General features: G+C 34.6%; 2 protein-coding genes across 3 annotated transcripts in view; both read right to left on the bottom strand.

Annotated features, from left to right (window-relative positions):
• Positions 1-5,437, bottom strand: part of LOC145248104 (uncharacterized) — a 30,714-nt gene extending 25,277 nt beyond the window's left edge. The window contains exon 1 of the mRNA XM_080109895.1: positions 5,153-5,437. Coding sequence (XP_079966021.1) covers positions 5,153-5,356 — 204 coding nt within the window. The 5' untranslated portion in view covers positions 5,357-5,437. The remainder of the gene's footprint in view (positions 1-5,152) is intronic.
• Positions 5,438-26,631: 21,194 nt separating this feature from the next.
• Positions 26,632-61,054, bottom strand: LOC145248103 (citramalyl-CoA lyase, mitochondrial-like). 2 transcript variants are annotated; one of them, XM_080109894.1, is made up of 8 exons: positions 60,989-61,054; positions 58,703-58,757; positions 51,094-51,379; positions 48,963-49,151; positions 41,182-41,383; positions 35,438-35,551; positions 34,002-34,180; positions 26,632-26,795 (listed from the first exon to the last, which is right to left on the bottom strand). In XM_080109894.1, exons 3-8 carry the CDS (start codon positions 51,349-51,351, stop codon positions 26,685-26,687), a joined length of 1,053 nt encoding a protein of 350 aa, XP_079966020.1. In that variant the 5' UTR covers positions 51,352-51,379; positions 58,703-58,757; positions 60,989-61,054; the 3' UTR covers positions 26,632-26,684. The 2 variants fall into 2 exon arrangements, with proteins under 2 accessions (XP_079966020.1, XP_079966019.1); XM_080109893.1 differs by lacking the exon at positions 58,703-58,757 and having other exon boundaries at positions 60,989-61,052.
• Between the last annotated feature and the right edge of the window lie 11,035 nt (positions 61,055-72,089).

Raw genomic sequence — 72,089 nt, 5'->3', positions numbered from 1 at the left:
TCTGTCATGGTTACAACAAACTATATATTGGTGAAACCATATCATCCTCAAGAGATTAATCTATCAGAACAACAAGCTAATGCTAAAAATACATTTATTACACACATGCGACCCATAAATCATAATTTAAACAGATAAAAATCTACAATAATCAAGCACACATGATTACCACACTTAGATATGTCAAGTCAAGCAAAACTTGGTTCTTTCTAATATTGCCAATCATTGATAATAGAATTCTAAATGAGCAAAAAAATAAACACTATCAATACTGGATGATCCAATTTCAGTACGATGCTCTTTTCCTGTTTCTCTTCTTTCCCTTTCTTTTTCTTAGCCTGTTCAATTCTTTTCTCTCTCTCTCTTTGCACAACCTAACTTCACACTACTAAAAAAAAAAAAAAAAGCTCATTACTCTCACACTCTGCTTTCTCACTCTCCCTATTCCTCTTTTTTTTCATTTTTTTTTTTTACACATATAGGCATCACCACTTATCAAGGCCCAGAGGCCAATCGAGGATAAGGCTTAATGGGTGTACAGTAGTCAATGGGATTATAGCATAGTAATCATAAGTAGTGAAAATTCTGCAAATTGGATTACTTACGGCGGACGGTTCATCAAGAACTTGTTTACGTTGGACTTGAAGACAATCAAATTGTAGTCAGCTGGAAAGCAGACAAATGGAAGGAGTTGCACAGGCGTGTAGTACTAAGAAAGAAACTTTGTTCATGGAACCTATGTTTAGATTTAGGCACAGATAAAGAGTGGGGGAAATTATTGATAGTGGTTTGGCTAGACAAGTGTTTCTTGTGAAAGTTTAGCGAAGAGGGACCATAGATTAATGTAAACACAACTTTTTCTTTTTATAAATGTGTCATTAATCCATTAAGCTTCAAGGTATCTAAATTTTTTATTACTGAGTTTAAACTTTGTGTAATGACTAAAAATTGGTTAGAATATACAAATTGAAAGGAAGAAGTTATTTATTTTATTTAGAAAATGAAATATTGACTCTCCTATGAATAGGACACTGGATACATGTGATTTCTTCTTCTTCTTCTTCTTCTATTATATAAATCTCACCTGTCTGTTAGTATGTATGTATGTTTGTACATCTCACTAAAACTTTTGACACATGCGACCAACACTGACAAAATTGGTATCGTTTGAAAGCTCAGTCTCTCAGTGAACAAAAATAGCCAAAAATTGGACAAAAACATTAATTCTTTCATCGTCAACTGGGCCGTTTTTTACAAGGGGGGGGGTCAGTTTTTTTATCAATATTTTTGCAACATCATCATACGTCTTGCAATACCAGATACCATAAAATTTAATTTGAAAATCCTATTTAAAATACAGCACAGTGCATACTCTGCACAAGCACCGTTATCATTATTATTATTATAACAACAACAAGAAAAAAAGGTACTTCACGAGGAGCGTGGACCCTGCGTAAACGGGTTTTAATTTAATGGTTGCTCCCTAAAAAGCGCATACGCAAAAGGTTTTCATAGGTTTATTTAATCACAAAAACTTTTTTGAAGGTACTAGTTGAGGCCAAAAAAGGCCAAAAGCATTATTTGAATATGTATGAAAAAATAAATGTAACAAAAAATAAAAATATTAGTGTGGAAAATATAATATAAAATGAAAATAAATAAAAACAAGCACAAAATAAAAGTATTAAAGAAATTAAAAAAATAAAATACATGCTCGATTACAAAAAAGTATATGAGATATACGCAAAGAAAGTGAAGGTAACCTCAGGAAGCAGCCATTAAATTAAAACCCATTTACACAGGTTCCACGTTCTCCATGAAGTGCCAAAAAACACTGCAGATGACATGGACTGGCGCCACACCAACTAGTTGTGAAGGGTCAGGGAGGATGGAAAGGCTGAGGTGGGAGAGTACTAACCAGATCTCCACTGGAAGTGTGCAGTTCCAATCTAGTACCTTGGGGAGGCATTTTACCACCCAAACCCCAGGAAACACCAATGGACGATGGCAACGAGAAATCAATGGGAAACGGCTGTTGGAATAACGTGCAATCATCTGCATGAATGGTCAAGAGGTGGAGAACATTAAAAATTTGGGGAGATTTGTTGTCACGTGTTCTCCAGCGAATACCACAGGTTACTGGCAACAAGAAATCAATGGGAAACGGCTGTTGCAATAACGTGCAATCATCTGCATGAATGGTCAAGAGGTGGAGAACATTAAAAATCTGGGGAGATTTGTTGTCATGTGGTCTCCAGCGAATACCACAGGTTACTGCCAGTGAGCGATCACTAATGATGGCCAGTGAGACAACTAGCGAGTGAAATAATAACAATAATAATAATGTTCCCTCCCAAATTTACCACCATCCTTATTTAATACATGTTTACTATATTTTTTTTTTTTAGTTTTTAAACAATATTCACATTATAGTATGATTGTCTTTGAGTAGTTATGTGAAGTTTATTTCCGTATTCATGTATTCTGCACTGATATGAAAATGAAGACTATAGCAGAGTATAGGATTCCTAACCATGTAACTGATAAAAATACGCTACACATTTTGATGAAAAACATGGGAAAAAAATGAACATAGAACAGAAAAGCAAAACTTTAGATGTAATTTCTGTATTAAAAGTAATAGTTATTTAAATATTTCAAAATCCAGCTCCCCAATAATAGGAACAAAAATAAAAATTATCTCAGTCATGAAAGATTTCTCCTCCACCGGCCGAGGACAGAAAAGGTGAATTGTAGCATCAGTACCGATACTACATTGTGATCTTGTCCCGAAGGCCAAGAATTGTTTGTGTTTAATATGTTTCTTTAATTGTTTGTTCCCTAAATTCATAATTCAGTTTTATCAGTATTAGATTGTATATTGCTTTAAAAATTACGTAATTTTACATAGATAATCTTTATATTTTATTTTGAATAAAGTTCAGTTTAAGTATTAATCGAATTTGGTTCCTTTCTTTTCTTTTTAACATAAACTGGAAATATTCTCTCTATCATTAAATCATTTCTCTCTGATAGGCTCATAAGAGTAGTGGTTGATGGACAAAAATAAGAGGCCTGCAGTATTAATGCTGGAGTCCCTCAAGGGTCCATCCTGGGCCCAACTCTCTTCCTGATCTACATCAATGATCTCCCTAAACACATACTTAAATCATTCGTTGACATCTATGCTGATGACACAACCATCTACAGCAACACATCAAAGGCTGTAAATGACAAAGCTCTCTCTGATTCTCTCTCCTCTGATCTCGAACGAGTGGTTCAGTGGGGGAAGACGTGGCTGGTTACCTTTAATGCATCTAAAACCAAACTCCTATCTTTACATCATCAACATTCTGATCCCCACTCCTTCACTCCTGATCTGAAATGGAACACGTACATCAAGTCTGTTGCCAAGGTCGCTGGAAAGATGGTGGGATCCTTCTACAGCTCCAGAAGATATCTCACTACTGATGCAATTCTCTATCTATATAAAAGCCAAGTACGTCCAAGGATGGAATACTGCTGCCATATCTGGGCAGGAACTGCTAAAAACAGCCTATCCTGCCTTGACAGAGTACAAAATAGACTCCGTGGCTTAGTGGGGGATGCCCTTTTCTCTTCCCTGCAACCTCTCTCCCACAGAAGAGACATTGCAAGCCTATCTTTGTTTTATTGTTATTTCCATGGCAGGTGCTCGTCTGAATTCCAATCTCTGGTCCCCTCTCGCCAATCTTTTACAAAAAACACCCATCTAGCTGAATCCACTGTCAAAAACTTTCGCCACTCTTTATCTATGCCTAAATCAAAACGTAGATTCCATGAACAAAGCTTCTTTCTTAGAACTGCACGCCTGTGGAACTCTGTTCCATCTGCCTGCTTCCCTCCTGACTACAACTTGGATGTCTTCAAGTCCAACGTAAACAAATTCCTGATGAACCGCCCCCTTAAGTAGACACTCTAAATATCCACACTAACGTACTGTACTTACAGTAACCATTATCCCTAAGTGGCTTCCGGGCCTTGATAAGTGGTGACCACCTTGTAAAAAAAAAAAAAAAAAATGCTCTTTTTAAAAATGCCGTCATATAGTATCAACAGTAACAGTTCGACAAATCTTACCTACATTGCCTGCAGCCATTTTTCAGTTAACAGGCCCCTTCTATATCTGTTTGTCATCTCTCTTTGCTATTGCCGTTACCTTGCCTTGCGTTTATTTTATCCGTTGTACGTTCGATTGGCACCTCCACCGTTCCGCCCCCCCCCCCGTAACGCTAGTTTGTATCTTTTCAGTATTGACTTTAAATATAATAATGTATCGCATATATATATATATATATATATATATATATATATATATATATATATATATATATATATATATAAGTAAGATGATTGATAATTGATTTCATAATTTTAATTTTTAATTATGAATTATCAATCATCTTACTCAATATTAAAATAGCTCTAGGATATATATGCATATCGAGATTATTATATATCTGCATTACAACGAGCACTGTTTTCTTTTATTTTAATTGTATTAATGAATTTACTAATACATTAAAATATACTCTGCTCTATAGACTCTTGTTCTAATCCCCTAAGTATATATATATATATATATATATATATATATATATATATATATATATATATATATATATATATGAATGAACAAATGATTAATAAAAGACATCTTGAAAAAGAGTTAAAAACATATTTAATTTTAAAAAAGGAAGCACAAGTGAATAGTCCTTAATCCGCGGAGTTATATATATATATATATATATATATATATATATATATATTGCCTGCAACCATATATATTTTATAAATTACTAACTAGCTCTACCTACGTATTGAGCACTTTTAAAGTAAATACTTAAAGTTTACACATAAATCTATACTTTCGTATATTAAATTTATGTGAGTAAATGAAGTAATTATATATATATAATATATATATATATATATATATATATATATATATATATATATATATATATATATATATATATTTAATTGGCCAGTATTTCGCGAAAAAAAAAAAAAAACGTTTCCGTTCGGCATCTTCCGGCGGCTTACGTAAACTGGTGGGAATATGCCGGCGATACCGTGGTCCCTATTCTGCAAAAGTATCATTTCTTCTTACCTCCGCCGATGATGCGTTTTCTTCATCCGATTTGGTTTTCTTCTGTTGTGGCAATTGCCATTGTGTTGACGGCTGGCCAGAAGAATGGCCTTTCTCTTTCTTATTATTTTTGTTGCTATTCTCCTCGTTCTTTGGTTTGTCGTTAATGCCATGTTTTTTCTTATACTGCGTACTTCGCTTCTGTTTGTGTTGATCGGGCCGCATAACGAGAAATAAAAACAAAATCTCTGACGTGCTGGCGTTTAGAGGAAAAACCGGCAAATAACGAAACGGTGCTGATGGTAGATAGAGTTATCTGCCCTTAGATTCGTTTATCACTTATTTGTTGTCCTTCTTTTCTAAAGGAGCGACTCGACTCCTCCAAAAAATACTGTTTTGTTTATATTTGGCCGTGATAAATATTTAGTATTTATAAAAGGAAGATAATTGAATAATTTGACATGTTTTATAGCCAACAAATCGAAAAAAAATATATAACAAATAAATGTTACTAAAGGCAAGAAAAGTTAATCTTCTATCTACCTGGATAAGTTTTTTGTGCTTTAACTAAAATAAGTTAAAGCGTTTTCTAATTCGAAACATCTTCGGGCCAAGATCAAAGTGTAGTATCTGTTGCAGATACTGCAACCAAAGACCTTCGGGAGAGCTGGTCCTCCTTTCCCCTCTCCCCTCCCCCATCTCCACATTAAAAAACGGTCTTGTGCCTAATTTGTTGAGTGGGGAAGTAAATAAATACCATAAGTAATGTCGAGTTGTTACATTAGAATTACCACAAGATGGCGGAAATGGGGAGGCTATCTTCTGAGTATCGATTATCGCTCAAAACTCGAAAATGAAACAAAATACTGATAGAAATCCACTCAATAATTGTCACCATGACATTTAATGGTTTGATTTATATTAGTATTTTGTTTCATTTTTGAGTTTTAAGCCTTTATCAAGTCTCCAAAGAGAACCATCTCATGTCAGCCATCTTCTTTTTGTTCTAACTTAGCAAATTGACATTACTTGTGTTTCAAACTAAAATGAAAACGCTTTAAAATAAGTTCAAACACAAAAAAACTCATCAAGGTAGGTAGAAAAACAACTTCTCTTGCCTTTGGTAACATTTATTTATTATAGCGGGTTGGCCAGCCTTTTCATTTCATGCGCCAGTATTTTTTACAATCAATTTTGATGCGCCACACAAATAACCACTTCCTTTCTTCCTGTCTTCCATAGGCATCGTAATATGGACATATTTTTAATAATAATAACATATATATATATATATATATATAGTAATAACATATTTATTTGCAAAATACACACTTTGTGATTTTGTTATAGAACAAACTGCAGTTAAATGGGCTGGTGAACAGCAAAAAAAAACAAAAACAAACATAATGGTACTGGCTCGGCTTTCTTCTTTATGTTGTCATACCATCTCTGTGGCACCCAAGTGAGCCTATCAGCAAGGCTGCAATTTGAAGTGACCAGTACCGCCTCCACAGACAGGTTGTACTCTGTTACGAGCTTTTTTACAATCTCCAACCTCTGTCTGATCAGCATCTTGCTGCTTGCCTTAGTGCACACCCTGGTCTTGCACGTCAGTGTGTCTGATATCCAATTGTACATGCATAGTGATTCTGTGTGTATGCATAATTTCCTGACTTTCCACTGAAGTGCCAGGTTGATACCTTTTATCACCGCATCAAGCTTTGCCAGGTTAATATGAGCAGCGTCATTCGCCGGTCGCACCCAGCAGGCATCCTCAATCGCAGCCCCATTCTTCTCCAACAGCACACAAATTGCCAGAGAGCTCGCATCCACCCACCCACACGTTCAGTTTGTCTCCCTGCACGCACCAGTCTCCTTTGGCGTGGTCATCCTACTTTACTCTTGCGATGGTCTTTTTCACCATGCAAACCAATAGATTGTCAACTGTTTAATCATCCCAGCCTTTGGTGACTGCGCATGCCCTCTATTTTATGATGCCTGTTGCCACACGAGTCCATCCACACACTGGTAGGTGCCCCACAAGTTTTCCACGTAGGGAGAATACTGATCGCCTCATGAAGACATTGGGCACATCAGGAACTGCAGTCCCGCACCTCCATTTCAAAGTCTCTCACTCCTGTCGAACGTTAAGGCCCAAGACACAGACGCCATTCTCCAAACAATTTGGGTCCTTGCATGTCAAACCATACTCTGCCAGTTTGGACCTTACACGTGATGATGACATAATGTCTTCGTTCACATATCTGTTATCAAGGTACTCCGATGTTCCATCTTTTATTGTTTCTTCCTGTGACAACACAGTATTAATGATGGTCTTCATTATTTGGGGTGCCACATTCAACCCGAAGCCTAGTCTGGGAAGGCAGTACCTCCTGCCAGCAAACACCACCATCTCAAATGCCCACATTATTTCACTGATTCGGACCTGCAGGTATGCTTTTCTTAGATTCAGCAGGGGCACGTTGGAACCCTGATGGCACCACTCTCGTAACTTGCTGGCACAAACGTCAGCATCTGTCATGAACGCATCAACATGTGCATTCAGTTCACAGTAGTTCATCACTGGCCTCACCTTTGCTTTGTTGTGCTGAGCGACTGCCATCAGCGGAATCAGGCCTCTGAGAGGTCCAAGTTTCTCATAGGGGTAGGGAATTAACCAGCCATCCTTGATCCAATCACGAAGTTCCTCTTCATATGCAGGCCTCATTTAGTCGGGCACATGGTACTCTGTTATCTCATTTCACAGGTTGGCTGGTTCCTGGTTTTCCGACCTCTTCCACACTGCTGTTCAAGCCTTCTGTTACTGGTCAAATTCAACAATACTGGCCAAATTCGACAATAAAGTCTAGCTGATCAATCTTCAAAGCAGTGCACACTGGAACCTTCTCCTGAAACTGTATCGCCCCCGTCTGTGTTATGTTAGCACCACCTAGGACTCTGATGGCATCATAGCCTAGAAGCAGGTCAAAGCTCACCGGTTTCTCAAGTACTACCAGCGCTTCGACGTTAGCCGAATTTCCAGTTTTAGTGCGAATGTTCACAACGTCTACCCCACAACATGTCCGTGTTGCTCCACTAAGGGTGTTTACTCTAATAGTCTTCTTCTTCAAAGTGCGGCAGAGGTCTGCACTCACTATGTTGTAAGAGCACCCAGAGTCGAGGAGTGCTGAGCACAATGTCTCATTGACATAAACCTGAATGATCGGAAGTGCCTCATCTAATTTCTGTTTGGGGAAGAGGTTGACGCTGGCACCTTGTCCCCGACCCCGTTTCCTGAACAATCCCAGGCCATATGACCAGTCTTATTAGTAGCACCGAATAGCTGGCAGTCGCCACTGGCAGTTCCTCGCAATGTGGCTCTGGCCATTGCACCTATAATACATGACTTCACAATGCAGGCCAGGCCCCTGGGACAGTCTATCATCACTTGATGCAATCTATGCAGCAGTGACTACTGGTTCTCTCATCTCCTGGCCCGGTCTACCAGGTCATTAAGGGATAATGAAGCTATGCTTGAGCTAGTCCACAGGAGTTGCTTTGCTTCGGTTGGGAGCCCTACCAAAAATTTGCATGTCCGCTCAGGCAGCCCACCAAACAACACTGTCAACTTCGTCAGCTCGGCCAAATAAATGTTGACAGTTTCACCGGGATGCAAGGTTCTTGCCTCAAGTTGCTCCCAAGCAGTAGCGGAGTCGATAGTGAATGCCTTGTATAATGCTGCCTTGATCCTTCCATGATCCTGTTTTTCCTCAGGACTAAGCTGTTGATATACCACGAAAGCCCAGCTGGACAGACATAGAGGAACCACATGTTTAATGCTCTTCACACTAGACAACAGGCAATGCAGTTCCACCTTCTCCACTTAGTCAAGTACCGGGGTCGAGCCATTGAATTCTGGTATTAATTTAAAGTCGAACTTGTCCCCCATTACGCAGAAATAGCTTGCAGTTAAATGGGCTGCTAAACAGCAAAACAAAATAAAACAAATACAAAAAGCAAAAGTTCAGCTAGAATTCGTCACTGACAACTTTCTCTCTCAACTTCCAGCACGTGTTTTTTCCAACTGTCTCTGCCAACAGGCATTTTATTAGAAAACTGACCCCATTCCATTTGCATAGGTGTGCAGTGGAAGATGAGATCTCGTGATTCCACAAGACTACACCTTATAAATCTATGGCTGCCATCTTTAATTTCTCTCTCTCTCAGATCCCATCCGAAAGTAAGTTGTATAACCACACAATACACACATATGCGGGCGCTTTCTTCTTTGATTATTACATTCAACTCTACACAAACATATAAACAAACATTTATCAATTTATATAAAAAAATTAACAGATGTAGCATTTGTAAAGGACAGAATTTCACATAACACGTTTAAATTCTCATTGATCGTTTTAATTATTTTAGAAAGTATTAATAATAACATAGTGCAATTAGTAATTTAAAAAAATTATGCATATATTAAATGTGACGTTTTGCTCTATTTTGTTTTCACCAAACCAGTAATATTAGGAGTTAAATTTGAAACAACAAACAAGTCTTGAAGTTAGAATTAGACAGTTTCGATCACAGTTTATTTTTAATCATTTTAATGGAAGAAAAAAACTGCTTGCATCTGGGCAAATTTTATCATTTCCGGAAACTGTTTGTATATTAATGATCGCCAAAAAACAATCATTTCCGACACACTTGAGGAAAGTTCATTAAATTTTACTTTCAATATTGAATTTACTTTCAGTTCAATAAGTTTCATTTGCATATTTCTAGGCATTTTTAGTATGTTATATTCCTTAAGTGAAAATGGATTTATAAATACAAAGCATACAGTCTTCTCCAGAAAAAATTACTAAAACGACGATTAAAGGCCTCTGGCAGTAATTTGATTTTTTCAATGTCTTTCGAAAAGTTGACGATGTTTTCAACACATTCGCTTTGTTCTTTTAAATGTTACAATTGACTCAAATCCCTTTTTTCTAACTGAGAGATAAACACTTTTAGCTTCATCTCGAATGCATTGATATCACTTACTAAGCAATGAAACAGTTGATCTTTGCCCTGCAGCTTAAGATTGAGGTAATTGAGATGGTTGATAACATCAACTAAAAATGCTAAATCTAACAACTAGTTCTCATTACACAAAAACTCGGCAACTCATCATTTTCTTCTAGAAAACCATGGATAATATGTTTCAGTTTCCAAAACAGTTTTAAAACTTATCCTTTGATGAGCCAATGCACCCTACAGTGAAGATCACTATATTCCTGATCTAGCAATTTGCAGTATTCTCTGAATTGTCTTCTGTTTAAACCTCATGATCTGATTTCGTTTACACACTTCACAACTAGTTCCATAATATGTTGCAAATTTAAAACTTTTCAACACAGAGACTCTTGGTGAATAATGCAATGACATTTTAGGAGAGGATGACCTAAAAACCTTTTGAGCAAGGTTACAGCTCCAGTAACTTTACCGATAATTGATGATGGACCATCAGTACAGACATTTGAAAGTTTACTTTACGATTTAATTGCTGATTTTCTAGACATGATTTTACTTTTTCAAATATGTCCAACCTTTTGTTTTTCCATGGAATGACTCAAAGACATTGAAATTATCATCAATTCCTTATAGAAAAATGCTTAATTGTACTACATCACATATGTCAGCAGATTCGTCAAAGGATATTGGGGGGGGGGAGAACAGTTTTTCACTTGTTCACTTATATCACGTTAAAGCTCCTTGATGCGTTTTGTAATCATCTGCCTTTTCTTTCTATACTTTTATCACCAACAAGTTTTGCAAATCTTTGGAGACAGGGCTTAACAATTCTTTTCAGTGTCAGAGAAGCTAGCATGATAGCAATTTTATAGGATACTTTGAGCATCACTAAACTATCGTGGATTTTCTTCACAAACAAATTTCTTCTCTTGATTATATCCTCTTTTTTACCACATATTCTTTCCATAACTCAGAACCAGGGATTAAATTCTGTATTTTTTTTTCTATTTCAGCTTATCTTATAATGTTTCTTATCATCCTCCTTATAATGTCTGCTACAATCATAAATTGTATTATCTGATAGAGTGCTTTCAGAAACTATGCACATTGGTTTTCTTGAATGGCTCACAATGAATAGGATTTCGTTGTCTCATAGTTGATTAAATTGGCGCTTACTGCCACTTCCTGCTTTCCTTTTGCTCATGTTCTTTCACACTGTGAAGTTGAAATAAACTGAAAAAAATATATATATATAAGATGTCCAAAAATTCACTGAATGGTTTGGAATTTAAATAAATTCTTTATCTTTGATGATATCTTTCCGTAATTTTAATACAAGCTGACTAAGACATTCGTCAGTTTTTTTTTTGTTTTTTTTAATGCAAAATTCACACAATCTTTATTTATGAAAAATGATATCTTTTAAATGTTGTCCATTCTCAGTTTCGCAAATTTGTGCTCTTTCCAAAACATTATTCATGACAGATTGCAGAATCTCTGGATTGCGATTTAACTCCTTTATTTCGTTCCTGATGTTTTCCTTAAATTCTTGCAGGGTTTGGCCTTTGTTAACATAGACTCTTTCTTTAAGATATTCCCACAAGAAAAAGTCAGAGCTAGTCAAGTCTGAAGAATGTGGTGGCCATTTGACATTGCCATAGCGAGAGATAATGTTGTTGTCAATTGACCCCTGATTTTGGTAAAAGAATTTCACAATTTGCATACATTGTTCAATGCTATATTATCCATAATTAATTTTCAAAATATTATCTATAAAATAAATGAAATAGAGAAAAAATAATCATTAATGGTACAATGACAAAGATTTTCAACTCTTCAGTGACGTTTTGGACAGCCTGTACAAGAAATGTGATCTCACTTTATACATGGCATGCTGACAAACTTGACTGCAATATCTGGCAAACGTAATAACCATTGTTACGTAAATGTTGTTAAAATGTCACAATGCAAGAAAAACCATGTTATATAATGAATAAATCGTACGGTGGTGAGAAAGGAAAAGACAAAGACAAGATGGACATTTAACTAATTGATATTCAATCATTTATTTCAAGAATAAATTGGGAGAAAAGTAAATGATTTGTCAATTCAATGACAGAAAGTCCTGGCATAGCAGCAGCAGTAGTAGTAGTAGTAGTAGTAGTAGTAGTAATTCTTGTTGATGAAAAAAGTAGCGTCATTAGTGGGCGTGCTTTGTTTTGATAGTAAAAATGAAGGAAAAGGTTTTGTCAGTTCAATGACAGAGATTTCAATTAAACAGAGTTACCCCAGCTGACGTCTTGGCATGGCAGAAGCAACGATAGTAGTAATACTTGTTGAAGAAATAGTAGTGCCAATAGCAGCCATGCTTTGCTACTTTGTTTTGATAAAGTTGAAGGAAAAAGGTCTGTCAGTTCAATGACAGATTTCATTGAAGGACGTTATCCCAGCTGACATCATGGCATGACACAAGCAATAGTAATAGTAATACTTGTTGAAGAAATAGTAGTGTCAATAGTGACCGTGCTTTCTGTTTCATTTTGAGAAGTGTCTTGTCGAGAACCCTTGGCCTAATGGCCAGGGTCAAATTGGTAGTTCCTTCATGAGTTGTGATTCTGACTGACAAAGGTTCGTTTGGTAATGTTGCCACTCCTCGGAATCTCTCTGCTGGGTGAGCTTGCGCTCTGCTTTTTATTAAGAAATTTAGCAGGTGTCCAGCTCCCACAGTGACTATGTTCTGATTGGTTGAAGTCAGGTCACAGTAACCAATCAAACTCTAGGTTTTCAACCAATCAGAATTGGTTATTTTTTGCAGAAATAGTTCTTTCTGTTCCTGATAATTTTTGTTGCTGCTCCTACTGCCAATTTTATTGTAGCTCCTGCTGGCAATTTTGTTTCTACTCCTGCTGCCGATTTTTTAATGCTCCTGCTGCCAGTTTTGTTGCTGCTCCTGCTGGCAGTTTTTTTGATGCTGCTACTGTTATTTTGATAACTTCAAAAGAGATCCATCAATTTTGTGTTATGTCAGGTTATGATAAAATAAATAGGAATTAGATCTTAGTGTTACATTGTGGGTAGTTCTATATGACATGGAGGCGCCAGAAGGAATATGTTGTATTGTTGGGAGTTGTGTATGACATGGACGGATGTATATATTACATATGCGTCTAACTTATGAAATATGTAGTGGCATAAAAATTATGACAACAGATATATTTTTAAAAAAGACCTCGAATCTTCTTTCCATGCATCTCTTTCATGTGTCCTGAAATTAAAGGAGCTTCTCTCTAAAAGTGAAAACGCTCATACGGAAATCATATTTTTAAATATAATCATTTATTCTTTGCTGGGTTCTTTTTCAGAGTTCGCACAGAGTTGGTACATTTTTCTAGGTCACCTCCTTCTGAGTTCTATTGAGCATCCAGTAATAAAAACCTCATCCGTCTCTAACGTGTTGTGTATCGAAACTCATCTCCCACATAACTACATCTCAAAATATATTTCTATATCGTCATAACTACACGTAGTTTGCTCAGTTTTGTCAGAAATATTTTTGCTACTATCATGGTTAGCTTAAATTCCATCTATCAAATTGACATCAAATTAACATTCCTGAGAACTATTAAATATAAAAATTTCAACTTAAGATAACTTTTTACATCTTTAAAATATTTCTATCTAACAATATACTTTCACCAATAATAATAATCGATAATTAAAATAGTTTCCACTGTTTTCCAGTAGACTAACAACGTAAAATCAGCAATAACTACAACAACCATATTTTTAACTACTGTAAAAGTCAGATTGATCTAATTCAAAATTTTAGATCAATCTGGCTTTACAATAGTTAAAAATTAAAGTTTTTTTTGTTTTTTATCACATTTTCACTCCAAACAAGGCACATTGCCACTTTGGTGTAGGGGGCTACTATCAGGGACATAAGCTACTAGAGTACTATGTAGGGAGTTGGGCAGTAAGATATCGGTTCACATTACACTTGAACTTCTGCATGTCAGTACAGTTGGGGACGTAGGGAGCTGGAATAGAATTCCAAAGTCTAGCGGTTCTGGGGAAGAAACTACTGGAGTAAAAAGCTCTCCTACATCTAGGGATCTCCACTGTGTAGGGGTGGGATTTAGCTGTTTGTCGGGTTTGTTGAGGTTATTTATGTCGTGAGGGTACAAGTGCTTGCAGTTCGTCAGAGCATTCATCATTAAAATACTTGTAGAATAGGCAGAGGGATGCAACATTTCGTCGATGGGACAGAGACTGAAGCTTAGATGACAGTTCAGGACCTATCAAGTTGGAAACTTTCTTTTGGACCTTGTCTAGGAGCAAGAGACTAGTAGCAGATGCACCAGCCCAAATATGACAACAATACTCCATACATGGGTGAATGGTGGCCTTATAGAGGTACAGGATACTTTCAGGCGTTAGTAGCTTTCTAGCATGGTATAGAGAGCCTACCTTCTTCACAGCGATCCTGGCAATGCTTTGAATGAAATTGTTCCAATTCATGTTTCTTGTGAACGTTAAGCCGAGGAGTTTAAAAGAAGTACTTGCAGATCATGAATCTTTGGCCATTGCTATTGGTGGTAGATAAAGTTTCTTGTATTTACTGTCCACGAGGGAAGAGTTAGACACAAAATTGGTTTTTAATGTGGGGAAAAAAATCACCTTCTCCCAAAAGGGATTGGGACAAAAATAAACATTCTCTGAATCTAAAAGCATCCCTCCTTCATTGACTAAAGGTGGAAAAGATTATGTGTAATATCAGAACAGATACTATATCTTGATCCTAGTTAAAAGATAGTTTCCTGTCCTCAAGTAGCAATTATAAACTTGAGTTAATATCTTTAATCTCTTTTTAGACTTTGTTTAAAAATGACAACTTTTTTTTTTTCTCGTGAGTTTTCATTTCATTGGTTCAGATGTACAATGAAACTTGCTAAAATGTGTTTTTATTTACTTTTTTATTTTAATTTTGTTATAACTTAGGATGGATCATCCTACCGGATGTCAGACATTCACCCACTATCTCATACCTTCCAACTAAGAGATCTTTTCAAGATTGTAACTGCGCCTTTAAGTGCAATTGTATCTCTCTTGCACTTGGTTCACCGGGTATATTTACAAGATAGCTTTTGAAATTCCTTTTCATGAGTCTGGTTGCTCCTATAATTACTAGAATGATGGAGATCTTCCAAAAATTCCAGTTTCTTTTCATGTCATACAAAAAGCCTTTGGTTATTTTCATGGCAAATGCTCGACTGAACTCAAATCTATGCGCCTCCCCCCCCTTTGCCAAACTTTCACAAAAAACACTCGACTAGCTACAACCACTATATACAATTTCTTGCACTCTCTATCTTTGCCTAAATCTTAACACAGACTTCATGAACAAAGCTTATTTCCCAGAACTGTCCGCCTGTGGAACACTGTTCCACTGGCCTTCTTCCTGGTTGAATATAACATGGTAGCCTTCAAATCCAATGTAAACAAGTTCTTGTTGAGCCGTCTCCATAAATAATCAAATTCTACCCAATTTATACCATTAACGATTACTACACTACCACCTTACATTCATTAACCCTTATCCTCAAGTGGCCTTCAGACCTTGATAAGTGGTGACTCCCAAGTAAAAGAAAAAAATGTAGTTATCTTTTCCCTCTCAGCTCTGTTTAACCCATCATCAATGGAGACACTAACTTCTACTAAGGTTGCTTCTTTCTCCTCCTTGTCCCATATCACTATGTCGGATTTAATAACTTCATTCTCTAGGAACATATCTGTAGGAAGTGCATAACCATACTGGGTAGTGTATGACTTATTTCCAACTGTTATTTCTGGTATACTAGTAGGTCTACCCAGTGTTGCCCAGGGAAAAAGTGTATCACACTTTTATTAAAACTTCTACCGCTTTATCTTTCACTCTATCTTTCTTTCTTTCTCCATTCCCCTGCTCTCTCTAATCTTTTCTTTTTCCTGTACCTAGCCCATTCCTCTCTAGTTAGATATGCATGCACACAAACAACTCTCCTTTATATAACATATTTCTCGAGGAACGAGTTGGTATTTTAGTTTCAAATTAGTAAATAAAATGGTTACAACCCACCCCCACCCTACCCTGACAAAAACTGTCCAAGTTGACCTCTGGAGAATGATTACTTTTTCTCTTTTTTTTTTTTTTTTTTTTTTTTTTTTTCTTCAAACTTTAGCTGTTATTCATCCAGGACAACGCTGATAAAAAATATGCCAACTTTGTGGTTCTTTGTTTTTGACTTTTAGCTGGACATACAAGCACACATTTGCTCTTTATGTAATAGCTGTTTCCAGGACTTGCTGTTATGAATGTGAAAGGGTTTGTCACAGTTATAAATGCAGTAAAGTTTTTTTTTTATTGTAGTTTTGGTAGTGTTTCTGTATGAAGAGTGTGTAGAAAAGAATGTATTTCAGTTGATTCCACCAAAACATTTAAACAGTCCCCGGAGAGGGGTGGGGGGTCAGCAGCTTTGTCAGATTTGTGTAAGTTATTAGCAGCACTAAAAGGTCTCGTTCACTCTTCACATGTTTAATTAAAAGAAAATATCAAACAATGGCAATATTTCAGCGCATATAAAATTATTTAGATAGATTTTAAAAGTTGGGCCTAAATAGCATTTGAGTTGACAACTTAAACTTTGATTCCAGTGAACCAGAGCAAATTTTTATTTCTTGTTGATGTGCCATGTTATTAGCAATAAACTAATATACTCCGCCACAATTTATTTAAAAAAATATACTCAATCTGGTTCAACAGTTTGCTAATATAGTAATTCTTAAATAATATAAATCTCACCTGTCTGTTCAAATATATGTATGTATGTATGTATGTATGTATGTATGTATGTATGTTTGTATGTCTGCCTAAAACTTTTAACATTCATGTCGGAACGTGATGAAACCAGTATTGTTTTAAACCTTAAACTTTCAGACAACAAATATCGAAAAATTGGCTAAAACATTAATTCCCTCACCCTCAATGGGGCAGTTTACTACAAGAAGGGGTCGCTTTTTTTGCAGCTATTTTTGCGCTCTTTTCGATTGACTAGCCTTAATTTTGACGATCGTCACTTCTGGTTTTGCAATGGACACAACAGCAAAGACATCACATTTTTTTTCACATTCTTTTCCTCCTTCGTGGTACGGGTTCAAGCCTGCCTGTCTACAACCATTTTTGGGGGGGATCAACATACACCTACAAACACCCGGGCAACGCCGAGCACCCAGGCTAGTTCTTAAATAAACACTCAAAAAGAAAATACAGATAAGAGAAAAGGGGAATAACTCTTTATTCTTTTAGTAAAAGTTAACTTTCTTTATTTGCTTTTTTAGCTTAGATACTGAAACTAACAAAACAAGCATGGTAGAAATATTTATGTTTTATCTTTTTATTTGTTTATGTTTCATACATATTTTAAAATACATCTTTATTGATATATAAAAGAAAAAGATTTAAAAGAAATCTTTATTGATATATAAAAGAAAAGATACGGCTATATATGAATAATAGGAATATCAGAATTTTATTTAAAGCCCCTGTTCAAGAAAAAAGCACTCCATAAGATAAATATGAAAAGCTTATAACTAAAACAATATTTCAAAGTTTCCTCTCTTTTCTCGAACACTATACAGTGGCTAACCGTTTGTTGTATCAATAATAAGAATAAAATTATACTGGATGAATTATTTGGATTATTCAGACTACTGGTTTTACCTTGAATGTCATTTGCACAACACTTCATCCTATGTAACCTCTGACTGTCTTTGGGTGTATTTTGACGAACTCGGGAATCTTTCTGTTGAACTCCGGAATCTGCACAGTACTTCACACAGAATCTTTTATTTAATAAACAGGGATAGCATGATTTGTTCCATCAAACATGAATAGGTAGAAGTCTTAAGTAATTTGCAATGATATTTCTGAGGATTAAACCTATATGTATATGTATACAGCATTGTTGAAATAAATGCTGAAAATTTATACACAATATATTATATCAGCTTATAATAGCATATATATATAGTAATTTATAAAATATATATGGCGATTAAGCTACACTGAATATTCTGCGTTTCATCCACTATAGGATTCGTCAGGCTTATGCGCGAATTCTGTGGTTGTTTCTTGTTTTTATATGTGTTGAGGATTTTTAGTTAGCCAATCAGCTTTCTAGTATCCACATAAACATATATAAAAACAAGAAACAACCACAGAATTCGCGCATAAGCCTGACGAATCCTACAGTGGATGAAACGCAGAATATTCAGTGTAGCTTAATCGCCATATATATTTTATAAATTACTAACTAGCTCTACCTACGTATTGAGCACTTTTGAAGTTAATACTTAAAGTTTACGCATAAATCTATACCTTCGTATATTAAATTTATGTGTGTAAATGAAGTAGTTATATATATATATATATATATATATATATATATACATGCATTCACTCTTTGTTTGCCAACTGCTATCCTCATCTTCATGGTTGTTATTTCACCACATTTCGGCCATCTCATCCTCTGGCCTTCTTCAGCTGATAAACCTCAGCGGGATAGGAATGCTGAGTCTTGTAACATATCCCCAGTAATTACTACTTTCCATGGTTGTTGTCTCACCACGTTTTGGCACAATGGACAGAGGCATTGAGTCTATGGTTCCAGGTGAGCATTGTCTGAAGATAGCAGTTTCAATTCTACCCAAGCAGGCCAGATAATTAGTTGGCCAAAATGTGGTGAGACAACAACTATGGAAGGCAGTAATTGCTGGAGATAAATTACAAAACTAAGCATTTCCTATGCTGTCGAGACTAATCAGCTGAAGAAGGCCAGAGGATGAGTTGGCTGAAACGTGATGAAACAACAACAACTATGAAGATAACAGTTCGCAAAAGAAGAATGGTGTACAAATTATGAATCCTCATTGCAAAGGACTCCAAAAATAAAAAAAAAATAAAAGTACAAAATAATATATATATATATATATATATATATATATATATATATATATATATATATATAAAATGAAAGTTACAATTAAATTTACCAAAATGATCCAAGATGGTAAAAATTAAAGTAAATTATAAATATTAAAGAATTAATATTTATAAAGTTATCTCAGCCAGATGTAAAAGCCCGATAAAACCAAATAGGAAATAGAACTTATAATACGAGCAAACAGTTAATAAAACATGTTAAAAAACACTTTGAAATGAGTTAAAAACATATTTAATCTGAAAAGGAAACACTAGATAAATGGATAGTCTTTAATCCGCAGAGTTTCGAAGAAATACTTTCCTTCTCATCAGAGGGTAGGAATTAGCAAAATGTGGGATCGGATTTCACGTATTTTGCTAATTCCTACCCTCTGATGAGAAGGAAAGTATTTCTTCGAAACTCTGCGGATTAAAGACTATCCATTTATCTAGTGTTTCCTTTTCAGATTAAATATGTTTTTAACTCATTTCAAAGTGTTTTTTAACATGTTTTATTAACTGTTTGCTCATATATATATATATATATATATATATACATATATATATATATATATATATATATATATATACATTAGTGTTGGGACTATTAATTGGAATCAGAATCGGGAATAGGAAAATTTGGATTTGAGGGTATCAGAATCGGTATCAGAATCATAAAAATTTGTACCGATTTTCCGATACCAAAACGATTGTTTTAATTGTTTTATTTTATTTGATTTTGTTTAAAGCTAAATATTTCGTTGCTGGTTATACTGATGAAATAATAAACATTTATTGATTTTAACCCACCAGTTAAGCTAAAATCAATAGATCGTCCCCCTACTTATATATTTTTATGTTTAGGAAAGTATTTGCACATTGAACATGTGTGTTTTTATGATAATCAGAGAAAAATATGACTATATAGTTAAATATTAAGAGATTCATAAAAAATCGGAATTGGTAATTGTATTGGAATCGGGAATTTAGTATGGAATCAGGAAAAATATTGGAATTGTCCCATTACTAGTTGTTACGCACAGAATCAACTTTCAATAGAATTAATGCAATAGGTTCAGAGTTACTTTCAAAAAAATATATAAACATAAATCGTACCACATAACATATACATAACATCAAAATCGATTTCTCAAAATCGAAACTGAAACAAATAAGGAAGATCTTGCACACACAAAAGCCTCAATATCCTTCAATATAGCAAGAATTGATAAAAATATGTAACTTAGCACTTTACTGCAGTTTCATGCCAAAGTATGTATATTATATTTGTTTGTTTTTCTGTCTATCTGTTCCACTTATTCTCAGAATATACTGAGCCGATCTGACTGAAATGTTGTACAGACTTTTGTTATGATATCCATTAAAGATTAATAGGGATTAGTATTTAACACAAAAATGAACACAAATTTAACCATATTCAACAATTAATTTGGCATAAACTACTCATTCTAAGTAAAATGGATATAACTTTTGTCCATTTTTAACGAGCTATAAAGTTTAGTATTAATAAAATTCTGAAGATTTAAGGTTTTAATAATATTCTTTGATCATTGGATAATATATGAAACTGCAATAAATGTTAAGATAAGCCACATTTTTTAATCTATTATGTTCTATTATATATTTCACTCTCGTTTGTCCGTTCGCACTGTTCTCATAAACCACACCTTGGATTTTAAAAAAACTTTTGCACTAACATTGGTCATGGTGAAAGTAAATTTTTGCCAGAACGAATTTTCCAGGATAACTCTTGTGGATGCCCTAGGGAATATTATAGGAGTAAAATTGCCCCGAAATCGTTTGTTCGTTTGTTTACACTTTTCTCAATACCCAAACCTTCGATTTTTTTTTTAAGTTTGCACAAACATTAGTCATTGTGAAAGTAAATTTTTCCCCCATAGAAGGGGACCTCACACGCTCAGCTTGTTTAAGATTGTAAATGTTTTTTTAATAAGTGTTTTTTATTTTTGTTTTTTTTAATAGTGTTTTTTATTTTTGTCTTTTTTTAAATAGTAAATGTTTACCAAAAAAAATGACAACGAAAGGTTAATATATCAACAAATTATTTAATTCCCCCAAATCTTGACCCATCAATCTGAAAAAAAACAAAAAACAAAACAAAAAAAACAAAACAAAAAAAACAAAACACTTGTTTACTTTTTTCAAAGATTTTTAGTGATAAAAAAGCTACATGCCAGTCTGACTAAATTAAAATTGGTTGCTTCTTGTTGTTTTAGAATCCCAGATTGCTCAAATGATGTGCTTAAATATCACACAAATTGACAATCAGCAAAAGCTGTCATACTTTTGTTGTACATGTTCAAATGTAATTAGTAACACCTGATTTATCTTTTCTTTTATATAGCTGTCATAACAGCACTGTGGATAAGAGTGTTGAATGGGAGTCAATAGTAACGTAATCCAGGATTCAAATCTTCCTACCAACAGAACATATAGCCACACTGATGATTGTTAGCAAATACAAAACATATCTCGGGATAATAAATATTTATTCATAAAAAAATATAATTTCAGAAACATGTGTACATAAAATATTGAACATTTCTTTCTGGAACTCGAATTGAATATTAGGAATTATAATTAATGTTTTAAATTTATAAAAAAATTATCTTATCAATATATTAAAGCTCTATTTGATATAACCTATTGAATATTGAGCTTAGGTTAAATTGTAGTACTGAAAAATCTTATAGGTAAGAAATAATATCTATGTTTTATTAAAAGTATATTATGAATTAATCTCGATCCAGAGAATTCAAGAATTGTTTTGGCTGATCAAGTTGAACATGTCCTAATATATATATATATATATATATATATTTCTCTTCAAGGGGCTGCCATCCATAAATTAGCAACATCAACAGAATGAAGGAACAAGAATTTAAAAAAAATTACAAAGTCTTCTTTGATGAGAGAGGATTCCATCAAAAGTCCCAGAAAAAAAAAAAAAAAAAATTCAAAAATGATTTTCGGTTTAATAAAAGAAAACGTGATTTAATTTTCTAAAATGTTTGAATTTAACCTTATAATGATGTGATTAACTTATATATATATATATATATAGAGAGAGAGAGAGAGAGAGAGAGAGAGAGAGATTTGTTTTACATAATCAATATTATTTCTTAATCTGTTTAAGAAAGTAAGAAATATTGAGCACTTTTCATAAAACGCAAAACAATCATTATATATAAATCAAACGATTGTCAAATACATTTAAAATTTTTAAACTGTGATTTTATACACTGATGAAGCTTCCTTATGAATATTAGTGATATTTTGAATATCATGAAAATATATGTCCATGAAAATGAGCAAAAACAATTGTTTGCAAATGATGGGTTCTTGAAAAAAAAAAATCAAATGTTTCTCTAAATAAATAAAATTTACACATATTTGGCATAATGGTAAGAGGGTTCACTAATAAGCCAGGAGATCATGGTTTAATCCTTGGTCAAGTCATACTATCATCATCAGCAGCAGCCCTGCTGTTTTAGTATCATCGGTGATCATGGCTCTCCAAATTGTAGAGCCATGGTAATCTCGGGAAGACAAGTAAAAATGGTAGTTTATCGTTACTTTCATCTTGATTCAAGGGTGTATCGCCCTCAGCTACTTAAACATGCCCCCAGATACCAATTTAGAAATTTCTACGACTTGGCGCGGTATATACAGTGCCTAACCTTCCAAAATGGTTACCCATCTGGTACTGGCCAGGCTCATTGTTGCTTAACTTTGGTGATTTGGCAAGAACTGATGTGTCAACATGATTGTGCAGAGTCATATCAACAACTTAAGAAATGGTACTTAATACAACTTTGCTAAACACTCAACATTATAAGGTGAGGATTAAGAGCAAGTGGAGTAATCCTGAGAATGGAGTGGTGCCATCCCCACACATTGGTGTAGCAGCTAATGAAAAGGGAGCCTTCAGATCGTCCTCGACTATAGTCAGCCACTTAGCTATATATATTAGCAAGCATTGTTAAACATAAAAGAAAATGGAAAAAAGAAGAGAATTTCAAAAAGCAGTCAAGAAAACTCGCGTGAAGTCAGTCAGATGTCAAAAGAACAAACCAGAGCCGTTGTAGAAAAAAATGCTAAAAATTATTCCATTCCATTCGAGGCGGCCAATTTTCTCCAGCTATTTTATGCATTTGTTTTTCTCCACTGAAGATGATTTGATAAAAGTTATTATTTTTTTTTTACATGGCTAGATATGAAAATAGAGTTTAGAGAAAAAAGTTAATCTCTCTTACAAAAAAAAGAAGACACCCAAAAAAAGGTGATTACAAAACCGTCGGTGACTCGTTGTATGATATGTTTAAACAAATAAAACTATGCTTGTTTTGTTTTATAAAAATTGCTCAATATTTTTACTTTATTAAACAAAGCAAATAATAAAATAATATTGATAATTCATAACACACTAATAAATGTGTTATTTATTCTAGTCACCCATTATGTACTGTTCATTATATTTTGTATCTTATGCAATTTTCTCACATGAATAAATGAACTTAACAAAAATAAAATCACTCATTTGCTGTAATGTAGCATGAAACAGTGTGAAACAGGAAGAGTGCCTCGATTTCAAAGATTTTTTTTTTAAATATAAAGATTTAAAAAAATTGTTGTATTTCTAGGAAGTAATATTATTAGGTTGGTGTAAAAATAATGTTGATTTTTGACGTTCAACTATATATATAAAAAATGACATTATTTTTGCACCAACTTATTACATATCATTTAATTTTTGTTTCAGATAATATCCCACTATGGTCTGGTATGGATAACATTGTGCATTTGTTGTTAGATGTTTTAATTATTTTTTAATTATAATTTAATGTTTATTCCAGACAAACTGTTAATTAACTAAATATCATTGTCATTTACCAATTATCTGTGCTTCCCAACACACTTATCATATATTGTTAAAACAATAATAAAAATACAAGCATGTATTATCAACAATAATACACAACATAAAAAGAGATATCCTTGGACATGAACAATGATTCTACATTCTCCAACATATATACAGTCGAAACGTGATAATGTTGAAATATAAAATATTCTAATTTTTCATATTATTTGGATTATTCAAACTACTGTTCTCATCTTAAGTATTATTTTTGCAACATTTCCGTCAATGTAACCCCTGACCTTCTTCAAGTGTATCTTGTCAAAATCAGGAATCTTTCTGTCAAACTTGGGAATCTGCATAGAAGTGTGAACCTTATAATTAAATTTTACCAAAGTGTTTATCCACTGCGCCCTACGGAATGAGAGCATGCTACTCTGATGGATTAAATAAAGGGTATAGTTCAAAATTCTGTGCAGATTCCAGTGTTTGACAGAAAGATTCTACAAGTTGGTCAAGATACACCTGAAGAAGGCCAGAGGTTACATCAACAGAAACGTTGTGGAAAAAAGACTCAAGATGAGAACAGTAGTCTGAAGAATTGAAATCTCAGAAATTCAGAAACTTTCTAATTTTTTACTTGCATTATTATATCATGATTTCTGTTATGCCTTAGGTTTGATAAAAAAAATAAAAAAGTTGAGGCAATTATAATGATGCAACATTCCTTCCAACTGCACTTTACACTCTGTCATTAGGATCTCATAATAAATGAAAAGAAAATTGTTAGTGGGTTCCTAAGTTTAGACAAACATTACCAGCTTCAAGATAGAAAAGTCCTGGCAATCCTAGGGTCATTACAAACACCATGCAGCAGTCTTCAAGACATTCTATATGTTCCAATGACGTCACTTAAGTGATGCAATTTTTAAAACCACTTGAAACACAAAGGCATCTTCTTGTCCTCAGTCATCCATCAATTTTCTAACTATTAATATATCAATTCTATAACAGGGTACAAACAAGCAAGTTTCTTTTATATCGATAGATGACTAGCAAGATCAATCGGTGTTGCCAGGGAAGTAATGACTATTTTATGCACTCATGTTCCAGCATCAAACCTTATATTAAAATTTTTTATCTTTTTTTTTCTTGCAGCATCCATCAACTGATGATGAAACATTCACGTGCACCATGATGCTCACTCACTCGTTGCGGCAGAAGCTTCAATCCCGAGAATCTAGTATTCTTTTCGAGAAGAGGTTTTATTGTCATGTGAAGCCTTCTAGTTTGCCACTTGACCTCTGAAAACCACAGGGGCACTAATACAGCAGGTTCATCGTTTTTCTCTCGTCATCATCTTTGTTGTCTTTCTTTTTTTTTTTTTTTTTTTACTTACCTTTGAAATCAGCCCAACCTTTCTTCTTTGTAGTTGTTCTCAATTGTCTAGGTTCATTTGTACTGTCATTAAGAGTTCTTGTATATTTGCATCCCCACGTGGGCAGAATTAGACACAGGGTTAGCTTTAAAGTGGGGAACACCCAGCTCCCTCCTAAAAAGAGGCACGTTGGATTGGGATAAAAATTGATTAAAAAATGCCTCAGTCTAGAAGAATTTCTATTTTGATGACAGAGGACAGAAAAGATGAAGTGTAGTATTAGAACAGATGCTACACTTTGCTCCAAGTCAAAAGGTTAAGGAATGTTTTAATAAAAAGTCTACTCGTTAGAGACACGTTCACTTCAAGTCTTCATTCTGATTAATTTGCAGTAAAGATTTACCACTAACCACACCAACTTCAAATAATTTAAAATACAAAATGACTAAAATCATGTAATACATGTTTTGTTATAGTCAGCTAGCATACTTCCTAACTTTTGGTGTTGCACTGCTTGAATCCAAGACAAATCAGTTCCTTCCCTTTTTTTCTCTCATGCCTATATCTCCATGTGCATGTATTCTTTTTTATTACAAGTTTCCAATCATTCTTTTTTTATTTAATAATCATTGAAAAGTTTTTTCTGTCTTATTTTAATAAAGAACTATTAAAATTAGGTTTTTTTTTTTTAAAGAATTATTGAAAACACTTTTAAAACTATTTTGGGAATATTATCTGTTTGATATGTGTTCTTTATGATGTTGGAAATTTTGTTATTTTGATTTCAATAATTTCATTTGTTATTTTGATTTCAATAAATTTATTTTTATACTTACATAAACATATATTTATTATATAAATTAAAATAAAGACCATTTATTTTCAAAAATTTGAAAACAACTTTCATTTTTATAAAAATTTCAAATAAAATAAAAACTTATTTTTTAATTTTGTATTAAAAGTGCAAATAAAGACTAATTGTGTTATTTTTATCTGTATAATTTTGTTAATTTTTTTATTGCGTATTTTTCGATAATGTCCTTTTCTTATATTTTATTTCAATAAATCGCTTCACAATAGAAATACGGAAGAGCAATAAACGTGAAGAAACTGATTTGCCTTGTCATCACTTTCAGTAACAGCCACGCTGGAAGTTAGGAAGTACATTAGCTGACGTGTTTCTTTTTTCCTTTTTTTTTCTCAATAGAATCATTGACCACTTCATTCCCTACTACTGATCCGTTATTTCTTTTGGGGCCATAAGTTTGGACATTTTGATGATGTTCTTTGCTTGTAAAAGTAATGGCATATCTATCATTTGACCGTAGAAAGTAAATGCCCCCTGCAAGAAAACAGAAAATAAAAAGAAATGTTAGTTTAGAAAAATTAACAATGCATACGCATCAACATATCCAATTTATTATGATGAGAATAAAAGCCGAGTTCAATTAACATTTCTTTCCCATGACTGACTTTTTGACTTTGACGACATTCACCCAACATCCCAGATGAATATAGACCATGCACGACAGTCCAACCAAGATAGTTATGAACAGTCAGTTCTGGGACCAGTGTCGAAAACTGTAGACCTAAGGTAGGTTCGACGTTGGCTTTGATGGTGCATAACCACGTCTTCAGTTGGCCTCCCAGGCATCTTCACAGATCTTTTTCTTTCATGCATGTTAATCATCTAAAATCCATGCTAACATATATCTTACTTCTGGGATTATGTTATGCTTGCTTATTAATTATTTTAATGAGCCGTAATTTGTAATTAACTAAAAAAGTCATCCACCTTTCACTCGGCTATTTATGCATTTCTGTTAATGATTCAACCATTTTCTTAGATTTCTTAATATCTCTGTGAGCATTTAAGGAGTGACTTTCTTTTTTTAGCATTTAACTCAACTATCATCAGCCATTTAGTTTAACTGGTCCATTTAGCATAATGATAAGAGTGTTCGTTAATAGGCAGCGAGATCAGGGTTCAATCTTCGGCAGAGTCATGCTAAAGGCTAAAGAATTGACACTAGATGCCCCCTTAATAAACACCCAGCATTATAAAGGAAGGATCAAGGGCAAGTGGAGTAATCCTGGGAATGAAGTGGCACCCTCTCTTACATCTCAGTATGCAATGTCTCTGTTCAGTTTTAAGAGAGAATGGGCACTCCTGTAAGGGTAGCTGCGTGTGTAACTATGATGCAAGGGTTGCACAATCCTCACACTTATCCTTAATCGGCACTGCTTGGGTCCAGTAGCAAGGGCAGACCCAACTGGAAATAATGCCGAGATAAGTGGAGAGCAAATTGTCACCTGTTTTTAGTATTGAGCAGGCTCAACGTTGTTTAACTTCAGTGATCTGACGAGAAGCAGTGTGTCAACATCTCAGAATAGCAACTAATAAACAGGGAACCTTCAGATCACTGTTGACTATAGTTGGCCACTTAGCTTAGCTTCTTCTGTTGTGGACAGATTTTGTGGAACTTGTACAGTTTAATCAAGACATTAAAAAATGAAAATATCGAAAAAAAAAAAAAGTTTAAATTGTACGTATCCGTTATGGAATGAAGTTCTCTGAAAAAAAATTTCACTTAATTTCATCAAGTAGTTTTTGTTTTACAGCGAAAAAATAATTTGCTATGATACCGAGCAAAAGGTTCGATTTTTAGGAAGAAAAGCTGGGGAGCGAGTGTCGGCGCTTTAACTGGAGTTATCTCCCTGTGGCTGACTTCAACGCGCTCTCATAAAAACGTGTTTTCCCGTTATAAAAAAAAAAAAAACTACTCGATCAAATTAAGTGAAATTTTTTTTCAGAGATCTTCAGTCCAAAACAGATATGTACAATATAACTTTTTTTTCGATATTTTCATTTTTTAATGTCTTGATTAAATTGTACAATACGGATTTATTTTTATTTCAGTGTCAGTGAAGACTTATAAAATTGTTTGCCCTTATTCAATTGTGCTCTTTCAAATGATTGATAATATTGTGACCCAATAAACAATATGAATTTCACAAAATGAAATTGCTCTTGCAGCATGGTGGTTGGGATACAAAACACAGGGTAAGTATATTTGTTAAACATGACTAGTATAAAAAAATAATTAAATAAAAATAACTAAGTAAATTAAAGTGATTGATCATAGTCAAAGGCGACCAAAAGGCTTCCTTTTCATTGATTAGTACGTCGAGATGTAGGGGAGGGCACCACTTCTTTCCTAAGGTTACTCTACTTAACCTTGATCCTCACATGATAATGCTGAAGGTTTAATAAAGGAGCATCAAATACCATTTTTTTTTTAGTCTTTGGAATGACTCAACTGAGGATTGAACCCCAGTCTCCAGGTTCATTAGTGAACAGTTAAATCAAAATGACTAAACTGATTATTATGTTAACCTTTTTTATACACAAAATGATCTTTTAGGACTTTTAAGACAAAAAGAAGAAATTAATGAAAAATAAGCAATATTAAGATGCAAGTGTGTGAAAATGAAGTGAGAATCAGAAATTTCCACAAAAGGTCAAAATTCAGAAAGTAGAAAATTCCGTTAAAAGTTTAAAGTTTTAAAATTAGGATGATATGTCACATTATGACATTGTAGGGAGGAAGTCGCTAATGATACGTGATGAATCAGTGGATAAAATCTTCCTCTTTCTTTCTAAGCTGCAGCAAAGAGTGGCCAGTTTTGTGACAGCGTCCTCATTTCCCTATGGGAGATGGGGCAAGGATGATGCATACTGTAGATAATAAAAAAGTCCAAAAGTTTTCTATTTTGTGCTGGCATTTTTTTTTTTAATAACTTTGATGGTCACCATTGTTAACAACAACAACAAAAACAATACAAACAAGATGTGTTGAATTGAGGTCATCTATTAACATGTTCTTTCATGTTTCTGAATTTTTGAGATGAGGATTAATAATTTCAATTATCCAGACTATTGTTTTCATCTTGAGTATTATTCATACAAAGTTTCGGTCAATGTAACCTCCAACCTTCTTCAGGTTGTCTTGTTGAACTTGGGAATCTTTCTGTCAAACATAATAATCTGGACAGAATTTCGAACATAACCTTTTATTTAATCCATGGGAGCAGTATGTTCTTATTCTGTCAGCTCTGATTAGGTAGAAGTCTTATTTAGATCAGACCAAATTTTGTGAAAATGACACCCAAGATGAAAACAGTAGTCCAAGCAGTCAAACTATTATGAATCATTAATCCTCCTCAAATGTTCAGAAACATTCTATTAGAACAGTGGTTCCCAACCTTTTTTGGTTTTGGTACACACCGTTCAAGAAATTTCCTTCAGACCTCGCATCCCATAAAAATTAGGTTCTAAACTTTAGGACATTCTGAATATGCAGCTAACTACATGGTTGAGTTAAGTCTATTCAGTCATGTAAGTAATGGCAACTTATACGGCATAATCATGTTGACACACTGGTTCCCGCTGGATCACCAAAGTTAAGCAACGTTGAACCTTGTCAGTACTAAATGGGTGACCATTTGGGACTTTCAGGGACTGTATGTGCTCTCTGCTTATCTCTGCATTGTTTCCAGTCGTCCTGGTCTTCTCCTTGCCACTGGACTCAAACAGTGCCGATTCAGGAGAGGCATGGTTGGAGATTGCGCAACCTTTGCCTCACAATTACACACGCAGCAGCCCCTACAGGGGGTATCCTTTATCTTTCAAGACTGAACGGAAGCATGGGATAATGGCAACTTAATCACAATCATTCGTGCAACTACACTATACTAGCGAAATTTGAAATTTTAATATTGAATTTAAAGGCAAACTAATACCCTCTACTTAATTGCCATATTACAGTAATGAATATATCCAAAAATTATGAAAAACGATGAAGTAGAAAAAAAATTATTAAAAAAACATTTTTTCACGAAAATTAACAAAAACAAAATATTTGGTAAAAAAAGACGCCAAAGAGTTTCAAGGGGAGGTAAATAGCATGTAACTATTTAAAAATGGGGCGTTTTGCCTTGTTTTTACCATAACTGAGTTACTTCCCTTTTATTATATCATGTCTTCCCAAAGAAATGTGACAACGGTTTTTACGATAAACACCGAAAACTTGTGTCTTTTTTTTAAATAATGCGATAAAATTAAATACTTTTGATATGCCAGTTAAGTAGATATCATTGATTTTAGTTGAAATTGACACAAAAAGTCAGTAGATACCACTGTTTTCTTTTTTTAATCGATAATTTCATTTTCTGAATTCCACTATTACAGTGCAGTTGTAACTAATACTTAACCTTATAATGAAAGCAAGTAGTTAGTACATTGCAAAAGAAAACAAACAAACAAAAAGCACAAAAGAATAACATATAGCCAATACCCTATTTTTTATCTAAACTTTTCTCGCACTCCTGGAATATTGTCTTATACAAGATGCCTTCAATAAGTTTCCAGACTTTTTTGTACAGGCAGTTAAAATTGTTATAGACTTTTGAAAAATCAGTATATTAATACAGCTTATGAGATGACTGACCAATTTTTATTATTTCAGGTTCAAATGAACAGCTACAGCAGGAATTGCAATACACCCTCCTAAATCTTGATTGTCACAGCTGGTGAATTTCAAATACACAATCTGAATGTGAGGACACTTTAGAAGAACGGTATGCAATAAAATCCTGTTTTAAACTTGGAAAAAAATGCTACAGAAACATAGAATGCATCAGACTGCTTTTGGACCATCTTGTATGAATGAAGCATCAGTTTTGAGTGGCATAAGAGATTCAAGGAAGGCAGGGAGTCTATGAGGGGTAATGAGAAGTGTGGGAGGAGTATGGAAGTCAGAACATTGGAGTTGATTGACCAAATAAAGAATTTCATGGATAAGGAGCGTTGTGTCTCTATAGAGACAATAAGTGTACAGTTTGATGTTAGTGTGGGAACTGTACACACAATTATTCATGAGGAACTGAAGATGCGGAAGATTTGCGCAAAGTTTGTTCCAAGGGTACTCAGAGAGAATTAGAAAGAAAGACACTGTCATACCAAAATGGGCATCAAAACAGTTCCTCACTCTCCCTAGTCCAGACCTTGATCCTTGTGACTTTTGATTATTCCCAAAGCTCAAGGAAAATCTTAGAGGCTGTCATTATGAGACAATTGAGAAGATGAAAGAGGCTGTGACAAGAGGACTTCCATGGGGCCTTCCAGAAGTTGTTGAAATGGAACAACAAGTGCATTGCAGTTGGAGGAGATTACTTCGAAGGGGACTAGAGTTTCATGTGTGTACTATAAATAAAACTGCCCATATGAAAAAAGGCTGGAAACTTATTGAAGGCACCTCGTACCACCAGTAAGTGCAAGCTCCCCAGGTGGGTAACTCCTGTGTTTGAAGATTAAAGTTTTAGAATTAGGATTATGTGGCAGGATACAACATCATGAGAGGAAGTTTGAAATGAGATGTGATGAGGAAGAGAGGAAGATCTGCATCTTTTGGCAAGTGAGGAGTAAGCTTTTATGTTCATCTGTTATTACAACTAGCAGAGAAGAGAGGAAGATGGCTGCTGCTACCATCAGAAGCAGACGAAAGCAGACAAGTGTTTCAGCTATTGGATCATCCTTGCTATAGAGGTGCTGCTGACCATTGAGGATCTATAGACTTATGTATCAAAGACAAGCAGCTGTTTCTGTCATCGATGAGTACTACGGACAAACAGTAGGGAGTGGAAAAACCTCCTGTGCTATGCTACATACACTTGTGCAAAAATCTGTAGTGATTGCAGATAAATGAATGAGAATGTATATGTACTGACCATATCTTTGTATCTGCGGGTAAAAACAACAAAGAAAATGATGCAAGTCTAAAATTCAGCCTAAATAAAAAAATAAAAAACTGCAGAAAAATCTTTATGATGTACGTACCCATCCAGGTACAAAGATGTCATATTCCAAAAATTACTTACACTGATCAAGTAGGTGTTTTTAATTAAGATAATACAAATTTTATGAGTAAGCAAAAAGGCACTGTCTCACATCATCATCTTAAAAAAAACAATTGTAGATTATTCCACAAAAATTCAAACTTGCAAGTTTAGCTTGGTAATGCTAACGATTTCACATTAATCAATTAAAAATGATTTTCTTAATAAGAAAAAAACTATTTGATCACGTTACATGATTTTTGGAATATGACATCTTTGTTTCATGGTGGGTATGTACATCAAAGATTTTTCTGAATTTGTTTTTTTTTTTTTTACTATTTAGGTTGAACTGGACTTACACCAAGAAAACCATATAAGATTGATTTTTATAAAAAGGATAAGAACATACAAGTCATAGAGTGCTCAATCGAAATAAAAAAAAAAATTAAACGTCAACTGATGGAATTGGCACGTTTCTTAGAAAAAGAGAAAAAAAATAGAATCTCTTTTCTCTCCGACTACAAGACAGTGCAGAAATTTATATTGCCCATTCTCAGGTCCACTTTAGGTCAGTGCAGAGCAAAGAAAATAGACTCTTTGGAGTCAATCAAGAGAAATTCGTTTATTTCTGTAATACTGATTTGAAGCGATTCTTTCATCCAACACAGAAAGTCGGCAATCAACAATAGATCACAACTGCTAATTTGCAATAAATCTAAAAGTGTGTAGAAGTTGGATGAAGTCCAGGAAGCCTAACATCTTTGTTGTAATATTTTTGATATAATGTAAAGGTAGGTATTTATTTGCTTCACCTTGTAAGCAAAATATAACACAAGGTCGGTTTTTATGTGGGGTGAAGGGGTAGGGGGAAAGAGGGTAGGGGGAGGAAATGGTTTATCTAGGGTTGCCCCTACATAGACCAACAACCAATTGCCACAAGGGCAATGGTCACAAAATTCAGCATCCATGGGAACAGATACTACACTTTGAAATATTCAATTTTTTATTCACAGGAAAAAAAATACAGTTGGGAAAATGAACAAAAAACTTAGGCACAAGGCCAACTCAAAAAGAAGGGGGGGGGGGTTGATTGATCCATCTCATCTCTATTGTAAATTTTAAAAGATTTTTCTCTCGGCCAGCATCTTTTATTATGGTTACCCTTTTAACTTTGTATTTATGTGTGTGTGGTGGGAGAGGGGGGTGATGTTCCTACTTAAACCCAATTTTAAAACATTTTTCTTTTTTATATCAAAAAATACAAAAAAGATAACAATATTAATAAAATTTCATTTGTGTCGAGGGACATGGGGAAAAAACCTCAGCCAAAAGGCCGAGAATAAAAGAAAATTAGAATGTTCTATTTATAGACACTGATGGTAGGAACTGACCAATCAAATGAAGCCATGTTCTACCATCGCTTCATAAAAATACTGGATCTGTTAGAATTCCTGCACATAATTTTTTGTGCCCACATAAGAATGATCTTTGCTCTTTGTTTGCAAACTTTTAAAGTTCAGGACTTATACAGATTAGCTACCCACTGAAAACTTTTCTAAAATTAAACATGGCTTCCAATTCAAAAATGTTATTTTAAGTGGAGGTTCAGTGATGTATGATAGCAAGCACAGATTATGGGTATTTTACTTACTTTTCCGGCAGCAACATGTTCATCAAATTGTTTTATGAGATCCATTGCCCAGTCTACTTTCTCCAGAGAAGGGCTGAAGGCGACTTGCACAACAGGTACTTGACCAGGATGAATCACTTGCTTACCAGTAAAACCCATTTCAGCACCTTCTTTACAGTTCTCTTGCAGCGTGTCCAAATCTAAGAAAAGACAAAAGAAAATTCCAGATTTTATGCAGCCAAAAGTTTTTTTATTTCCCTATACTGTTCTCACAAATACAGGATTCAAGAATTTCCTGATTACCGAGAATAAAATTGAAATGGCAATATAAACTGTTGCAGACATTAAATTCTATCAGAATTTCAATCAATACAATAAGGACATTTTTATTTGACATGTGTGCAAAATACCGTTTGAAAGAGGACAAAAATTCAAACCATTTAATCTTAATTGGTTACCAACACAAGATTTCAATCTATTAGAAATAGTTGCCCTGAGAGCTGAGCGCCTGCTAGCATTAGCTGCATAAGTGAAAATCCAAGCACAGCCACCAATGACAGCCTCAACTTGCTCCACCCTGTGCTCCAAGACTCATACATGATTTCCTTAGACTTAAGAGAAAGGGAAGGTTGTACAAATAATTCATCCTCCAATCTCCATAAATCATTGTTTATGTTTTCACTAATGATGTAGGCAGAGATATATAGCAAATAAGCTGATAAAATCCTTCTCCTTTTATTTTTCTGAACTCAGAAGTAGAGTAGTCGTTCTTTTGGACAGCTATCTTTTCATATTGGATTTTTATTTCTTATGTTACGTACAATGCATTTTTCTTTCTTTTTTTTGTGTTAATATTAATGTTTTTAAGTTACTATCACTAAACAAATGATTTAGGAGTTGGGATAAACAAAGCAAACATTGAAGGTTAAAAATATGAATAAGACAAGATTTGAATCTGTACCACTGAAACGGACCATCTAACATGAGTGCCATCTTTGACTAACAAGCTAAACGGTTAGAGAAAGATAAATTTGTGCAAATAACTCATCCTCCAATCTCTGTAATAAATCATTGTTTACATTCTTCCTAGCGATGTAGGCAAATATAACTAGCTATTAAGCTGATGAAATCTTTCTCCTTTTTTTTTTGGCACTGTGAACGAGATAAATCATCGTTAACGTTTTTACTAATGATGTGACCATGATCTTCCTGGAGTTGCATCAAGAAAATGAAAATAGTGAAATTGTAATATAGTTAACGACAGTATTACAAAACTTTTTTTGTATGGATAATATCATTAAATTATTAATTTAATCCACAGGTCTTGGAATAAACAAAAAAAAAAAACAAAGTGAAAAATGAGACTTGTATACATAAAAACAAAACAGTTCAAAACGAAAAACAATCACATAAGCTGGTGACTAAAAAAGATACAAAAAAGAAAAGGAGGTGACTACCTTTGTAATTTATGTCGACCATATCAATCGCTTGCAGTCTGTATGCCTTGGCCGTTGTCACAACTTTCTGTCTTGCATAGAATACCTCCATACCTTTCTTTGTCCGAATGGCACCTGGGAGCAGAAAAAAATGAACTTACAAGTTTTGGACAGAAGGAAAGTGAAAAGAGATGGATACGAAAAGATCCAATTGTGGAAATTATAACAAATACAGCATGATAAGACGTTAGATGGATAATATAGGAGAAACAATGAAAAGTCAAAGTCAGTAGTGAAATTTCATATTAAGATTTGAATTATGCTGTAAGTCAATGAACGATGGATGATTAAAATTACTATTGGAAATTAGGATGCTTGTTTAGTTTGTTTTTTTTTTACAAAGGAGTTAAGGCCACTCGAGGATAAAGGTAAATGCATATAGCTTATGTTTTTATCAATGGGAGAATGTCGTAGTCATTGTTAGTCATGGAAATTTGGTAAATTGGATTACTTAAGGGGATAGCTCATCAAGAACTTGTTTATGTTGAACTTGAAGACAACAATATTGTAGCTAGTTGGAAAGCAGGAAAACGGGTTCCACAGGCATGCAGTTCTAAGAAAGAAGCTTTGTTTATGGAATCGTGGCAATCTATCAATTTCGTTAACCTAAATTTTCAAGTGGGTTCTTAGCTTTGATAATTATTGACTCATTAGTAAAAAAAAACATACCCCTCCCCAACAAAAATTTTGTGAAGTCGGTTGATGTGGCTACCAGGTATCTTGAAAAGCTAGAGTTAAATGCTAGTACTCATATCGAATTTTAAACAAACATACTATATTCTTCTTAGATTCGTTTAGTAAGAATTATATTTCAATAATAAATTAAAAGCACTTAATGACAGGGAGTTATTTATCAATTACTCTATAAATATTAGTGTTGGAACGATTAATTGGAATCGGAAAAATCAGAAGTTTTTTGGGTATCAAAATCAGAAAAATCTGTGCCCATTTTCCGATGCCAAAATGATTCTTTTAAGTGTCTTTTTTACTTGATACTGTTTTAAAAAAATCTTCCACTGTTATAAAATAACAAATGTGTATTGATTTTAAACTACTAGTAAAACTAAAATCTATAATCTCCGACTGGTGTATTTTTCGTCTTTGAAAATATTTGCACATTTAATTTGTTTTTACAGTAATCAGGAAAAAATAATGACTGTACAGTTAAATATTTAGAGATTTATAAAGAATCGGAATCAGTAATTTAGTACGGAATCGGGAAAAATATCGAAATCATCTCATCACTAGTAAATAATAAAGCTTAGTTTGTTTAGAAATTTTGGAAATGCAATTATATTAGTATTTGCCTCATGACATAAGTAAATGGGCAGCAGAAAATGAAAACAAGTATTAGAAATTTAATAAACAAATATTTGAAAAAATTATCAACTAAAGAATGCAACTCAATATTTGAGTTTAGATTATGACATCAGACAGTGGACAATTGAAACGAATTAGATTTTCAAGTCAGATATAAACAAGTGAAGCATGTATGGTCCCTAATGAGTGTACAGTGAACGAGGCATAAAAAAAATGACTAAGTTCAGCATTTGTCCTCTACTCTTATTTAACCCCAAAAGTCCCCAGGAGACGTCAAATCCTGGTAAAAATGAACAAACAGTGCAGTTTTAGGCCTTAACATATGTAAATTTGAGTTCGGCACCATGAAAAAAAAAAAAATAACTAAGTCTATCATCCCCCCCCCACCATTTAGCCCCAAAAGTCCCCAAGGCCCTAACATATTTAAATTTGAGTTCAGCACCATGCAAAACTGCTAAATAGACATACACAGAAAATTTGGGACAAATACGGTAAAATAATCCCAAAAATGGAGTGTTTTTATTAGCCCTAAAAGAGCCCCTGGGGCACATCCAAGAGTCATAGACAAGAGTATAGACAAACAAAATTATATAGAAATCAGTTAATTACAACTTTTCAGAAAGCTTTATAAAAATTCAAGGCATTTTTTTAATAAGCACAAAAGTGTCAATTTTAGCCATTTTAAACTAAAAGTCACCCCGGGGGGGGGGGGGGCAACTAGAGTTTTCCTGGAAAATTCGTTCTGTTACTTTGTTACTCATATGTTTAATCTTTGTCAAAATTTTAAAAAATTCCAAGATGTAGTTTTTGAGAAAGTGTGGATAGACAAATGGACAAGGGTGAATTTACAGATCCATCCTCCTTTTGTCAGGAGACCAATAAAATTTGCAAAAATGTTAAATCGGAATTAATGCGATTAATACAGCAAGTGGAATACAGAAAGGACAACATCAGTTGCAGACAAGCAGCAGATGATGAATACACAGGCAGCTTTTCATGTTTCTACCATACATAAGAAACACATTCTTCGACACCTGTACTATTACCTGGCCAACACTTCAGGTATGCTGGTTGACAATGATTATGATTATTCAAGCCAAAAAGTTTTGGCAAATTATTTAGAATAAATATTTATTTACATTAATTCAGGAATGTAACTTAAAAATGTGATCATAACAATTAAGTTGACAACTTAGAATAATGACTAGGGCTGTGACAACAGCATATTCTTTTCATTGTTTTGACTCTTGAGTATATATCCATTAATATCTTATATGTTTTTATATAGACGAATGTGGTTCTCGGTTAATTAAGTGTGCCTAACTATGTCGGATATATACCTGAGAGTCAAAAGAATGAAAAGAATATTCTATTGTCACAGCCCTAATAATGACATGTAAAAACATCAGGTGATTATCTTAGTAACGTATACTAATGACGTCATTTAGAAGGGGAGGTGGTCTTTTTGAGATATGTGGAAATTAGTTGAGTCAGTCAGAGTCAAGAGAGGGACAGAGACGGCTGATGACCTCAAATAGAGAGGGTCAAAAATGGCGATAGTCAGAATCAGCGTTGCAATTTTCCAAAATAGATTTAAAAAACTCTGGAAAAAAAAGTTGCCAGAAATAAAACCTGAGGCTCTATCATTTCTTGGGGAGAATTTGCATTGCAGCTTCTCGTCAAACAAGACCAAAGATGGACGAGATATGTTCCTGATTGGCCAGATGTTGAAGCTCCAAATAAGTGTTATTTGCCCTTTCTGTTGCAAAGGTATTCATGTATATTCTTGTTCTATCATAAACTGTAATTACATGTACATACTCACACACACAACGAACTCTAGATAGATGATCATAGCCGACACTCTGTATACATACATCTGTTAGATCAAAAACACTGTTATATACTACGAGACGATATACAAATTCAGACATATATATATATATATAGTCTTTGAAGCTTTTAACCTTTAAAACTATACAAAAAAATATTTTTTATCATTTGTTAGAAAACCATCTAGTTAGTAAGTCATTTAATCACCTGCAAGCACTGCATCAACTCGCTCTCGAATTTACTATAATACCAATAATTTATTTTTCAAGGGATCATCAGTTGTTTACCATGAAACACTGTTTCGGGGATTTATATATATATATATATATATATATATATATATATATATATATATACACATACATATATATACACGCACAGAACACCCCCCCCATTATATTGCACCCCAAGACGAGGACAATAGTCAGCAATATGCAAATAAGAACAATGCTTCAGCACAGAAATCTTGTTAAAAACATGGCCACTTAATAATTTAATAGGACATGTTTTTTTTCACAATAAAATCATATGCAATTTATTAAGATGATAATGACTATTTCATGAAGCTCTTTTTTAAAAAAATTTCTTTTAACTCTTTTTCACGCAGCGTAACGTCCTAAAAAGGTTTGACAGAAATTACTATGTCTTATAGCCTGATTGGTCCCTGTGTGAACCAACAACATCATTACAGTTGCTCTCTGCTAGAGGAAATAAATATCAATGGATTCTTCTTCGCTACTGTAGTGAAATTCGAAAATTCAATTTCAAGTGAAACCAATGGTATTCTCTGAATTGTCATGTCGCAGTAATGATTATATCCAAAAATTACAAAAAAACAATTAGGTAGAAAATTAATTATTAATGAAAAAGTTTTCAGATTAATTTTTTTTTTTTTCTTTTACATGGTAGTCACCACTTATCAAGGCCCAGAAGCCACTCGGGAATAAGGGTTATTGCGTGTACAGCAATCAATGGGATAGTATCGTAGTAATCGTTAGTATTGGAGATTTGATAAAGTATCTTACTTAAGGGGGCAGTTCATCAGGAATTTGTTTATGCTGGACTTGAAGACATCCAACTTGTAGTCAGGTGGGAAACAGGCAAATGGAAGAGAGTGCCACAGGCATGCACTTCTAAGAAAGAAACTTTGTTCATGGAATCTACGTTTTGGTTTTGGCTCATTATTAATGAAAACAGTTTTCAGATTAATTATTAATGAAAATATAAGGAAAATTAAGTTTTGCTAAATTGGCCAAAGATTTTCAATTTTCAAGAAAGATTTACCTCCCTTTTGTTACAATTAGAACTCTCCGGTTTCTTTCTTTTTGCAAAACTCAGTTTTCATTAATTGTTTTCAAAAACTATTTTCATTAATAATTAATGTTCATTATTGTGACAAGACAATTCAGTAAATACCATTGGTTTTACTTAAAACTCAATATTTCAATTTTCACTACAATAACAAAGAAGAATCTATCAATATTTATCACTGCTACATATATACAGTGATTGACAAGATCAAGGTAGGTTCTCTCTACCATGCTAGAAAGCTACTAACGCCTGAAAGTATCCTGTACCTCTATAAGGCCACTATTCGCCCATGTATAGAGTATTGTTGTCATACTTGAGCTGGTGCATCTGCTACTAGTCTCTCACTCCTAGACAAGGTTCAAAAGAGAGTCGCCAAGGTTCTGAACTGTTATCTAAGCTTTAGCCTCTGTCCCATCGAGAAAATGTAGCATCCCTCTCCTAGTTCTACAAGTACTTTAATGGTGAATGCTCCGACGAACTGCAAACACTTGTACCCCCTCGACGTAAATACACCGACAAACCCAACAAGCAGCAAAATCCCACCCCTTCACAGTTGAGTTCCCTAGATGTAAGAGAGCCTTCTACTCCAGTAGTTTCTTCCACAGAACCGCTAGACTTTGGAATTCCCTTCCGGGTTCCTGCTTCCCCAACTGTACTGACATGCAGAAGTTCAAGTTTAACGTGACCCGACATCTTGCTGCCCAACTCCCCATGTAGTACCCCTGTAGCTTATGTCCCTGATAGTAACCCCCTACATCAAAGTGGCAATGTGCCTTGTTTGGGGTGAAAATGTAATTAAAAAAAAAAAAAAAAGATCACGCAAAGGACAATGTGAAGAATTAGTAGAATGTGCTTTCTACTCTGATAGTTTCTTCCCTCGAACTGCTAGACTTTGAAATTCCCTTCCTGTTTCCCTGACTGTACTAACCTGCAAAAGTTTAAATGTAATGTGAACAAACATCTCCCTGCTCAACTCCCCACAGTTCTCTGTTAGACATGATCCCAAATAGTAACGCCTCATCTTCCAAGTGGCATTATCCATTGTTTGGGGTTGAAAAGGAGTAAAAAGAAAAAGCTTAGGTCACAACAAAAAGAAGCAACATATATACTCCCTCTCCTTTTGGCAATATAACGTATTACAGCCAAGGAATATGTTGTATACCCCCCAAAATTTGTACTGATTAACATACTGGCGTAGGGGCCCAATATCTAAATATTTTGCATATGCAACAAAAACTCACCAATGTCAGCACAAAAATCATCTGAACCAAATAAAACACCATCCAGCCGATATCTACACCCAGTCTGTGAGAGTTCTTTAGCCCGTTGAAGTATTGCCTGCAAATTTAACAGGCCAATACTCGTTTCTACACAAGTGATGAATGCTGGTTTCCATGATTCTATCTTATATTGGAAACAGATATCTTCTAACATGGCTGTGAACTACAAAACAAAAAAGGAGACAAAAAAGAAAAAACAATCAGAATTGGATAAGAACAAATTAATAGATACTGATCTGCAATTTTTTTTTAGACAAAAATTTGGCCTTTTTTCCCAGCAATTTGGATTTCAAAAATTGTATTTACATCTTTTAAAATTTGGCTTAAAATTTTTTTTTGTTTTTTTTCTTTGGTTGCTTTATATAGTAATTATTAAAGAAAATGTTATAATCACGTTATTTATGACTTAAAATTGTTTGCTTCTTGTCCAGAATTCCCCTCTATTAAAAAACAAAATTAAAGAGAAATTATATATGTACCCATGAAAAAACAAAAATATTATACCCGAAAATCTAATTTCTAAGCTATTAATGGGAATTCCTAGACATTAGGACACAAAACACACATTTTGAATTATTGTTGAGTTATCTCCCTTGTTTTTTGGAGATTTTTTTTTTTTTTCAAAATGGCAAGAAAAACAGTTCGTCCTCAGATACTTATAAAATTTGATTTTCTTACTTAAAAATAAAACTACTTAATCAATTTATGTGATTTTTGGAATATTATATTTTTATTTCGTTGTGAATATGTACATTAGACAAGAAATGTCTTGAGTTTTGTTTTTTCATATCGGAGGAATTCTATGCGTGGTTGCAGAAAAGAATAATGGGAGAGGAGTCGCGAAATAGGAGCCGGGAACTGGGGAACAGAATGAGATATGGGGCCGGAGGACTCGCCCGGGGCCAGCCTGGATTGGTGTGCTGGAACTGTGGCGGCGAGGGCCACAGGTCGAGAGAGTGCCCCACTGTCTACGAGAAGACACCCCGACATAATGGGAGAGTAAGAGTGGGCATCGTAAAGACCGAACTGAACGCGTGTCAGAAAGGAGGTAAAATTAACCGTTTCTCCTACAGCCACCAGTCCCACAGGTGTTGGCGGTGTGGAGACCCGAGACATATTAGGAGGGACTGTCCTGACCGAGGAAAAAGCCACCCGGGGACGAAAGATCCTCTGGAGGGAGGGAATCAGAACCAAACCCCACCCCCTCGGCGAATCTGTAGAGAAAGAGAGGTAGGGCAGACAGGTAGGGTTGGAAAGAAACCACTGTCACAAGTTGCGATGCTCACGGGAGCGGGGTACCAGGAGAGAACCCTGAAACAGGAAAAGAGGAGAGCCCAGGTGTTCCCTCCACTCACAAAAAAGGGAGAACTCACCTGTAATGTGACGATAGGAGCCACGCAGGTGAAGGCTCTGGTTGACACCGGAGCGATAATATCCCTAATAGACGCGGACGTCTGTCGGACTGTGGCAGGGAGGAGAAGGTTGTACCCGTCGGATGTGGGGCTCAGTCAGGCCGACGGTAGCTGGATGTCGGTGACAGGGAAGGTATGGCTACCCGTTCGAGTGGCCGGAAAGAAAGAGAATTTCCCCCTGTATGTGGTACCCGGGCTATGCAACGAAATGATTCTGGGAGAGGATTGGCTCCGAGCGAGGGGAGCCACTCTGAGTTTTAATCCAGACGCGCTAACGGTGAGAGGGGTGAAGATACCAATAGGTGACACAAGGTCTGTTCCTCTCCCTATGGGAGCTGACAGCAACAGAAGGTTTTCCCCAAGAACGGTCGGGGCCTGTATGGGCAAGGTGGATAGCACCAAGGAACAGGGAGGAAAATTGTCCCAAGTCAAACGGGTAGCGACGTATAGGGTTAATAAGAAGGGAGTAACTCCTACAGATCCAGTAGTCCGAGAATCAGGGACGGTCCTCAAGGCGACGGCCGATAGGACTAATAGGACCAGGAAGGTCAAGAAGAAAAAAAAGGCAGCGTTTACTGGACAGTTAAGACAGGGTGACCAAGTTTGGATGAGGGAGACGGGCAAAAAGATAAAGAATCCCAGGGGTAGTCAAACGCGAGATGAGGACAGAGTTCCTGACGACTATAGGGACGACACCGAGCGACGGTTTAAGACAAGAGAGACGACCTCCATAGAGCCTAGAAATATAGAGACGGACGGAAGGTTGGAACGGGAAATTTCAGGGTTCCACTCCACCAGCTATAGGAGGTCACGAAGAGTAGGCGCGGCTCGTGAAGAAAAGAGAGAGGAATGGCAGTTGACCGCAGAGTCAGCTGAGGAGTCGAACGAAGGGGATGAAGAGTGTCCAATACCCATCTCCTGGCTCCAGCAAATGGGGAGAGGGGAACCGAGGCTGCCGTTGAGGGGAGCAAGGGATTCCCTGTCCCAGGAGTAGTGTGACGTCCTTCCACCAAGGACCAGTGGGGGTCAGTAGGACAGAGACGGGAGGTTGGAGCGACATCTCCAGGTTTAAATGTGGTGCAGCTGTTTTCTCTGTGGATGCATGGAGGGCCCCCATGTGTTCGCACTGTTGGCAGATTGTGTCGCGGACTGACCTTGGAGGTAGTTAGGGACTAAAACGGAAGGCTTCAGGGGGAGGGGCGCCGTAAATAGCAGAAAAGAACTATAAGTAATTGAGAAGTATCTCGCAGTGAGTAAATTGGCCAACGGGGAGAGTAACTTAGCACGAGAAAGTCGCGTATTGAGCGAGGGTGTCTTTGGGGAATTTAAACTGTCGAGTAGAATATCTTAAAGAAACAAACGGTGCTGATATTGTTCTGTTTTGAAAAAAAAAAGAAATTTAGAAATGCTCAGTCGAGAAGGATTTCTCCTTCACGGGACGGGAATTGAATATTGTTAGTGTAGCATTGAAACAGTTGTTGCACTTGGTCTCTGACCAAAATGGCACTGCTGGGACAAATTATGGGACTGAAGGGCAGGATTGCCTCGGTCGGGGAGGATCTCTCCTTCACTGGATGAGAATAGTGCATGTTGAGTGTGGCGTTAGGGCAGATGCTGTACCTTGTTCCGAGTGAGAGAATGCTTATGGGACAAGTGAAAAAAAAAAAAAAAAAAAAAAAAAGGTGGGGGAAGGAAAGGAAAAAGAAAGAAAGATGGATATGTGGATAGGACTTGTTCAATGAGGTGTGAGAAAAGAAAATCTGGAGAGTGTTTTTAATTTGCAGATAGCTGGATAAGGATGTGAGGGGGGAGATGATGAAGATGAGAATACCAACGGCCAGCCACGCGTAGCGGCCAGAGAAAAAGAAAAGTGTACGTGTATGTACGCAGTTGGGTGTGTTGTCATCGGGAAACCTGTACCCCCAGTATAGTGGCCCCGGGAAGGTTGAGAGACGGGTTATTGAAAATACGGGTTGAGCGACTGCATGTGGACCTCGTTAGACAGGCACTGCAGTGGTGCAGTGCTATGTTGCACTGGGGGGGGGGGCGCACCACCAGAGCGCAGACAGCCGGGCAGCTAAGCGAAAAGAAGGGCACCGGCGTGGGGAGGCAGCACCCGGTCCTAACAGGCGTGGTGGAACGAGCGGAGGACGAGTCCGTTCGGGGGGCCGCCCAAAATGGCTCTTAAAATTGTAGGAATGTAGACCAGAGACAAACAGAAGAGAAAACACACACACACGCACACGGCAAGCAAAACAAAAAAAAAATAAATAAATAATAATGTTGCATGACACTTTCATCCTACACCTGCAGACCAAAGATAAACAAAGGTGAAAACGCGCACACAAAAAAAAAAAAAAAAAAAAAAAAAAAAAAAAAAAAAGAAAATTTTTTTTTTTCTATGACACTTCCATCTTACACCTGTAAACCTAAGACAAACAGAGACAGAAGAAGAGGGAACGCACCCACCCACACTCACCTAACAAACAAGAGACCTTTTTTTTTTTCTTTCGTTCCGCTTGTTTTGTTTTGTTTTGTTTTGTTTTGATTTTTGTTCTGGTTTTTTTTTTTGGGGGGGGGGTTCTTACAACTAATCCGAACAATTAAAACTCCAGAGACTTTATCACTTTTCTTTTGGCATGCGATTAATATATTCTCGAAAGAGGGGCTGGCTCACGATTTGCGATTTTTTTTTTTCCCCCTTTTCTTCTCTCTCTCTCATTGAAACGGTCAGTGCAGTTGGCAATCCAGCCATCTGAGAAACAATTCACCTGGCAAAAGGTGTATTTTACGATGTAAAAGACATGTCGATGGGAGGGGAGTGGAATGAGAGACGCTCAAGGGTACAAAAATAAGAATTGTCCCAGTCGTGAAGGATTTCTCCTCCACCGAAAGAGAACAAGAAATGGAAGTGCGGCATCCGAAGAACAGATGCTGCACTTTGATCCTGACCAAAAGGCCAAGAGTAGCGGTGAACCCGTGGAAAAAGAAAGGGAAAACAGGCAGCTGTAAACGACGAAAAGAAGAGAAAAAAAGATAAGATCGTAGCTTATGGTGGAAGAACGTGATGACGTTAAATTGGCCATGACAGCCCGTGGGTGGCGAGGATACCAATGAAATTCCGATCTACAAAGCAAACAGTCGCCGAACAGCGGGGCGACACGTGACCCTATTGAAAAGACGCGTGGCCTTTGTGGAATCGGATTCAGCTGTTTTTATGTCCTCTCAAAAATAATTAAGTTAGGCATCTCTGTTTTTATGTCCTGTCAAGTTCCATTAGGGAACAACCGAATGCCAACAGAGAAAGAAAGACAGCTCCTTTTTTGGGTATAGATCGCCTGGTGAAGATTTGACGGACAGTGATCCCTTAATTCTGATTGGCCAACGACCTGAAACGGGAAGAGACCCAGTCCACGCCCCCACAATATAAGCAGCGAGCCTTGAGAGAGTAAGAGAGAGAGCCTTGCTTCCTTGGGTCCGACGAACGTAGATTCCCCCATCGACTGTCCCTGTCAAGTAGATAATTGAGTTGTCTGTCGGAGAGAGAGAAGAGAAAACCTCGCAGTTAACAAGTGGCCAGTCCCTAACTAAACAGCTAACTGCGATTGTACCCTGATTGAATACAAAGAAGTTTAAACAAAAAGAAACGCTTATTGACTTGGTCCCTTCAATTGTTTTTGCATGACAAGTCTGTTTTAGGAAACCGGCCGTGACATCATCGCTGAGGAAACATCAAAACCGACAACCGGGGTCATTCCACCACTGGACGACGAGCGGGTGACGTAAGTGTCACAATTCTACTAAACAAGAACAAATTATTTTTTTTATTCAAATAATTTTTTTATGTTCTTAATTTTTAAGTATTTTCAACTCTTAAAATTATAATTAATAGGATTTAGTTTAGTTTTTCCTTTTTTATTTCAATAAATATTTTATTAATAGTGAATTAAAAAATAATTTAATGTGTATTTATCAAAGTTACGTCTGACACCACAATGTTTAAGAGCTCATCGTTCAAATTCCTCGGCTTAACATTCATAGGCAACATGAATTGGGGCAAATATATTGAAGACGTTGCCAAGGCTGCTGATAAGACGGTGGGTTCCCTTTACTATGCTAGAAAATTACTCACACCTAAGAATATCTTACATTTCTACAATGCCACCATTTACCTGTGCATCAAGTATTGTTGTCACATCTAGGCTGGTGCATTTCTTTCTCCCTTTTAGACAGGGTCGTAAAAAAAGAGTCTTCAATCTAATAGGTCCTGAACTATCAAGCAAGATCCAACCCCTAATCCGTAATAGTATGTACCTCGACTAAACAGACAAGTAAAATCCAATGCCTTCATTGTTGAACTCCCTAGATGCAAAAAAGTCTTCTACTCTTATCGATATTTTTTTGGGTGCTTCTATATTATAATAATGAAAAAATATTGAATTTCAAGTAAAACAAATTGTACCTACGTAAATGCCATGTTACAAATAGTAACATATCCAAAAATTACAGAAAACGATAAGGTTAAAAAATAATGTTCACTAACAGATTCAATCCTCACTGGAGTCATACCAAACATTGAAAAAATAGTACTTAATACCCTCTTGCTACACACTTACCATTATGAAGGGAGGATCAAGGGCAAGTGGAGTAATCCTGGGAATGGAACGGCGCGCTCCCTTACACCTCAGTGTAGCAGCTAATGAAAAGGGAGTCTTCAGGTTACCCTTGACTATAGTTGGCCATTTAGCGATTTTGGATTGGGCGGCATAGAGAGCATGTGTGAGACAATGTTTGATGTTGCCCACCTCAAAGTCTGGAACACTTGTAGCACCCTAAATACTAACATTGGATAAAAAAGTAGAAGATGCGTTCATGTTTATCACGGGAAATTGCAATGTCATTATTCATAATTAAAAGTAGGAAGAATGAATATGAACTGAATAATACCAATCAACTATATCTTTTTATTCTCTACATCGAATGCAATGAACATTGTCTTCGCTCAATTTGTGAAAGGTGGTTCTGTCACTCCATAACAAAACTTCTATTTTAAACATAAACATTATGATCGCATCTAGAAAGTTGCTTCATTTTATTTACTTTTATTGCATTGATTACATTTCCTTTCATCGTTGCCATCAGAAATTGTGCTACATCTGCATGCCCGCCACCTTTTAAATGTGCCACTGTAGAGTCGCAAACTAGTGCCACTGTAAAATATTGTACAACAGTTTTATTCTTTTACTATAAAACTAGCAGGGCTATCCGGCATTGCAGGTGTAACATAACTTCTATGCCCCTCTCTTTACATCTCCTTCATTTTCACCCTCTCGTTCCTTACCCCCTCTTCCTTTTTCGCCCAGACTATTCCTCTCTTTGGACATATACACACAACCAAGTCAACATGAGAGAAATAACTTTGGGGAAAAAATCAGAGTTACTTCCTTTTACATGATAACATTGAAAGATATGTGTACATTTTTATAGCATTATATGTGATATATATATATATATATATATATATATATATATATATATATATATATATATATAATGATATAACATTAAAAATTATATAAATGGCCAATTGATTAACAAATAGTGAATCTTTATTTTTAATTTTAGATATTTTACATTAGGGGTTACACACATTATAAATACCAACTTTGTCAGTGTCTGTTGTGTATTTTTCAAGTTTTAGCTGGATAGACAGACATTTGCCCTTTATATAATAGACTAGCCTGGGTGCCCAGCGTTGTCCAGGTGTTTGTAGGTGTTGAGCAAAAAAAAAAAAGGGAGTAGGCAGGCAGGCTCAAGCCCGTACCACGAAGGAGGAAAAGAACATGAAAAAAAAAAAAAAACCGTGACGTCTTTGCTGTTGCATTCATTGCCAAACTGGAAGTGATTAAGGTTTAAATTAAGGCTAGTCAATTGAAAAGAGGGGAATGAATTTCAGAAATATCGGCAAAAAAAGTGACCCGTCCTTGTAGAAAAGTGTTGGCCAATTTTTCGATATTTGTCGTTCAAAGGATCGAGCTTTAAAATAACACCAATCTCGTGAAAATCCGTCACCTCTGTCGAAAGTTTTTGCGAGATATAAAAACATACATACATTTCAACAGACAGGTGAGATTTATATTATAGATGGGAACTTTTTATTAATTGTGGCAGCAAATCGCCATTAACATGTTCTCCCCGTTTTCCCAAACAAGACCACACTTCAATACACAACACTGACTCATTACAAAGTTTGCAAAAAGTAAAAGCTTAAATTATAATTTTAGGGGGTTCTGAGATTAAAATAAAAGAGAAATAAAAATGGCTTCTTACCTCCTCAATTTCTTGGACATAATCTACTTTAGGGAGGATGATTGTTTGTGGTAGGCGCGATGCCTTCAAGACAACTTTGAGATCTTCTTCTGTGATTCCACTGCTCATCGAATTGACACGTACGGTACAGTCAGCAATACCAAATTCTATCGTACCCAGCATCTTACAAATATTTTTTCGAGCAGTATCCTGTACGATGGATGGACAGACAGAAAGTAAAAATAAAAATCAACAATTTTTTAACAAGAATGTTACATAATAAAATTATTTGAATGGAAACGTTTAAGTGGTGTCTAAAGGTCAGAGGTGAGCTTAGTAAAATGGACATCAGTAAAATTACATGATTTCTGAGGAGAGAGAGACACTCTCTTCTTAATAACATTTCAAGCAGAAAAGGCATGTAAATGGCAACCTCCCAGATGTAGATATGTACAGCAAGACATATTATCAATCTTCTCCTCTTGCACATCCAATATCTACAATCGTGCAAAGACATGGTACACAATGACACAAATCCCATATACACAATGGCATAAAATTAAGATACATAATGGTGTAAATCAATTACATTCAATGGTGCAAATCACATACATGCAATGGCACAAATCCGATACATGCAATGGCACAAATCTGATACATGCAATGGCACAAATCTGATACATGCAATAGCACAAATCTGATACATGCAATGGCACAAATCTGATACATGCAATGGCACAAATCTGATACATGCAATGGCACAAATCCGATACATGCAATGGCACAAATCTGATACATGCAATGAAACAAATACAATACATGCAATGGTACAAATCTAATACATGCAATGGCACAAATCCTATACATGCAATGGCACAAATCTGATACATGCAATGGTACAAATCTAATACATGCAATGGTACAAATCCAATACATGCAATGGCACAAATTTGATACATGCAATGGCACAAATCTGATACATGCAATGGCACAAATCTGATATATGCAATGGTACAAATACAATACATGCAATGAAACAAATACAATACATGCAATGGCACAAATCTGATACATGCAATGGCACAAATCTGATACATGCAATGGCACAAATCTGATACATGCAATGGTACAAATCTGATACATGCAATGGCACAAATCTGATACATGCAATGGCACAAATCTGATACACGCAATGGCACAAATCTGATACATGCAATGGCACAAATCTGATAATGCAATGGCACAAATCCGATACATGCAATGGCACAAATCTGATACATGCAATGGTACAAATCTGATACATGCAATGGCACAAATCTGATACATGCAATGGCACAAATCTGATACATGCAATGGCACAAATCTGATACATGCAATGGCACAAATCTGATACATGCAATGGTACAAATCCAATACATGCAATGAAACAAATACAATACATGCAATGGCACAAATCTGATACATGCAATGGTACAAATCCAATACATGCAATGGCACAAATACAATACATGCAATGGCACAAATCTGATACATGCAATGGCACAAATCTGATACATGCAATGGCACAAATCTGATACATGCAATGGTACAAATCCAATACATGCAATGAAACAAATACAATACATGCAATGGCACAAATCTGATACATGCAATGGTACAAATCCAATACATGCAATGAAACAAATACAATACATGCAATGGCACAAATCTGATACATGCAATGGCACAAATCTGATACATGCAATGGTACAAATCCAATACATGCAATGAAACAAATACAATACATGCAATGGCACAAATCTGATACATGCAATGGCACAAATCTGATACATGCAATGGCACAAATCTGATACATGCAATGGTACAAATCCAATACATGCAATGAAACAAATACAATACATGCAATGGCACAAATCTGATACATGCAATGGCACAAATCTGATACATGCAATGGTACAAATCCAATACATGCAATGAAACAAATACAATACATGCAATGGCGCAAATCCCATGTACACAATGACACAAAATCAATACATCGACTGGTTCAAATCCAAGACATAATATGGTTCAAATCCAATAAATGAAATAACACAAATCCAATATATGTAATACCTTCATAATTCCAATACCTGAAACCAAAATTTCTCACCTTCATATTATAAGCTACACCATCTTCACAGTCCAGAACGATACAATCAGCTTTAACTAAGGGAATCTTGTTCAATTTCTTGATGTCACTGCCTGGCACGTAAAGTACTGCCCGTCTGGGGATGTAACTGTCATTGCTCAGCATGTCGACAGGGTTACCATTCGAATAGCCTCTTGTTGCAAACACTTTCTGAAGAGTTTTCTGCAACCGAAACAAATGGGAAGCACATCTTCGACTCACAGATAGGCTGTGAAGCATCTTTTCTTGGAATGGCTGAAACTTTGATCTAAAAGAAAAAAATAAATAAAAAGACATAAAATCTTTTTTTTAAATCTTTCAGACAATCATGAGTTTGGGTTAGTTTTATCTGACTGATCACCCTCTTTGTGGTCAGAGCAACAACAACATGAAATGCCACGTTGTAATCTAATATATAAAAGGCACTATTTCTGTCTGTCTGTTTGCCTGTCTGTCTGTCTCCATATTTTCAAACTCTATCTCTTCCGAAACTAAAAGATGCAGAGCGACGCTAGAGGCCTCAAATGATTGAATTTTTTATGGACCGTTCTTTCATGGGTTTTTAGCCGGTTAAAAAATGGTTTTTAAGGGGTCAAAAATGGGTCAAACTTGAAAAAAAATCGTTATATATTTTGTACATTCATCTTAGTTTATTTGTAATCAGTTCATATGTGTGTCACGTTTGTACAGTGGTAACATCACCAGCTTTGAATTCTACAGTTTTGCTTCTGGTTTCGGTTCTAGCTGATGGCACCCAAATACTGTTTTTTTTTGTTTTTTTTTTACTTTTGAAATCAAGACTCTATAATAATATATATGAAATTTGGACAAATTAAAATATCATATTTAAGCGTATTTTACGAACAGGCTAGTGGCTAATAATGTAAAAGCCAGAACTGTGACCAGGAGCATCAAGTCATTATCAAACGTCCAATGCAATAATAAGATATGAACAAATGTTTTTTTACAAGTAAAAAAAGATTTTGTTTCATTGATTTGTCTTTCATATCAGTTGACAATGTAAATACAAATCGTCAGGTGCAGTGGGTTCTACTTCTACAGTATAATTAACAGTGAATGACTGGGTTTTGCTGGATCTGTGTATAAAAAGTAGAGCCAAATGGAGAAAAGTATCAAGAACATGTCCAACAAATTTGAACAGTTATAATTTGTAAATGACAAAGCTCTCTCTGATTCTCTCTCCTCGGATCTCGAGCGCATGGTTCAGTGGGGGAAGACGTGGCTGGTTACCTTTAATGCATCTAAAACCAAACTCCTATCCTTACATCATCAATGCTCTGATCCCCATCTGGCATCAATTGGGATGGATAGCTCTCGTCTGGGAGAGGCCCCATGTTTTGACAAGCTTCTGGGTTTGACCTTTACTCCTGATCTGAAATGGAACATACATCAAGTCTGTTGCCAAGATCGCTGGAAAGATGGTGGGATCCTTCTACCGCTCCAGAAGATATCTCACTACTGATGCAATTCTCTATCTATATAAAAGCCAAGTACGTCCAAGGATGGAATACTGCTGCCATATCTGGGCAGGAGCTGCTAAAAACAGCCTATCCTGCCTTGACAGAGTACAAAATAGACTTTGTGGCTTAGTGGGGGATGCCCTTTTCTCTACCCTGCAACCTCTCTCCCAAAGAAGAGACGTTGCGAGCCTATCCTTGTTTTATCGTTATTTCCATGGCAGGTGCTCGTCTGAACTCCAATCTCTGGTCCCCCCTCGCCAATCTTTCACGAAAAACACCCGTCTAGCTGAATCCACTGTGAAAAATTTCCCCCACTTTTTATCTGTGCCTAAATCAAAACGTGGATTCCATGAACAAAGCTTCTTTCTTAGAACTGCACACCTGTGGAACTCTGTCCCGTCTGCCTGCTTCCCACCGGACTACACCTTGAATGTGTTCAAGTCCAACGTTAACAAATTCCTAATGAACCGCCCCCTTAAGTAAACACTCCATCAAATCTCCACACTAACGTAATGTACTTGCAATAACCCTTATCCCTGAGTGGCTTCCGGGCCTTGATAAGTGGTGACCACTGTGTAAAAAAAATATATATATATATTTGGGCGCTAATTGTATTGCCAGAGTAAATTTGGTGTCATTGTTTATGTTTTTGCATGTGGAAAGTTTTCAGATGAAAAAATAAAATTTTGGCTTGATTTTACAGACACTTAAAAAAAGCATCTCTTGCAATGAAACCCAACACGACCAATTGGGTGATAATTAGGGCTATGACAACAGCATATTCTTTTCATCATTTTGACTCTCGAGTCTATATCCAACACAGTTAATCAACAGAGAACCACATCATTCTATATAAAAGCATATAAGATATCAGTGGATACACACTCAAGAGTCAAAACAATAAAAAGAATATGCTGTTGTCGTAGCCCTAGTGATAATTTACCTCTTATCAATGAGAAATATCATCAAACAGGATTTTCATTGCACATGTACTAAAGTAGTTTTCATGACAATTTTATCTTTGCCTAGACAATATTTTGACAACAAAAATGATGTACACTCTACAACTACATTTGTACAAAAATATGAAAACTACGCTTCATCTTTACACAACACGCATCAAGACAAGATATTTTTTATAGTGAAAATGCGCGTGTCTGCAACAACGTTGCCAAAAAGCTATTACAACTACATTTCCAAGGTCCTTACAAAGCAATAGCTGAAAGGACAAAAAAATATTTCACTATCACAAAAAGCATAATAAAAATAACAGTTTCCATTGACAGACTAAAACCTGCTTCAGTAGAAAAACTACAGTAAAGTGAACAGGCACATGTTATCTACACTGATTCCGACACCACAGAGGAATCCAATATTCCAAATGCATAAACTCCATCAAAATGAGTTACAGGAATACAGACTAGATCTGGTAAGAAAGTGACATTCTCATACCATTTTGATATCTACTTATTAAATACATGAAAACAGATTTACAAATTACTTTTTCTCAATCAGAATAGTAAAGGGTACTATAGCATTACCTCCCTTTCCTTAATACATTTACAGAGACACTCACCAGGAGTCAACAGACCTGTATTACTTCCCATTTTTCATGATGGCAGATGGTATTACAATCTCCTTTATAAAAAAGGGATACGCAGACTCTTCCCTCTTTCTTTCTGATCCAGGCCTGCTACAAATAACATCAGTTAGATTGTCTCCATCTTAATTTGAAGACTGCTTTGATGAACACACTGACACCATGTGCACATCTTTCTACTCAGACTTTATTGAACATATTCTCGTGAACTCAGTTTTCACAATAAACTCCACTTACAAACGTTCTTATATACATTCTTAATGGATTCGTAAACAATGTTTTGGTGAATTACATATTGTCTTAGAAATGTTGATTTGTCTTCCATGTGGCAGTCTCATAATTTAAACATTTATCATGAAAAGGACAATTGTCTGTGGGTATGCATGTTTGTATGTCCAGCTAAAAGTAAAAAAACAAACAAAAAAACTACAAAACAAAGATCCACAAAGTTGATATATTTTTGATCAGCATTACCCTGGATAAATAATATCTAAAATTTAGAAAAAAAGTATTCATTCTCTGAGGGTCAACTGGGCCAAGTTTCTCCATGGACAAAATAAAAAGAAGGGGTTGGAGAGAGAAAGCTAGCAAGATGGATGGAGAGGTAGAGATAGAAGTTTTAATAGAAATAGGCTACTTTTGCATCAGGCAACACAGAGTAGCCCTGCTAGTACATAACTATATACCAGAGTAGCAGTACTGTCAAAGTATCGCACTTTATGCTGCCCAAACGTCAACTAAAAAATCTCCTATAGGCAAATTCACTATCCTGTATTTATTAAGGGATGCATGAATATTTAAACAGGCACCTGCCATATCAGGTATCTGATTTGTCGTACTTTGTCTTTAGAAACCTGTTATCTATTTTCTTAAGTACATAAAACAAAATTAGAAACAGATAAAAAAAACAAAAATACCATCCATTGCCCTTCAGATATGACAATGTCAATAACAGGTTTTCTCTTCTATCTTCTCAAAAACTGCATTTCATGTATAAAAATAGAACTTGTCCTTTAAAAGGTGTTATATAATATTCGTAAACCCCTGAAAACTAAATGAAGTAAAAAAAATAAACATCCTCTCAAAAGTTACATGTTTTACAAAAGAAAGTAATTAATCAACAAACAAGGCACCTGCTGCAGTTAAATCCTATTTCAATCATATAAATTATTTGGAGCAAAATTAGTTTCTTTTGGCATCATTCCCAAACTTATATTTTTTACTTAGACCATCTTTTAATTTAAAGAAGAAAAAAAAAAAAGAAGTTATATAGAGGCAGATAACTCCTAAAATGACTTCTAAATTTTATTGACCACTTTTGTTTTTTGGCTAGGAACAAAGTGCAGTATCTGTTCTGATAATACACTTCACCTTTTCTGACCTCGATCAGTGGAGGAGAAATCTTTCTAGACTGAGGCAATTTTTATTTTTGTTCCTATCCAGGGTGGCCCTTTTGGAGGAGCTGGATTTTCCCCACATTAAAAACTGACCTTTTGTCTACCTCGTGGGAAGGGAATAGGAACTTTTGTCTGATTTTCTAAGCGAAAACAAGGCACATTAATTCACCAATTTGGTTCCTGAATTTTGTGGGTTTCTTTTTTTTTTTTTTTTTTCAAATATTAGTTAATTGCTTAACAAATAATAAAATTAATAAATAAAAATAAATGAATTAACAAATAATAAAATCCTTTTTTATTAAAAAGAAATCCGCAAAAGATCAGACAACAAATGTCTTATCATTATTTGGAAAATCAGACAAAGACATTTTGGGGGCTAATGGATTCACTTTAACCAAAAACGTATTAACATTAATAGTACTAAATTCTAACAAGTTTCATCATACTCATGAAACACCAAAATAAAAAGTAGGGTGCTTCTTTGTTAGTAGAGCAAAATTCGAAAATTGATTTTCAAGTAAAACCAATGTTTATTAACTTAACTGTAATGTCGCAATAATGAACATATCCAAAAATTAGGAAAAACAATGGAGAAGAAAATCAATAATTAATGAAAAGAATTTTTTAGGACAATTAAGGAAAATTGTTTTGCTAAATTGGCCTAAAATTTTTAACTTTCAGAAAATAATTATCTTCCTTATTACGATTGGAACTCTCCTGTTTGTTTTTAAGCAAAACTCAATTTTCATTAATTTTCTCCGAAACTATTTTCATTTATAATTAATTTTCTATCTTATTGTTTTTTTCGTAATTTTTGGATATGTTCATTATTGTGACATCGCAATTAAGTTAACACCATTGGTTGTACTTGAAAATTAATATTTCGATTTTCGCAATTAATAACGAAGAAGCACCCTACTTTTCATTTCAGTGTTTAATGTGTACAATGAAACTCACGGGTAAACGATTATAACTGCATAAAATCTTTATTATATACGTACTTGTTAGGTTAGTTCGGCACAATCATGTTTACACACCGGTTCTCACCAGATCACTGAAGTTAAGCAATGTTGAGCCTGGCCAGCACCAGATGGGTAACCATTTGGGAAGGCTAGGCACTGTATCTACCTTCTTGGAAAGTTGGGTGTGGGGCCAGTACCCTCACCCTGTAAAAAGAACTCCTCACTACAAAAGCATCTACAAAGTTGTAGATGGCCTATGACCCTCCAGGGGCTCAAGACTATGGGATGGATGGACTTGTTAGGTTAAAAAATTCATCCAGAATTATTATTTCATGAAAAAAAAAATCCAATCAAATCATCCCCATGCAAATTTTGGATGGGAAGGTCGTGGCAGGGGTTCTTGACTCTTAATATTTGGGTTACATCCCTTTGACACTGACCTTCATTATGAAGGCGAAAAATGACCAATGAGAGAATTTGACAATCATTTTTTGTTTACAACAAAACTACTGGATGAATTTATGTAATTTTTACGTCTTTTGTGCTATTTTGTTTATTTTCTTTTTATGAGCAGTTTTAAATATTTAAGTAAACCCCAAACGGCATATGTCGATGTCAGAATGCCTTGGCTAAATCACCATTAAAAAAATCTATATAAAAAACTTAAAAATTGAATCGGAAACTCGAAAACAAAATGAAACAAACTTTATTTTTATTACTACCAGAAAAGATGTATTTCCCCTGTTATTATTTTCGTAAGAACGAATTACTATTTTGTTATCCTTCTTACTAAAATAGAATTGTTAATTCTTTTATTCTTTCCATGCGTACCTGTTAATTATGTTCTCTTTTTGTTTTTTTTACTTTAAAAAATCTAATGTTGCTTTCATAATGAAATTGTTTTATTAAAATTATATTTTCTTACGCAGACTTTTAAATAAATGCGTTTACGATTATATATTGATACATTTGATACAATAAATGTTTTGATTTTCAAATATTTTGTGTTCGTAAAAAAAATTGTAGCAGCTGACACTCGCTACAAACATAGGCAGGAGCTACTTCTCAGGACTTCGAGATTTGAAATCCATTTCCTCCTGGTTTGTCCAATCACAAGCCAGCTCTCTATCACATGACAGAGTATATAAAAGGCAAAATCTGAAACCATTAATCCTCTTTTTCACTGCTTTGCCCAGAAGCACACATCGCCTGGGGCTTTGCCCCCCCCCCCCAGCCAAATGACCTGACCCTGCCTGAGAGCACACATCGCCTGGGGCTTCGGCCCCAGCCAGAACGTGAGTACTACGAGCTAACAATGGCTCCCTTCCAACTACCATTTATTTCCACGTGCTGTTCCCACACAAACTTTATTTATCATTCTACAGGAGTACTCTTGTCAACACACACACACTCTCGACAACACGTCAACACACTGAATACATTTGCCCTTTCTTTCTCTTTTCGTACCGACGGCTACTACCTATAAACACGTGTAAACGGAATTGAACTGTTCTCTTCTTCAACCAGTCGGCATGATATTAATTCTATCTTCAAACAAGAACACTTCAACCTACTAACCCCTTTCTCTCTATTCTACTAACGTGCGCGTACGAACACTGAACTCTCATACTAACCCGTTTCTCTCTTGTGCGCATCTACTAACGACACTAACGAAAATGAGAAATAAAGTTGTTTATTAATATAGAATGAACTTGTATAAATTCTTGTTTGTTACTTATTTGCCATTTTATTAGACCAAGAAGAAATTGGAGTTTTTTTTTTTAATTTCGTTATTTACTTATTTCATTTTTAGTAAAAAAGAATTAATAAAAGAATTAATAATTATATTTTATTTTAGTAAGTAATTCGTTTTTACTAAAATAATAGTTACGCATGAGAAAAAAAGTTCGTTTCATTTTGATTTCGAGTTTCTGATTCGATTTTTAAGTTTTATATGGGCGGACTATTTTTTTTTAATGGTGATTTGGTCAGGGTATTCCGACATCGACGTATGCTTACAAAACTCATTCTAAAGCGTTTTATATAAATTGTGTGTGTGTGTGTGTGTGTGTGTGTGTGTGTGTTACTGTTACGAGTTCCCGACCTTTACCCCTTTTTAATAATAAATTTTAATCGAGAACATAAACTTACCGTTAAAAGTCAATGTTGCCTAAATTTTCCTCTGGAAATTTTCTTTAAAATAACACTAGAAAACAATAATTACAAAATAAATAAATAGGAATGTACGCATAACAATGTCAATTTTATCAGAAAAAAAACAAAACATTTTTCGTTTTTTATTTTCCATTTCAGGAAACCAAATTTCATTTCGTATGATCGATTTTTGGTGAAACTTAAGGAAGTAGGTCCCGGAGACGAACCTGAAAAAATCCGAATAGTTAGGTCACGTGACATGTGATACCGATGCTTCTACCATTATTGACCCTTTAAATGAATTCTTCGTTATGTTTCACTTTTTCGTTATGTTTATAGTGATAAATGTTCGAATTTTCGTTGAACGTTTTCTTTCTTTAATTTTGAATAATTTTTTTTTTTTTTTTACTTTTAGCTTAACTTGCTTTTATATTGTATATTTCACGATTTCGTTTTTTAGTAAAAAATTGCTCGTGTTGTTCAGCTTGGCTAGGACCAAAGTGTTATGCTACACTTCACCTTTTCTGTCCTCAGTCGATGGAGGAGAAATCCTTCTAGACTAAGGCAATTTAAATTTTTGTTCCCATCTAAAGTTCCCCGTTTTGGGGAGCTGGATTTCTCCACATTAAAAACCGACCTTGTGTCTAACTCTGCCCTCGTGAGGGGGCAAGTAAATAGGAGGAAATACGGCGGCTGAAAAACGTTTTTCGACCCCCAATAAAAGCATTACATTACATTTAAACCCTTAAGAATTTATGCCATGCGCATGCGCCATTGTTGTTCCAAGTTAACAATTACCTGTGTTTCAAACTTAAAAAAACACTAAAGCTTATTCGGTTTATTGCCTTTTTTTGAAAGGGGGAAAGTTGAGGGGCGCCTCTATTATCCCAAGGAACCAGGTACGTAAACATTTTGCAATATTTTTTAATAATTATATCCAAAAAATTTTCTTGGTGTTTACAATCAATTTTTATTTTAAATTAAGAAATTATTTCCGAAAATATATTGTTTCTATGTTTACATTTTGTTTTGAAGTAAAATTTAGAAATTAATTTTAAAAATATTGTGTAACTCTTTTGAATGAAGATGGATATACTTAGCTTCACCGGGGTTTGACCTAAATTTCCCCAATTTCAGAACGAGGTTCATCTGCGGGATCTACTTCTTTAAGTTGCACCCGATTTCCTCTCGTTTAGGTAACACCTATATCGAGTCGATAGTGGCAGCTATAGGGATTGATCTGTACAAGCACCAAACTTGTAATATATATATATATATATATATATATATATATATATATATATATATATATATATATATATATATATATATGAACAAATGATTAATAAAACATGTTAAAAGACATCTTGGAAAAGAGTTAAAAACATATTTAATTTTAAAAAAGGAAACACAAGATAAGTGGATAGTCCTTAAAATTTGTAACTATTAGCGATGCTCTTTGAATGAATTTAATTATTTATACGAAAGTGCATTTAGTTGGGAATAATTTTCCCTTTGACTAATTTGATACTCCCTAAATAGGGAGCGGCATATATATTATTTTAAAAATATAATTATCCACTAAGCTCTTTTTCCTATGGTGTTTGTATTGACCTTTTTTTATTTGGTTGGAATTATATTAATATATAAACACTAATATTTATATTAGATTGAAGTTTACTCTTGCTTGTCACCCACCATTTAGGTCCTGGATATGACCTTAAACTATATCCGATGGTTAGGAGGCCCCAGCTTGCGGGCTTTGGGGAGTGTGGGGCCACCCTTTAATTGCCATTGCTCTCAAGTCCACTCTGATCCGGACCTGTTTAGGTCTCAACTATGGGTTAAATAGAAACCGACTTGAAAAAAAAATATATATTCTATTAAAAATTTACTTTCACTCTGCTTTTTAGGAGTGTCTGTTCTGATACAACACTTCATCTTCTCTATCCTCGATTAGTGGCAGAGAAATCCTTCTAAACTAGTGTTTATATTTGTCCCAATCCATAGTTTCCCTTTTTTGGAGAACATCATTTTCACTAAAAATTCACCTTATGTCTATATCGCTGTCCTTGTGAGGAGGAAAAGTAAAACAGGCAACTCCACTCTACAAATTGTATTCACAATTAATATAAAAACAATAATAATAGGAAAATAAAATATTTAAATTTATAAAGCCACAAAAACAAAACAAAAATAAACAAACATGTATTTGAGTGAAATCTTTTACGCGAATACATTTGTAAAGAAAAAAAACAACATTTTATTACGATTAATTTTTACCTGAGTGAAGTTGCTCGTAACATTCAAGTAAACAAACACATTTGTTAGAGAACACCGAATCAAGCTACCGGTGTAAATAAAAAATAATGCCCCCTTCAAAATAGTCCGTTCGTATTGATAAAACCAAGGTTATTTTACTGCCCTTCCCACTGCAATAAGGTTGGATAAGAATTCAGTCTTACCGTGGCCTTCGTCATATATTAGGACATATACTAACGGGACCTGTGGAAATTTTACAGCGGACTCTTTCATATGTAATATATTGATATTGGCATTCTGTGGATGTTCAGCATCAATGGAGATGCCGGGATGCCCTGATATTATTGTACCTATTTACAATGCCTTCCCACGGGACAGAGTTAGACACCAGGGTCGGTTTTTAACGTGGAGAAAAGGCACAAAAATAAAAAAAAAATTGTCTTAGTCGTGAAGGACTGGCTCCTCCACCGAAAGAGAACAAGAAATGGAAGTGCAGCATCTGAAGAACAGATACTACACTTAGCTCTTTTGTTAAAAACGCAAAAATATTTATCTCAGCGAACAGGGATGCTCGGCATAGCCTAGTGGTAAAATATGTTTAAATATGATATTTTAATTCATGCAGATTTCGTATATATTACTATAGAGTCAATTTCTATCGATTCTTATATATTATAAATTTGTGATTTGTGAAAAAATATTCGTATGACTTGGGTGCGTCAGCTCAAATCAAATCGAAACTTATGAAGAAACACACACACACACACACACACACACACATGTATAACATTTTATTTAATCACAAATTAACATACAAAGATATAATTTTATGCGTAAATTTTCAGTATTTACTTCAACAGTGCTCGATACATACGTGAGCTAGGTAATAAGTTATGAAAATACATATGGCAGTTAAGCTACACAGAGTATTCCGCGTTTCGTTCTCATTTCATAACTTACTACTAGTATATATATATATATATATATATATATATATATATATATATATATATCATTTGAGTTCCTTCAGCTATAACTGAAACCAAAACTTTATATTAATTGTGAATACACTTTGTAGAGTGGAGTTGCCTATTTTACTTTCCTCCCCACAAGGACAGCGATTGACATAAGGTGAATTTTTAGTGAAAATGACGTTCTCCAAAAAAGGGAAACTATGGATTGGGGCAAATATAAACATTAGTTTAGAAGGATTTCTCTGCCACTAACCGAGGACAGAAGAATTCTTGGTAAAATTATTTATTACAAGAAACGGAAGTCCATAATAATTAAACGACAGTCACTCTGATGTACGCGTGACACACAAAATAAATAACACACACACACGCTATCCTATAAATGTATAGATGACGACGGTCACGATCTGACGCAGTAGAAGATCTCTTCACTTTAAGCTTGTTTAGGCAAGTGGTCGCTGTATGGAAATTGTCAAAAGGCTCCTCAAAGCATCTTTAATAAAAATTTGGTACTTGTACAGTTTAATCAAGAAATTAAAAAATGAAAATATCGAAAAAAAGTTTAAATTGCACATATCCGTTATGGAATGAAGTTCTCCGAAAAAAATTTCACATAAGTAGTTTTTGTTTTACAGCAAAAAAACAATTTTTTATGATACCAAGCAAAAGGTTCGATTTTTAGGAAGAAAAGCCAGTTATTAAAGATGGGGTGGGAGTGTCGATGCTTTAAATTGGGTTATCTCCTCGTGGCGTTTCTAACATCAAAACAAAAATTTTTAAAATTTCCAACGTGCTCTCAATTTCAAAATTCAATAAATTTCAACATGCTCTCAACTTCAACGTGTTCTCATAAAAACGTGTTTTTCCACTATAAAAATAAAAAAAAAAACTAAAAAAAAACCACTCGATCAAATTAAGTGAAATATTTTTCGGAGATCTTCAGTTCAAAACGGACACGTACAATATAACCTTCATTATGAACTACAGACATTTTGGCAGCTACAACAGATAATGCTCCCATTTTCTGAGTTTGACAGATCATTGGTTTTCAAATGACTTTGAACAGTGCAGAGCTGTGCTTAGAGTTGTTCTATTCCCTGGTACACAAACAGATGCAAGAATAAGTGAAGAAATGAACAATGCTCTGAATGAATATAAAACCTTCAATAAAGTTTTCTTAGTCTTGCGGGATTCAGGAACAAATATGGTTGATGGTGTCAGAGAATGTGATTTAGAACAACTACATTGTAACTCAGACTGTGAAGACAACCATTACATATAACAGCAAGAATAGAAGATGAAATAGAGCAGCAACAGGTGTAGAACTTCAGCTTATAGTTATTCACTTAAAGAATTACAATTTGTGCTTTGTAGTTGGTTTGTAACTTCTCTTTTCTTATCTAATTGTTTAATTATATTCATTTAAGAATTGGAAATTGTACTTTGTGTTTTGTAATTTCAGTTAATAAAGGCAAAAAGCCATAATAGTGGACAGACACTTAATTAAATGTTAACTTGACAGTTACTATGTAAATTTGACAATGCTATCTGATGAGTTTCTTGGCAGTGATGAAATGATTTAAATTGGATAAGAAAGAAAAAAGCAATTAATTGGCCGATTAATCGGCAAATTTGCTGATTACAGATTACCTGCCAGTTAATCAGTACAACTCTAATATATATATATATATATATATATATATATATATATATATATATATAGGATTGATATGTAGTTTGCTTGAAGCATTGTGTGGGATAGGTATGTAAAAGAGATTTAGAAGGCTGTCACAATGCGAGGAATGAATTATAGTCGCTGTTGGTAAGAGGAGACGAGAACAAGTGGCGATTTACAAATCAATAAGTATATATATATATATATATATATATATATATGTTTTATTATTATTATTATTTTTTTTTTTTTTTTAATATATATATTTATTCAGTTGTATGGTAAAATGTCTTACTTGTTTTCATGCGACGTGTTCCATAATAATTTCGGAAAAATTTTCCCTTTTCAAATGGTGTGCGTAACAGGTCGATTCAAAGCATGCTGGATGAAGGGCCGGAAGTTGTGTAGCTATGTGAGGCCTCGGGCCAAATGTGAGTAGGGGATGTATGTATGGTATGATTAGGTGATTAACATGTTTATAAATTTGCTATTTTTATTTGTCTTTATTTTTATTTTATTTATTTATTTTTTTTGTTTGTTTGGTTTTAACTTGTTTTAGCGTGAGCTTTTTTCCTGTTCTCTGTTATGTTGTCTTTATCATTATTACTATTATTTATTTATTTATTTTTTTTTTCTGCTGATGTGTGGCTATCTCTGCTTTTCTGGGTCACTTAAGCTGCTGCTGGGCTGTGTCCGGTCGGCTACTGTAGGGGCAGGCTGTGGAAGCAGAGGGGGGGGGGTTACATACCTATCCCACACAATGCTTCAAGCAAACTACATATCAATCCTATCCTTTAGTCTGAGCCAGACAGAGTTTGCAACAACCAAATAACTGTTTCAGATCTCCAAAAAGCGTGCTAGGACCGGATGCCAAATAAACTTTATCAAACGCTGCATCAAGCACAAGATTCTCCCCAACACTATCAAGAACTTACACCTTCCGACGTTCCTCCGTCTAACGAAATTCAAACCATCAAGAAATTTCATCCAAACGTTCTGCATGAAGAAACTCCTGCAACATCTCCACCATACACTTCACAGACTTATCAAAGAATTCAACACCACTAGGCCTGAACTGACAACAACATACGAACCTACGATTCACGAAATAACGACAGCCATAGATAAATGCTACCACTACTCCCTACAGACCGAAAAAAAAAGACTGAAAAATAAATTCACGTGGCTACTACGTAAACACAAACCCGCACACACTCCCAGACAAGAAGACACCAGGGTCAGCACCCAAACAACGCTAGAAACGCACACCCAAGTCACAGACCTCACAAACTCCCTCACACACGAAGAGAAAGACCTTCTTAGCCTTGGACCCAAATTCATCATCACTCAAACAATAAACAATGACACCCTGTTCAACATAGAAACACACTTCTGCAGAGCGGCTTACCACCTAAAATGAATGAAATGGATTACCAACAACAACACTAAAACACAGCACACCACCGATGACTTCCCCGTATATCAGTTAGACCACCCATTACATCCTCCACCAAAAGACCAGGAACTAGATACTAAGCTTGCAAGATTAAAACAAAAGATATTCGACATCATAAAACACGAACAAGGAAGCGTTATACAAAACATCTTGTATAAACAACGCTGCACACTTAAGAGCCTCAAGTGCAAAGACTTTGTTTACCTACCTTCCGATAAGGGTAAGGAATTCTGCGTCATAGCTCGAGACATATACGACCACCTTGCACTCACACACCTAAGCAACGATACATTATACATGCCAGCTAATAATAAATATATATATATATAAAAAAATAATAAAAAAAATATATATATATATATGTACTTATTGATTTGTAAATCGCCACTTGTTCTCATCTCCTCTTACCAACAGCGACTATAATTCATTCCTCGCATTGTGACAGCCTTCTAAATCTCTTTTACATATATATATATATATATATATATATATATATATATATATTGTAGCAACCACTATTTACAGCCGGAACAAATCTTCATCAGAGACATTTCATGGCAATCACCATTTTCAACACACACGCCTATGAAGTAAGTAAGGTGTTGATTACATAAGAAATAATCGCATGTTCAAAAATTGGCATAGAGTTTTTGAGCAGCCGATCCACACATACTCACAATATAGGGATCTAAGTGAATCTTTATCGAGACCTGTCCATTCACCAACTAATTTATAATTAAGTAAGGAAAATAAGTAAAAAGAAATGAATTTTATAAGGAAGAAATTTTCAGTCTCTCGGTTTTGTGAACAAATATCTATCACCAATAAAACTTTAAAACTACCAACAAGGTCCCTTGTGTCTCTATGCACAAATTTTATTCGTCTTGAATTAACAAAAGATCAACAGTCGCTAGACAATGCAACAATACAGATCAATGGTCACACAGATGGAGAAGCGACGATCAAATGCTTTGTTATATATGATATTGGGGCCCTATTCCAGTAGGTAGAGATTATGTCAACTAGTTACATATGTCTACTGTTACATATGATATTGGGGCGCTATGCCAGTAGGTAGAGATTATGTCAACAAGGAATTAATGGAAGTTGATCTCTTGAATTCACTAGCCAGCAAACTCTGTTGATTTTTGTTTGAGCTAGTTAATATAACACTTTTAGATACCCATTTATGAATTATAAATGGAAAAGCAAGACTCAATTGCTCGATGTTTCGCCCACTGTTTCGTGGAATGAAGAAAATAGCTAAAGATTGTCCATGATGAGAGGATCGGTTATTGCATGAGAATATATGCAGTAATGGTGTAACATATCTAAATTTATGTAAATAAAAAAATATATGAGTGCTATATCAGACATGTGTTCCATCGTTTTGTTGTTTATTTATTAACATGTATTTCTGCCAGCTAACCTCTCCTGATGACTTTTTTGCATGTGTCTATGCACCAAACCCCTAAATGTTTATTTTCTATTCATCTATGTCTGTTACATATATGTAACAGAGGATGGACATGAGTATGGCAGCTGTATGCAAATGACGAAGCCAAGGGTGAAATGATGTCACGGCAAGGAAAAAGAAAAAAGAATATAAAAAGAAGAACGTATGTGCAGATCTAGGATGATGTCAGAGAAGAGAATGGTATTCGAAAGGAATTCAAGAGAGAATGGTATTCGAAAAGTATTCAGAATCACATCAGGAAAGGATAGAGATAGATGGATTATGCATGGTGACTGAGGGCGACAGGAAAAGACCCGTAAATAAATGGTAGTTGCTTCATTAAGGAAAAAAGTAGGTTGAGTAATTCCTTTCTTATGTTCCTTGTGATGGAGTCTACAACGTATTGAGTCCCTACATAATAACAACTACAATATGTTAAAATGTGGTTAACGTTTCACATATGTAAGAAAGACTTTTATTTAATTGAATTGTTGTTGATTACTCACCAGAGATAACGCACAGGTACAGCAAGTATGTATTTGTTGTAAAACGCAATGGCTTCCTATGTGCTTCCTTTGTTTAATATTTGTGTATGAAATGTTACACATGTGCCTTTTTGAGAGAATATGTGTGCTCTACTGGCCATACAGTAGTTCATGAATGGTTCTCATCATGGTGTACTAGTGCTAAAGAGCCTTTAGGGTTCTAAAGAGGCCCAGGCTGGATCGCAAAATATGCACACATGTTATGTGAAAAAAGAAAAGGAAGGAAACAGAAAATCCTGTGTTTAGGTTTTTATAGTATGCACAAGATTTTGGAGATGAGTATTTCTTGCACTGTGATTAGTTGAAAAAAATATACTGCTTTGATGTTTTGTCCACTCAAGAGTCAATATATAAAAACAAGATTCACTGCTTCTGCCACTTCTAACAGGATTGTGAATTCTATTGCATTGGGGTAGGTAGGATCACCCTATATATTTCGATATCTATAAAAGTTGCTTTTCCTTTGATTTTACTTTTCATTTTCCGCAGATTGTACACAGAACGTTAAATCTTTTTTTATTGTATTTAGGAAATACATTTTTTTTTTAGAATATTGATTTCTCAATTTTAGGAGAGTATAAAGTGGACCTTTGGTTTACTTTCAGTAGCCTCATAACTCTTGCTTTCCTTGAGTGATGTTTCTGACAAAGGGGGAAGAATTGCCGTGTTCCGGGTCAGAACTATCCATCTAACACTTATCCATGGGTAGTTTTTAACCTTAAAGCAGTATTTATTTTTTTGCTTCTAATATCAAGCATTAATATACACGACTAATCATGTTGATACACTGCTTCCTGATAGATCATCAAAATTAAAGTGACGTTGGGCTGGTCAGTGCTACAATGGATGACCATTTTGTAATATCAGGTGCTGTATGTGCTCTGAAGCTTGGAGAGGGATGAGTGCCGCCATTCTATTTTTGCTTAAGACATATGGCGGTTACCACAATATAACTTTTGTTGGGCAGGTCATCATTTTAGTGAGTCCTCCTCTTGGTGAGTCGTCAAAATTGATAAGAAGACGGGAGTGTCGGAACGGTCTAGAAACAGACCTGAGGATAATGATAGCAAAGAAACAAGGCATTTTTTTATGTACGTTTCAACATCCAAGGTTGCAATAAGCCTGTAAGTTGTCATAGAAAGTTCGAGATTTTTCATTTTGTGTAATAGCTCCGGGACAAGTCGTCTCTCCGTCTTGGTTTCAGCCATCTTCCAGCTTCGAATATCTTTTTGTATCTTCTTCTTCTTCTTCTTCTTCTTCTTCTCCAAAATTGTCCTCCGTCCTGATTGGCTAAAACCTCTGGTCACATAGAGAGAGAAGAAGGAAGGAAGGAAGGAAGAAAGAGGGAAAGATAGAGAGAAAGAAAAATGGCGAGGGTATACTGTAATGGTGGTAGTAGTAGTAGTAGTCTTGGCTTCCCTACAGACACACTGCATGAAAAAATGCAGCACCTCTGTGATCCCAAAGGATTAAGGGTCTTTTCCATCCACCATCCATCCATCATCCTGGAGTGATTTCCATTAAAAAAAGATTTTAATTAAAAATTAAAGATCGATAAAAAAAAAAAGAAAGAGAAACAATTTGTACTGAAGTGATCCATTAATTAGACGAAAGAAGACAATTTTTAGATACATCCAGCAATTTTATGAGAAGCTCTGTCTGTCTATTGTATTATTATCTTATTATCTTAATGACTAAACACATATACTGATTAGACACAACTTATGAATACAGATTCTTTTACTTTTCTCTTAGGCTGTCTTTTCAACTTTTTCTTTTTCTCTTTTTGTTTAGAGATGCTACAAACTAGATGTCAAACATGATGAAACAAGTTGACATTTGGCTGCTGAATTTGTGATAAGGATTTATTCCAGTCAATACAGGGTACAAGGGAGATAATATAATTAACTTACAACTCAACATTAATTAATGTTTATGAAACCGATCTAGACATTGACACAAAGACACAGATTAATGATGAGGGTCGTTCCAAAAGTAAAGCCTCTCTTTTTCTTTAACTCAAAAAGTTGAAGACCTGCAAAGAGGGGAGCAATACCCTTAAAACGAGCCACCTTTTGTGCTCCAGAATTTATTTTTCTACATAATTACCACCATTCACAATGCACTTTTGCCAGCGATGAACAATAGCTGTGCATAGGCGTCTGGGGCGCACTTTGTCATACAAAGGTCACTCCAAAAGTAAAGCCTCCTATTTTTTAAACTAAAAAAGTTGGAGAGCTATGAAGACGAGAATGATATCATTAAAATGAATAACCTTTTGTGCTTCAGAATTAAATTTTCTACATAGTCACCACATTCTCAATGCACTTTTGCCAGGAATTTAATGGCGCGTCTCTGTTTTTGACGCACGTCCATGATGGGTGCTGCTTTCTTACCATACCTCATACCATCAATATCTGCAGTAGAGAAATGAAACCTTCAGATCATGAATGCATAAATTCATTCATCAAAACAATGCAATTTGACCCCCCCCTCCTCTGATCCGTTCAAGTGGAATAAAAAGTAGGAGATATTACTTTTGTAACGCTGCTCTGTGACATGATACTCAAACTTTATTCAGCTAACATTTTTTATAATATTACTGCTGTGGGTAAAAAAATGAGGGAAAGCACTTATGTATAAAAATATAATAGTTTATTTTTATTGCTAATGTTGGTTGAAGGAGAGAGAGAGCAGAGGAATTGATGGAAGTTGATCTCTTGAAGTCACTAGCGAGCAAACTCTGTTGATTTTAGTTTGAGCTAGTTAATATAACACTTTTAGATACCCATTTATGAATTAAACATGGAAAAGCAAGACTCAATTGCTCGACGTTTTACCCACTGTTTCATGGGCATTTTCAAGAATGAAGAAAATAGCTAAAAATTGTCCATGACGAGAGGTTCAGTTATTGCATGAGAATATATGCAATACTGGTGTAAAATCTAAATTTATGTAAATAAAAAAATATATGAGTGCTATATCGGACATGTGTTCCATCGTTTTGTTGTTTATTTATTAACATGTATTTCTGCCAGCTAACCTCTCCTGATGATTTTTTTTGCATGTGCCTATGCACCAAACCCCTAAATGTTTATTTTCTATTCATCTATGGCTGTGCATTAATCGTTTCATTTCTTCTGACCAGGTGTTATGTTCTTTCACTTATGTATATTAGAAAATACTAATATACATATGCATGTACTAAAAACATTGAATATTAGTAAATACTAATATACATATGCATATACTAAAAAAATTGAATATTAGTAAGTACTAATATACATATGCATCTACTAAAAAAATTGAATATTAGTAAATACTAATATACATATGCATATACTAAAAACATTGAATATTAGTAAATACTAATATACATATGCATATACTAAAAAAATTGAATATTAGTAAATACTAATATACATATGCATATACTAAAAAAATTGAATATTAGTAAATACTAATATACATATGCATATACTAAAAAAATTGAATATTAGTAAATACTAATATACGTATACATATACTAAAAAAATTGAATATTAGTAAATATTAATATACATATGCATATACTAAAAAAATTGAATATTAGTAAATACTAATATACGTATACATATACTAAAAAAATTGAATATTAGTAAATACTAATATACATATGCATATACTAAAAAAATTGAATATTAGTAAATACTAATATACATATGCATATACTAAAAAAATTAAATATTAGTAAATACTAATATACATATGCATATACTAAAAACATTGAATATTAGTAAATACTAATATACATATGCATATACTAAAAAAATTGAATATTAGTAAATACTAATATACGTATACATATACTAAAAAAATTGAATATTAGTAAATACTAATATACGTATACATATACTAAAAGAATTTAATATTAGTAAATACTAATATACATATGCATATACTAAAAAAATTGAATATTAGTAAATACTAATATACATATGCATATACTAAAAAAATTGAATATTAGTAAATACTAATATACATATGCATATACTAAAAAAATTGAATATTAGTAAATACTAATATACATATACATATACTAAAAAAATTGAATATTAGTAAATACTAATATACATATGCATATACTAAAAAAATTAAATATTAGTAAATACTAATATACATATGCATATACTAAAAACATTGAATATTAGTAAATACTAATATACATATGCATATACTAAAAAAATTGAATATTAGTAAATACTAATATACATATACATATACTAAAAAAATTGAATATTAGTAAATACTAATATACATATGCATATACTAAAAAAATTAAATATTAGTAAATACTAATATACATATGCATATACTAAAAACATTGAATATTAGTAAATACTAATATACATATGCATATACTAAAAAAATTGAATATTAGTAAATACTAATATACGTATACATATACTAAAAAAATTGAATATTAGTAAATACTAATATACGTATACATATACTAAAAGAATTTAATATTAGTAAATACTAATATACATAAGCATATACTAAAAAAATTGAATATTAGTAAATACTAATATACATATGCATATACTAAAAAAATTGAATATTAGTAAATACTAATATACATATGCATATACTAAAAAAATTGAATATTAGTAAATACTAATATACGTATACATATACTAAAAAAATTGAATATTAGTAAATACTAATATACGTATACATATACTAAAAGAATTTAATATTAGTAAATACTAATATACATATGCATATACTAAAAAAATTGAATATTAGTAAATACTAATATACATATGCATATACTAAAAAAATTGAATATTAGTAAATACTAATATACATATGCATATACTAAAAAAATTGAATATTAGTAAATACTAATATACATATACATATACTAAAAAAATTGAATATTAGTAAATACTAATATACATATGCATATACTAAAAAAATTGAATATTAGTAAATACTAATATACGTATACATATACTAAAAAAATTGAATATT

This window comes from Euprymna scolopes, chromosome 26 (genome assembly GCF_053919585.1).
Source record: "Euprymna scolopes isolate OS-2025 chromosome 26, ASM5391958v1, whole genome shotgun sequence".
NCBI classification, from domain to species: domain Eukaryota; kingdom Metazoa; phylum Mollusca; class Cephalopoda; order Sepiida; family Sepiolidae; genus Euprymna; species Euprymna scolopes.
Note: the sequence above shows the minus strand (reverse complement) of the source record. Positions and strands in the feature narration are given on the sequence as shown.

Bases quoted from the DNA above. Each gene is read 5' to 3' on its own strand.
- LOC145248103 (XM_080109893.1), bottom strand. From the start codon at position 61,011: ATGTTACGAGCAACTTCACTCAG. The intron at 51,380-60,988 runs GTAAAAATTAAT...TTTTTCTTTTAG, and splicing joins TTACGAGCAACTTCACTCAG to ATCAAAGTTTCAGCCATTCC. The intron at 41,384-48,962 runs GTAAGAAGCCAT...TTTGTTTTGTAG, and splicing joins ATGTCCAAGAAATTGAGGAG to TTCACAGCCATGTTAGAAGA.